General features: G+C 41.2%; 1 protein-coding gene across 1 annotated transcript; it reads right to left on the bottom strand.

Moving 5' to 3' along the window:
- Positions 1-959: 959 nt before the first annotated feature.
- PDC (phosducin) lies at positions 960-27,805 on the bottom strand. Its single transcript, XM_060774516.2, has 4 exons — positions 27,667-27,805; positions 7,837-7,918; positions 5,346-5,509; positions 960-3,139 (listed from the first exon to the last, which is right to left on the bottom strand). The coding sequence occupies exons 1-4, from the start codon at positions 27,778-27,780 to the stop codon at positions 2,612-2,614; spliced, it is 888 nt and encodes a 295-aa protein (XP_060630499.2). The 5' UTR covers positions 27,781-27,805; the 3' UTR covers positions 960-2,611.
- Positions 27,806-60,948: the final 33,143 nt, after the last annotated feature.

Raw genomic sequence — 60,948 nt, 5'->3', positions numbered from 1 at the left:
CTTGCATTTGTCACTGTTGAACTTCATTTTGTTAGTTTTGGCCCATCTCTCTAATCTGTCAAGATCGTTTTGCATTCTGCTCCTGTCCTCTGGAGTATTGGCTATCCCTCCCAATTTGGTGTCGTCTGCAAACTTGATGATCCTGCCTTCTAACCCTTCATCTAAGTCATTAATAAAGATGTTGAACAGGACCGGGCCCAGGACAGAACCCTGCGGCACTCCGCTCATCACTTCTTTCCAGGATGAAGAGGAAGCATTGGTGAGCACCCTCTGGGTTCGTCCATTTAACCAATGACACATCCACCTCACCGTAGTTTTGCCTAGCCCCCATTGGACTAGTTTCCTTGCCAGAAGGTCATGGGGGACCTTGTCGAAGGCCTTACTGAAATCCAGGTATGCCACATCCACGGCATTCCCTGTATCTATCCAGCTTGTAACTCTATCGAAAAAAGAGATCAGATTAGTCTGGCATGACTTGTTTTTGATAAATCCATGTTGACTATTAGCGATGACCCTAAGACAGGAAGAAGAAGGGATAGGGGCCAAGTCACTTCTGGACACATTTCTTGATTTTTTTTCTCTCCATTCCGAATGTTTTCATAAAAACTTTGAAATTGAGAATCAGTATCTGAGTTTGTGTTTTTCCTTTCTCCTTTGTATTATACCTTTCAGACTGAAACTAAATGGAGCTTCCCTATTTATTCATCTTGTAACCCACCCTGGAATCTTTTTTTTTTTTTTGGATGAAGAGCGGAGTGAAAGTCCTCAGATAATGTTCTTTTAACATTTCAAATACTCTCCAACTTCCACATTGGTTGAAGAAGGGCCACAACAAATAAATGATTGAGCTTAATTTCTGGAAGAATCTTAAAATATCATTTTGATCCCAAACCCTTGTCTTTCTAAAGATTCTTTGCTCTCCAGGATAAAATGCTAAGAGTTCAGAACCCTTTAAAATATGCTTTTTTTGGTGTTCTTTATTAATGATATCAGCACAGATTTTAAACATTTCTTAATGTATTTTTAGCAAATACCAGTATTAATATAACATGCAACACTATATAATAATATCAAATACAGAAATGATTCTTAACTGTATCTGTACATTCTTTATATCTCTTACAAGAATAATCTGTTTTCTCTATATTCACAATTATTAAATGTTGGATGTGAGCTTTAAAACCTGTCCTACACTTTTTATATGGCTTTTCAAATATCTGTTACCCAATTAGATTTCAGTAATGTAATATATCCAAACAAGTGTTCCACCAAGCAATTATTTCCTATTCAAAATATCCTATCCTATTTGATAATTTTTAAAAACCAATGTTATAGTGCTCCGATGGTATGTTGTTTTGAGAACTTTATAGACAAAATGAGGCCAAAATGTCTACTCGTTTCCAGAAAACCCATAACTCAGTTCATATGTAGCTTTTCAGTTCTTTTAAACTCTTCAGGCCAGTTGAATTCTCAACTGGATTGAAGATTACTCAACCGGACTCCTCTTTAATCCTGATTTTTACCATCATCTACTTGTTTCATGTAGTACAGAACAGTCTCATCTATATAATAATTGTCTTGAACCCTGAGTGTCTACTTGGCTATAGAGCTCTCCTCAATATGTAGTTCTCATGAGGCAACCTCCTTTTTGTCCTTAATTCCAGCCAATTATCTTGAAGGTCTCTTTATCCCCAGGTGTACAAATCTTCATTTAATTGCGTCTTTGAAGTTAGAGTTGGAGAACCTTTGAACTTGTAGGCATTCCTGGCCTCCAGTCCCAATCAGCTTTGTGAAGCATGGACAACAGAGAAGAATAATCTTACATCTGGAAAACCACAGGTTCCTCGGTTCTTTTCTAAGTCTTTTTGATTACTATCACCAGTTTTTCTGGTCATTACAGAGGGTCTGCAATGATTCCCCAGGTGCTTCTGTAGGGCTAGATACACTCCAGTTTCTATCCCCAATGGATTTGGCCAGCTTCTTATTGTGCCTCCTGAAGACAACTACATAAGGACCAGCTAAATGCATGTGGCACTCTGAAGTATCCTACCATGCCCCCTTACAATTTAATTCTATGTTTTTTTATTTTGAGCCCACTACCTATGGAGCCTTTACTCTCCTTCTTTTCTTTTTAAAGCATTTTCTAGAAATTAAAATAAATGCGAAGTCAAAAAGATAAATTTGGTGTACCAGACCATGATTTGTGGATCTGCACATTTGACAATGTACATCAATGTGGTCAGAACATCCTTCACTAATTTTATAGTCACAGTATTTGTACATTCCTATTACCTTTGGTGTGATATGAACAGGTATATTTAGAAGCTGCTCGTTGTGGATGCAATCTTATTGACATTTGCCTGGAGGGAAATCCTATTTATCTCTATCAGACTTACATCTGGACCCCTGAAAGAATGCATTGTCATTCATTTTTTCAATTAAATTAATTGTGTATACTGCTTGCATACAGGGGAAATCTCACTCCCTCCAGCAGCCACTACACCTCTGTTTACATACATAGCATAAGTACTTGCAGATTTAACTACTGTAAATGGGTCCAGGTGAAATCCAATTGCAATAGGTACTGAGCAAGGACCTGATACCTTGTCATCTATTCAACTTCTTGTTCTCCTGTGTTACCATTCCCAAGTGCTGGGATCTCCTTCTCAGGCAGTAGCCCATACTCATTCAGAAACGTTTCTACATCTACAGCAAAAAACTCTTCATTAAACTGCTCAGTTACACTAATGAAATTGCTTACGAGCTCCCCAGCTCTGTATACAAGAAGTGTTGGGAGAACATCAGTGGAGAAACGATCTCCAGCTCCTGTGTTGGAAGCTTTAATCTTGCAAAATTTCACAGTGGAGTATTCAGCAGCAAGGCATGTCAAACTATTGTTGAGTGGTTCACAGCCCTTGACATCATCTTCATATATGTGGACAATGACGGTTGTGGTTTTCCGCTCTTTCTCAACAGCTTCCAGAAATTGTTCCCCATTCTGCAGCTCAGAAAGGAAACCATATTTGGGCCCAAAACTCAGCCGCTGGTGCATGTCCTGCATACATCGCTTGCGGTATTTCCGTAGGCAACTTTCATCTTCTTTATCATCATTAATGATCTCATACTCCTGCATACTCATCTGCAAATATTTGGAAGAATAAGAGTGATTACTGAATGCACTGATTTGCTTAACAAACAGCTGGCAGCCACAAGAAACAAAACAAGAAAATATTTTGAGGAATAAAAGGAGGTATCTTTTAAAATGTTCATCTATTATTATTGTATTGCCATTATTTGATACTCCTCTGCCATTTTAAGAGCCGTAGCAAACTAGGATTTTGCGAGAGCAAACTAAGCCAGCACGAGCGATGCTCCGCCTCTTTCTCCGCCTATTTCCCTTTGCTAGGGCAGCGTTGCGAGCATACGCTCCTGCCACAGCAAACTACAGGAAGCTTGCGCTCGGGCTTGCTCCGAAGCCCCGCCTTTTTTCCCCCCGAGGCTGCTCTCTCTCTTGCTAGCGTGCCTGTTTTCCATTGCAGAGGGCAGGGATGCGAGCGTACGCTCACAGTTGAATTCTGCCAACTGCGAGAGTACACTCGCATCACTTCCCTAGCAAGGGAAAACAGGCACACTAGCAAGAGAGAGAGCAGCCTCGGGGGGGAAAAGGCGGGGCTTCGGAGCGAGCTCAAGCACAAGCTCGCTCTCGCTTCCAGTAGTTTGCTACGGCTCTAAGGAGAAACTTCAGGGGGCAATTGGTAGCATATTTTGTTCTGGTAACCAAGCATACTGATAAATAAATAATAAGCATATCAATAAAGAAATATTCATATCAAGAAGGAAATAAACATCTGAGTGCACATATTAATTGCTATGAAGTGTTTTATATGAAGAAGGAAAAGCAGGCTGATTCCTTTCAGCATGGTTGGGCATCCGAGATAGGTCAAAACAAGGACTTTCCATGTTCTAAAATCTTTATATCTTAATTTAACATGGTCTTGGGAGAGAGTTACCATTTCTCTGTGTTCCACCTGCCCCTTTGAGATTTTGACCCCTGGGCTCTGCATTAAATTTCAGCAGGGAAAACTGTTTTTCCCAGGGACCATTGCCATCCTGCTTCTAAGCATAGCACATGTGTTATAGAATAACTGGTAGCTTGTGGCTTCCATGTTAGTGTGGAGTAGTTAATCCACCCTGGTGGTTTAAAACTTTAAAGGAACTATCCAAGGTGCTGAAACAAACAACAAACAGATTCAGCAAGCCGAACGCCACTTTGAATTTTAAAAATAGCCCCTGGAATAGATTCACTCTTCACTCTTCCAGTAACATGGAATTCAGCAGTCACTGCTAGGTAGGGGCCAAGGATTACATAAGCTATCCCCTTCCCTACATCTCCAGTAATTACAGGTGACTACTCAGGGAACTACGGTTACAGGTAAGCAACCTATAATTCCTGCTACCCATGTCTGGGAATTTAAATCAGCTTCTTAGTTAGCTATATCATCACCTAGACCAGTGTTTCTCAAACTCTGCTCCTCCAGATGTTTTGGACTTCAGTTCCCACAATTTCTGACAGCTGGTAAGCTGGCTGGAATTTCTGTGAGCTGAAGTCCAAAACACCTGGAGGAGCAGAGTTTGAGAAACATTGACCTAGACTGATCCACCCGATCTTGCCTGTGAGCAGTAGAGGTTCTATTCTATTGTCATTCAGGATGAATTAGACTGATGTTTCCATATCTGCCAGTGATCTACAGTGTGATGATCAGAAGCGGGATCATTGGCAGGAGGGTGTGCGTGTTTTAAAGCATCTATCTACTGTGTCCTTATCAATAAGAGAATAGAGCTGAATCACTCGCAGCACTGATGTCTGGTAAAGCAGGACTAAGGAATTTTTATGATTCCCATGTATTCCCTATGTTTATTTATTTACTTTGTTTTAAATCCTGCCCATTGAGGAACTCAGAGTGACTAACTCTGTTATTGCCATGATAGTGTATACATCTAGATCATGAATACAAACCATCTCTGGATGTGAAATTCTAGATTACACATTCATAAATGCAATCATGAATTCTAGCCCATGTTTTCAAGATCAATAAGAAATAAAGGAGGGGAACTACATGCATGCAAATGCAATATAGGGACAGTCTTGGTTGACTATAAAGGACCTCTATGTTTGCACATTCATACATGTGTAGATACTTTCACATGCATACAGGATGTGGGGATGACAGGAGTGTGTTGCTGGACATATTGGCAATGGTCTGGGTCTATGTTTTTATATGTGTAGGATTGTTCTCTGGGCTACTGAATCTATGCACTCTGTTGATTCACTTCTTTCTTATTACCTTGCGACTGAATCGCTCTCTGGTGTCTTTATCATCTTTACTGTGAGCCCGATGAGGCGAAGACATTTGTCTGATGAGGATCTCTTTCTTGCTTAGTGGAAGGGCATCTCTATCTTTACCTTCCAATTTAAACTTCCGCCAGTCATTTATCACCCCTTTAGGTCCTAGAACAAGAAAATGTTTTTACTTCATATTGTTTGAGATGTTTTAATTCAATTTAATTTTTGAAAATGGATTACCCAATTTCTTGGTTCTTAGAACACTGCTGTACAGATTGGTGGTTACCAGGGTTCATTTACTGTGTAGAATTAATGCAGTTTGGCATCACTTTTACTGCCATGGATAAATTCTATGTGACCATTGGAGTCACAGTTTTGCAAGCCTTCCTTGGCAAATAGTGCTTGCTGGTGCCTCACCAAACTACAACTCTCATGATCTCATAGCATTTAGCCATGGGAGTTAAAGTGGTCTCCAGCTGCATTCATTCTACCCCAGTCACTGAAAAACACTTCATAATCAAGGGAAATCTTTGTTAAGGCACTTACAAAATATATGGAAATAAAACATGATCAGCTAATGTACAAAATGATGTAAAGATAAAAACAGCTTGCAAAATATTGTTGTCACCATGAGAAGACAGAAGATCTTCCATACTACCTTTAAAATTATTATAATTGATTCAATATGGTAAAACACAAAGTATATTTTTGTTTCTTATTAAATGACTGCTTGAAAACATACAAGTGACAGATTACCAAAACAATCAGTGGTGAAATGAAATGCACAACTTCTAAAATGGCAGAAAGGAAATTGAAACATTGAAAGTATGTCGATCAAGATTGCTGAAAACAACTTGTATTGGAAAGCAACGTGTATTAGTGCATATTGCCTTCCTCTTATCTCCCATGCAGTTCTTTATATCTTGACAAAACTCTCCAGCAATAGCAATACAACAGGAAAATACCTGAAATGAGACGTAAAAACCTTACACAGACAGAAAGCACATCAGTGCTGACTATTGCAGTTTCAACCTGGTAGTAAAGAAAGTGTTTTTGCTGTGCAGATGATTATGTAGGAAATCATGGAACCAGTTTGATGCCCAGAATGTTATGATTAACCACACCACAGATACTAAAGAAAAAGTCTTGAAATGTTAAGAATAACTGGGTCATAAACACACAAAAATCAGATGAACAGGTCAATATATTAATATCCTAAAATACTTATTTAGTCATGACCATGTGTTAGCAAGAAAGTTGTAGGTTTTATCTGTCATTTTAAAAGTCTTATTATGGCTAAAATGTGTCTGAAAAGAAGAGGTTATGTGGTGTGAGAACTTTATTCATTCAAGTTTTGATGCATCCAACTCTATAGAAAGGAACAGCTAGATTTTTTTTTACATTTTCCATTGGAAAATTGCCTCACTCTACAGATGGTAAATTGTAACTAGTCAAAATCCAAAAAAACAAAGCTTTATTTTTCCATTTTATATAAAGGACACCCAGACTAAGGTGCAATTTGTCACAGGGCTTTGACTGAATTCAGCTCCTTGACACAGTAGACCATAAATTAATGTCTGCATTTCACTTTCTTTATTCTCCAAGATCCTCACATGCAGAATATGGAGAGAAGGGATAATGGGGATTTTTTGATCCCCACTCTCTCTTTTTGTAACACAGGGGATTTCTGCCTTTAGTAATGCTCTTTTTCCCTCTGAAGAACTCCTTGCTGTTGAATCTTTGCTGTCCCACTAAAGACAGTGCAGTTTAATAAGAGTTTGAATGGCAGGTATATTCTTTGAATGGATCCCTCTCAATGTGCCTTCCTGTCCTAAATATTCAGTGGGTTTTAATTCATACAATCTGATTTTGTTGTTTTTGTTACTATTTGTTTTATTATTATTTTTTAATTATATCCCAAGTTTCTTCCAATGACACTGAGGCACTAGATCAGGGGTTCTCAAATTTTTTAAACAGAGGGCCAGGTCACAGTCCCTCAAACTGTTGGAGGGCCAGATTATAATTTGACAAAAACATGAATGAATACCTATGGACACTGCACATATCTTATTTATAGTGCAAAAAAAACCCCACTTTAAAACAATACAATAATTAAAACGGAGAACAATTTTAACAAATATAAACTTATCAATGGGAAGTGTGGGCCTGCTTTTGGCTGATGAGATAGGATTGTTGTTGTTGTGTGCTTTCAAGTCGTTTCAGACTTAAATTGACCCTGAGCGAGGGCCAGGTAAATTACCTTCGAGGGCCGTATTCAGCCTTCGGGCCTTAGTTTGAGGACCCCTGCACTAGATTATTCAAAATAAACCCATGGACAGTTTCCAGAACATATTAGCAAGCAATGCAGGTAAAGAAGGTTATCTCTCAAATCACTTTCAGCAGCTACCCAACAGTAATTCACACTGTTCACTTCCTATGTTAAGGACATGCCCCCTGCCCCCTTAGTAATGATGATGTTATGGTCTCCTTACCTGTATGTATAGCCTCTGGGGTTTCAAATTCTTCCTCCAAACTAAGATCTGTTTTCTCTTCCATTGCTGTGTCTGAACAATGCTGGTGGGGACAAGAAAGCCAATAATGAGTACACTAAATAGATGAACTGCAAGCTTGCTGAAGGAAACTAGTACGTGATTTTCTTCTATTCCAATTTATTAGATATGCTTATGAAGTCATAATAAATAACACTTCTGTTAACATCTCATATGTAAATAAAGAAAAGAAAAACACATTCAGTTCTTAAAAGGGTGGACACATGTAGAAATAACCTGAGTGGACCTTAGTGTGATAGTATGATGGATTGATCTACCTCTGGAATCATAATCACAAACACTCTGAGACATGCATAGGAGAATCTTATGTATAAAAATCCATGTGCATGTTACCTAGCCAAAAAAGGACAAAAACTTTTGAAAAAATTTTCTTCATCTGGCATAGATGTCTTAAAAACCTTGTCATGGCTGGCAAAAGATTTGGGGCAAATATACACACCCCTGTACTGTCTTCAGATGAGAGGAGGGTATGTATGGTAAACAGGTTCTCAATATAGGCATCTCAAGCATCATTCCCTAATGGACCTAGGTTTACTGCATATAAGAAAATCCATAAAAACAGATCAATTAAAATGGTTTTTCATTTGAGAACACAGAAGATTTCTTTGAATCTTAAATTGCTTTTGAAACATAGTTCACGGGTTAATTTGCCAGAAGAGGACAACAAGTTTCCTGCACAGTTCATCTGACATCTGGATATAAAACTAGGTGCTAGATCAAGCAAAGGAAGTCCCTTTAGGGGACCCTTCAGGGAGAGGAGGCAAGGTACAAATAAAGCTTATTGTCATTATAAAAAACAGATCAAGGTCATTTCGCTCTTTGCTGAAAGGAATAATCCTTCAAAAAACACTGTCTCAAATCAAGACAGTATAAACCCCCTTTCCTACTTACTTTCCTCTTCTCTCTTCTTTTTGTTCAAGTGAAATGAAGTCAAGGCTGTCCATGTGTAATTGGACATAACTAGTGTTAAATACACCGATTCAAGGTAAATGTCTAGATTTAAGATATCCTAAGAACATTATCAACATTTTGAATAATGGACATTCAGCTCTGTTTTAACTCCAGGTCTATCACCTGGAGTTAAATTGATTTAATTGAACTGGTTGTTTTGGGCAGCAGATACTGGTGTTGAAGAGACTGGCTATAAAGTATTAGAGAATGGAGCGAAGTTTGCCACGTGGCCTTGTAGACACCCTCTAGCTTTAACTCGCAGTCTTTAAGTGTGGTGGGAGATAAAGTCCTGCTGCCAAAACTGAAGGAAAACATGAGCTAATCTTTTTTTTTGGTTTTGTGCATGGAATGTCGATGCACCTTGTACTTTGTCTCAATGAGCAAAATGATGGGGCTTGCTCAATTAAAAAAGCAATTGTTTGATCTGGATTACTGTTCTGTTATAATGATAGTTACACATAAAAATAAACCAAGGAAGCAGGATATTACTATTAAAGGTATTTTTAGCTGGTACAAGTGTAAACAGGAGAAAACTGGCTACAGCCAAAACAGATCTGTATCTTCATCTTCATATGACTAATCATCATACTCAGACGGTTTAAAATTAATTAGATTTCTTTTATTACTTCCTTGTAGATTTCAAGTCCTGAGGGAATAGACTTTGAACAAGGGTTAGAAGAAGACCTCCATATACTTTACAAAGCACAACCTTTCTATACAAAATAATCCCAAGTTCAATTGGCATTTCCATGCAGAATGGGAAAACACTACACTGAAAGCCTGGAGAGCCACCACCAATGTGGACTGCAGACTGAACTAGAGAAACCAATGACCGAACTCAATTTCCTGTGCAATTCTTATCTTTTAAGCCTTCCAAGGTATCTGAAACTATAACAACTGAGGTTGTTAGCTCCTAAGCTGAAGGGAACGATTGGAATTATCTTCTGGTCTTTTTATAACACTTGAAAAGGAAGAATGCTTTAGTGTTGCATTATGGTTAATATTTTGTTAGATTTATATCACTGATGTGGTGCTATTATAGGGAGAGCAGCTGCTTTATTATGTTCTCCCAATCTCACTTCAGAGTACATGTGGCATAACTGTATATCACTAGAGTGACTAAAAAAAACTAGACATTATGCATACAGGCAGTCTATAGGTTTGTTCTGAAGTTGAATTTATATGTAAGTCAGAACAGGTACGTTTTTAAGTGTAACTCTAGACAAATGTAGACTGTCTATGTCCTTATACAAAAGATTTCACCTCACTTTCTGTAATAATTAGATTTTCAAAATATGACTTATTTTGGAAACAAGGACTGGCGATAAAGTTTCTGTGGAGATACTTTTTTACCATGATAACTCTTACAGGAAATCAGAAGGGGGGGGGCGTTTTCAGTCCGGCAAGATTCAGTCAATTGGCACCAATGGGAAAACGTGAGAGGCTCATTTCTCTGTCATGTCTATGTCTATCAGGATGAAACTGGCCCTCACTTGTAGGCCACATTTATGACTGCAAGCCTGCTAAGTTTCAGAGCTTTTCACCAATCCACCGATTTTTAGGAAATTTATAAAAAAAATTTACCATATCTTTTTTAAAACACACACAAGACGGGTTTTTGGAAATTGAAGTCCCAAACGCACACCACAAGAGGGGAGGAGAATGGGCACAGTCAACCAGGCTTCTGATTGACTGAGAAAGAAATGTGAGCAACAGAGAGAGAAAAACCTCAACTCCCATCATGCCCGGGGGGAGGGGGGAGCGCAGAGGCTCCTTCAATGCCCATGCCGCACAAAGTGCTGCTGGGAAAGCAAATTCCTGGTTGGGCTCCTCTGAAGGAGAGGGCTAGGGAAGTTTTCCCCTCCTTTCCCTCTCTCTCAGGTCAGAATATAGAATAAAAATTAAGAATTTGCATGTTTCTTAGTATAATCCACATATCCACTGATGCTGCAGAACTTAGCATTTTAAAAATATTTCTGTGTAAATTTAAAACACTTTTTATAACACTGTTATAGCAGTATTATTCCACTTCATTTGCTGTGGTAAAAATGTATGGAATCCTGAGATCTGCCATTCAGAGGAGACCATTTCGAAATTTTAGCAGTAGAGCTCTTGCGCCTCACTAAAGACTTAATCCCACTGAACATGTCAAGTGTTTGAAAGAGTAGGTTTACCGTACAGCTCAGGCATACCCTGATTTGAAATTAAATGGTTTTCCTACCTTCATCACACACTAGCAAACTATTCATTTTATTCAGTTGATTTGCCACCATATGGTAGAGAGTTGTTCCTGCCTACTGTCCCTCCACCGTTTTCTTAGTGAAAGGTAATACTTCCTTTCTTGGACTATGATTTTTGTTCCTGGGTTATAAATTTCCTAATTGGTTATATCATAAACACATGGGATATTAAACTGCAAAAACTTTTTCTTTGAAGGAGGGACATCCTGCTATAGCACATTTTGCTCTAGTTTCTCAATTATTGAATATTGTGTAGAGTTTCCACCAATTTAACGTAGTTTGTGGGCACAAAAATGAAGTTTTTGGAGCACAACAACTACTTTCAAAGTAAGGACTACACAATTAAACACGAAATAACACTTGCAAACTAGGAACATATTTTCTTCATTATTATTATTTTGCTGACACAAAAACCCGGTATGACACAGCAAATGAGATCTATATGCTGGATTTCATATCACAAAATCATAAGTCAAACACTTTCCTGTAAGTTCACAGCAGCCGCTCCCAGAAAAGACACAGGACGCCAATCCGTAATCAATCAGGAAACTTTTACTACTGGACACGAATACACAATGAAAGCCAGGATTGGCATACAGACAGAAGTCAACCCTTATATACCCTCCCCCACATTCGAATCCCCTCTTCCCGCCGACTGAAGATCCCGCTCAATATTCCCCGCCAAACCACCAACTGCCCTTCCCAAGGCCACCAGCTGCAAATCCTTATCGGTTCTCCATGTCAGGAATCTGGTTTATTGCGCCACCATCCAAGGCCAGGAAACCAAGTCCTGACACTTTCCAAGCATCTAGGACTGTGTGATGTATTTTCAAAAGATGCGCGCAGATCCAAGTAAGGTGGCCTTTTGCAGTTGACAGATTGTGATTTTGTCAATGTTTATTGTTTCCAAATGCCCAGGATTCTACAGGATGGGCCCATGGCATTTAGACTGGTGCCAAACTGCCATAATTCAGCACTGCATATAGCTTCTAATTGGATATCTGACCAGACAGCTTACTTCATTATTTGTCCTACCCAGGGGCAAAATTTTCTGAAGTTGTGACACTGGTCAGAGGGGCAATGGTGGGCATGTGGTTGGTTGGCAGCCCTCTGGTCATCTGGGACAGCTGGAGCTGGGATGGCTACAAGACCCAATAGGACTCTCCTCTTGCTTGCCCTCTCCTATTGCTTGAGCCAGAGAAGAAGGAAGAGGAAGCAAGGGAGGCCAAAGCAGCTATGTGGCCCATTTTGCAAATGAAGGTAGAGTATCAATTTGATGGTTAATATGGGGAAAATGGAAAGTCAGTACAAGAGCCAGTAGGATCCCAAATCCAATAGCTCTAATATGAGATTTCCTGGGAAATATGGTTGAGTTGATCACCCTAAGAACAAGACCTCCCACCGTCATCACCACCACCACAGGCTGCACTGCCAAGGAATAATCTCTCTTGGAATCATATGATGGCACTGGTTGGGCAACAAGTCAATCTCATTCATTCTCTTTCTTTCTCTAAACAAACATACTGTCTCCTTTACCTCCAATCTCCAATTACACTTGTTGTTGTTCATCCGTTCAGTCGTCTCCGACTCTTCGTGACCTCATGGACCAGCCCATGCCAGAGCTCCCTGTCGGCCGTCACCACCCCCAGCTCCTTCAAGGTCAGTCCAGTCACTTCAAGGATGCCATCCATCCATCTTGCCCTTGGTCGGCCCCTCTTCCTTTTTCCTTCCACTTTCCCCAGCATAATTGTCTTCTCTAGGTTTTCCTGTCTCCTCATGATGTGGCCAAAGTACTTCAACTTTGTCTCTAGTATCCTTCCCTCCAGTGAGCAGTCGGGCTTTATTTCCTGGAGGATGGACTGGTTGGATCTTCTCACAGTCCAAGGCACTCTGAGCACTTTCCTCCAACACCACAGCTCAAAAGCATCGATCTTCCCTTGCTCAGCCTTCCCTAAGGTCCAGCTCTCACATCCGTAGGTTACTACAGGGAATACCATGGCTTTGACTATGCGGATCTTTGTTGCCAGTCTGATGTCTCTTCTCTTTACTATTTTATCGAGATTGGACATTGCTCTCCTCCCAAGAAGTAAGCGTCTTCTGATTTCCTGGCCACATTCCAATTACACTACTAGGGATAAAAAAAGGATAAAAATGACAGCTCTTGCTGGAAGGCTAAACTGATGCCTGGCAGGTGTCACAGTAAAGTGATTTGAGGGGGAAAGCCCTTTGTTGGTATAGTTTGTTGCCTCCGCTGTTTAGGGAGTTCAAAGGACCTAGTATCATAGAATCATAGAGTTGGAAGAGACCTTGAGGGCCATCTAGTCTAACCCTCTGCCAAGAAGCAGGAAGAAGCACCTCCACCCTACCCCACACCTCCCCTATGTTCTGATTACTGGTATGGGAATGACTTGAGTTTGTTGAAACATTTATGGGTTCTACATGGTGTCAGGGTTATCTAGAGAGATGGCTAGATGTAACCTTGATGTGCTTTGCCATGTGGCCTGGCAAACTTTGGCAGAATATGTTTAATTGATGTTTACACTGATAAAGCCTATAGGAGAGTAAATGGGGAAATCCATAATGTTCTAAACAGGAGTTTGAGTCACTTCCTCCCACATTCCAATATAGTATTTCAGTGCTCCAAGCTCTACAGATTGAATGGCATGTATTTATCTGAAGAGAGTAACATATTTTTCTCTAGTGAGTTGCAACAAGGAGTGAAGCCCTTTTGGTCAGTGTGACGGGGGAAAGGCACTCAGCAGATGTTTGTCCCTAGTCTGTGGCATGTAGTGGCAAAAATATAAGTTTCAGTGAAAACCTTGGCACCCTTTTGGTAAAGAGGAGGGCTCTGGAATGGCCACCTTGGTGCCTGTGACTCAGGGGCTGGAAAAGGAGGCTGCCCTTGGACTGGCCTGAGGTATTTGGTCTGCTTGTCCTCCATCTCTGGGGTTGAGGTTAGGTTCCTAGGATCTATTTTCTAATAGATCAGGCATGAGCAAACGAAGGCCCTGGGGCCGGATGCAGTCCCCTGGGTGATTACCTCGGGTCCTCCTCATTTTTCCTGTCCTATTGGCCTGCCGTGTCCTTATGCAAAAAAAAGACAGGGGAGGAATGCACGCAGCAGCTGATAGTCCTCTGGAGTGTGTCTTGTCTTACTCCCAGCATAAGGACTGTGTGAGCAGCCCCATCCTTATGCTAAGAGGACGGCTCGAGGAAGGCACACAGCAGCTGAAAACCCTCCAAAGCAATCTCAGCCACCATCTGTCTTGCCCTCCTCCTGGCATAATGTCAAGAGGAAGGTGTGAGGATTGGGGAAGGAGGATCAGGAAGAAGATCGGGGCAGTCACCATGTGTATCACCTTTCTCCCGGAATAAGAATGGGGCAAGCAGCATGTGCCCAGCCGTCCTTTCTCCCGACCCGTCCTTTCTGGCTGGGCCTGTAATGCAGGCCCAAAGCAAAAGAGTTTGCAGATGGGAGCAACCAAGTTACTGACTTACTCTCAGGGCTCAGGTAGTTTACCCAGGAGAAGGCTGAGAAGGAAGTCATGGAGTGATAACTGTACTAGGTTGCTCCCCAGCACCTCACTCCTTTCTAGTTCAAGTCAGTTTAAATAGATTCTAGGTTAAATAAAATGTGCCTTTGCAAATCAGTTCTCTGTATCAGATCTTATTGCATGGTTGGTCAGTGTAAAAGACGATGAACAAATGACATTAGATAGATAGATAGATAGATAGATAGATAGATAGATAGATAGATAGATAGTAGGCCTGGGTAACAACGGAAAAATTTGTTTCTAAAATCGATTCGTTTTTTGGGGGGTTTTGCGTTTCGTTATTTAAAATAATTACAAAATTTTCCTTTTAAAAAGTTCGATATTTACGAAATTTCGTAAATGTGAAAAAAATTACAAAACATTAACGAATCGATTTCCGAAACAATAACGAATCGATTCGTTAATGGCGGACGCGACCGCGAAATATGCTAAAAAACCTCCAAAAACTTCTGAAGCTTCCCTCTCCCTCTGTTGTTGACTGTCAGTGTGATATTATAATTTTTTTTCACTAATTAAACAAAAAACAACCATAAAACTTGCCCCAGACATGCGGAAATAATAACGAAACGACCTCAAAACAATAACGAAACAAATACAATAACGAAATACGAAGCATTTACAAAACTATTTAAAAATTCGTTTTTTAAAAAAATTGCTCCAGAATGGTTCGTTATCATTTTGTAATTTAAAAAATTAACGAATTATTAACGAATTACGAATTAACGAAATGAAACCGCCCAGCCCTAATAGATAGATAGATAGATAGATAGATAACCAGGGCGATGAGGAGACTAAGATAGTGGTGGTGCGTGTTAATGAGTCTTGACTTTTTATAATATTTTTACTAGAGACACTTCTTTTTAAAAGGAGTAACTCAAACAAGAATCCTTTCTTTCAATATCTTCAGCCGCCTCTTCTGAGGTAAATCTTCTCAGTAAATGGACATGAGTCTTAATTATAAAGAACTGATCAAGGAAATATTTATTCAAGAATTCACACCTGTACAAGATTTGATGGTTATTCTGTATTCCTTTAAATGTTATTACAGTTGACTTTATTTAACACAAATACTAGTAACATAACTCTCAGTATGGCTTTTATTTCCACCAGACTGGTTTTAAACTTATTTCACTGCAAGTATCTTTCTTTTCTTAACTGACAATTCAAGGCATTGGTTTGCCTTATTCTCCCTTCAGCTAACCCCACTGAAGTTATAGATACTACTGGGTTTTCTTTTTCCCTTAGCTCATGAGCTAATTACTAATTTAAACAGGTTCAATTGACTCTCTAAATACACAGGCTGAAGACTTAAATCGCTTGGTTCAGTTTCCCAACACACCAGAACCACTTTCCTCTTTGGCTTCCTCACCAAAGACTGAGTCCCTCTCTCCACCAGTGGCAGTTAGCTCCACCCACTTCACCTTCTGGCTCTTCTAACTTAGTTACATTCCTACAACAGGCTCCGTCGCTATGGCAACCACAGCAAATGTTGGCCTGCACCTATCATATCACAACATCAATAAACACATTTAAAACGTACATTATAATTTCAATCAGCAACATATTTAGTTATTTACAGGTTTTAGAGGAATGTAGATTTCCTAAATATAAAGGACCAGTTTACCTATGTAGTGTTATTAACAGGTTTATGCCCAATCATTTAAAAATGCATGTGGAGCCACCTCCTCACATATTTCATCGTTGCATGTTCAGGACACCTATCACCAAAAGACTAATCCTACCTTAGGCAAAACAAAAAAAAGTGTTATGGAAGTCTAGCAAATTCCTAGCTACCCAGTTTGCTTCAGTTTCTTGACTGGCTGAAAGGCATTTGTGAGGTTTTCTGCCTTAATATGCCATAACCATTTGACTGACTTGATTGGAGGTGAGGGTATTTGTTGCATTGACTCGGACAAAAAAACCTCCTAGACCAGATAGTTTTTGTTCCTGGGTTATAAATGTCATTTCCTAATAAAAACATGGAAAAGTTTATGACTTTTCTACATCCTACAGCACATTTCGTTATAGTTTTTCAACAAATATATCATTAATCCTCAACCAATTGAATATAGTTTGTGACAGTCACAAAAACGAAGTTTCTAGAGTATAACAACTACTTTTAAATTAAATACTGCAAATACTGTGCATGGTATTTGTTTCTTCCATTTCATTCGTTGTTTCGTTCCTTTTGTTTCATTTGAGGGGCACAAAACTGTGAAAAAAAACCCTGTACAAAAATAAACCTGAAAACTAAAGAAAGTGTAAATGGTTACCGTCTATTTGCCTTATTTTCAGGCCACATGGCATGCTTCACGTGGCTCACTGAACATTGCCACATGCTAGTATTTACTTCTGGGCCCTGCTTATTGGGCCATTAGGAGGATAAGAATACCATCTACGTCACCTGCTATCTGCCTTGCCTCACCCGCTGCCACTCTGCAGATGGAGGGGAAAGCATCACGGAAATACTGGTATCTTAAGCCCAGTGTTTAAACTCCGTTGTCTTCTGCAGATGGAGGGGAAAATATCTCAAAAATAGTGGTATCTTTTGTTGTTTATTCATTTAGTCATTTTCGACCTCATGGACCAGCCCACGTCAGAGCTGCCTGTCAGCCATGGCCACCCCCAGCTCCTTCAAGGTCAAGCCAGTCACTTCAAGGATAACATCCATTCATCTTGTCCTTGGCAAGCCCCTCTTTCTTTTTCCTTCCACTTTCCCCAGTGGTATCATAAGCCCTGTCTTTAAACTCACTTCTCTTCTGCAGATGGAGGAGAAAACATCTCAGAAATAGTGGCATCTTAAGTAACTCTGATGCTTTTAATCCAAGTCATAATGAAGGATACAAGGATAAACCATGCCATTGCCAAAAATGATGGGAAGGGGAAGGGAATCCCCCATTTATTTATTTATTTATTTAGAGGTTTTATATACCGACCCTCTCACCTTCAAAGAGGGATTCGGACCGGTTCACAACATGTGTTAACATACAAAAAATATACAATAACAACACAATGCCACTTCATTACACGGTTAAAATATCTGCACTATACACGTTAAAACATTATCATCACAGTTAAAAGAGCCAAATCGTCCGACACCATCACAATCCCATTCATCATCCTCCTTTCATGTGGGCAAAGAATTAAATCAGTTGTCAAATGCCGCGTTCCACAACCAGGTCTTTGTTAGTTTCCTGAACATCATGAGGGAGGGGGCAGTTCTGATCTCTAATGGCAGGGAGTTCCAAAGTCGAGGGGCCACCATCGAGAAGGCCCTGTCCCTCGTCCCCACCAGCCGTGCTTGTGCAGGTGGAGGGACCGAGAGCAGGGCCCCTCCAGACGATCTTAGTGGTCTTGATGGTTCGTAGGGGAGAATACGTTCGGAGAGGTAAACAGGGCCGGAGTCGTTTAGGGCTTTATAGGTTAACACCAGCACTTTGAATTGTGCTCGGAAGCTAATCGGCAGCCAGTGGAGTTCGAGTAACAGCGGAGTGGTGTGCTCCCTGTACCCCGCACCCGTTAGTAATCTGGCTGCCGCGCGTTGTACTTGCTGCAGCTTCCGGGCAGTCTTCAGAGGCAACCCCACATAGAGAGCGTTGCAGTAATCTAAGCGGGATGTAACCAAAGCGTGTACTACCGTGGCCAAGTCAGCCCTCCCAAGGTACGGACGCAGCTGGCGCACAAGTTTTAATTGTGCGAATGCTCCCCTGACCACCGCTGAAATCTGGGGTTCCAGGCTCAGCGATGAATCCAGGAGAACTCCCAGACTGCGTACCTGTGCTTTTAGGGGGAGTGTGACCCCGTCCAGCACAGGCTGTAACCCCATTGCGGCCAGTTAAAGAGTGGGGGATAGGGCTGGGCATTGGGCTGGACATTGGGCTGTGTGGTGCATCTTTGACATAAGGAAGGAAGGAAGGAAGGAAGGAAGGAAGGAAGGAAGGAAGGAAGGAAGGGTGTCCTCCCTGCCATCCCTCCCTCCTGCTTCTGCTCCTGGAGAAGTTAGAGGGTAGGGCCAGTGGGGAGAAAGAGGGAATGTTTTTAAAGAGATTTTATTTATAGAAAGAAATAAAAACCCTAAGAATTGGGGATGATCCAAACATTATAAAACTTGATGGGCTAAGAGTGGTAGATTTGTCCTCCATGCGTGGCAATTTTCATCCCTTTAGCCCTACAACTGAGGGAGAAGGGAGCCTGGGAAGCCCACCCATGTTGGCCAATGGTCCAAGATGTTTCATTCTTTTGGACACAGAATGAAAAGGCTTATTAGGAAAGGTTCCTGTTTTCAGGAGAGGCACTCAGAAACTAAAACAGGGCCTTACAAATGAAACAAACAGAAACAGATAGCAACTCTATATAAATACACAAGTTTACTGCAGAAATAAACCGGAAATAATACTTTCAAACCAGGAACTGAAAAAACTTTCACATTTTGTTACATAGTATAATTAATGTGTGTGTGGATTCAATCCTCAGAATGAGCAATGGATTACCCCTGTCACCACCAACACTGGTTAGAATCAGCCTCTACTTTATGGCTGCTATTTATCTTTTTTATATTAAAAAAAATCACACCATTGCTAATGGTGTGAAAATCTCCTGTTGTGTTTGGTGCTATGATTCTATGATGATAACAACAACAACAACAACAATTTGTATTTGTATTCTGCCCTATCTCCCTGAGGCAACTCATGGTGGATTCCAGGATATATATACAGACACAGGCAAACATTCAGTGTCTTGAAACAATGAAACACAAATACACAGACAAAAGCTTCTCCTTTCATCTCCGGCTCTATACCATTGTAGGGACAATTAAATAAAATGGAAAATGCGAATGTGCTGCTTGTGTATCTTGGAGCTGACTCTTGCCACTGGTATGGACTCCTTATTAAAAACTCCTTCTTGCCATTTCCTGTAGCTGATGCAAGCTGTATTTTGCAACCCTGTGATCATGTTGCAAAATATACACCACAAGGATTCATAGTAGATTAAAGAAGAGGTCATATGGTTGGAAACAACAAAATAAACCTGTGTTGACTGACGTAGAAAACTGTCAGCTTCTCTTTAGTTCACTGTGGTTGATGAGAGGGTTAGTGGATTTACAAAATTTATCCTCTTTAGAAGAGTTAATTCAGTTCCTTATTTATAATGAGGGAAACTGTTTTAAATAGCTGCAGGGCAGTGCTTCACTGTTCAATTAAAATTATGTCTGATTGGCCAGCAATAGCCCTATTAGAAACACTAAATGTCAATTCTCAGCAAACGTGTAACACAGCTTCCTTGCTATTTATTTATCGTGTCATCAGCAACCATACCATTGTATTACAGTTCTAACAGAACAAAACAAACACACAGATTAAAACAAAAAACAAAAAAAGAAAAAAACACACACACAGATTTTGCAAGCTTGCTAGTTGGTTAAATGTCCTTTGACCAGTATCTGGCCACTTGGAGTGCCTCTGGTGTTGCTGCAAGAAGGTCCTCCATTGTGCATGTGGCAGGGCTCAGGGTGCATTGCAGCAGGTGGTCAGTGGTTTGTTCTTCTCCGCACTCGCATGCCGAGGATTTCACCTTGTAGCCCCATTTCTTAAGATTGGCTCTGCATCTCGTGGTGCCAGAGCACAGTCTGTTCAGTGCCTTCCAAGTCGCCCAGTCTTCTGTGTGCCCAGGGGGGAGTCTCTCATCTGGTATCACCCATGGATTGAGGTGCTGGGTTTGGGCCTGCCACTTTTGGACTCTCGCTTGCTGGGGTGTTCCAGCGAGTGTCTCTGTAGATCTAAGAAAACTATGTCTTGATTTAAGTCGTTGATGTGCTGGCTGATACCCAAACAGGGGATGAGCTGGGGATGTCTCTGCCTTGGTCCTTTCACTGTTGGCTGCTACTTCCCGGCGGATGTCAGGTGGTGCAATACTGGCTAAGCAGTGTAATTTCTCCAGTGGTGTGGGCGCAAACACCCTGTGATAATGCGGCATGTCTCGTTAAGAGCCACATCTACTGTTTTAGTGTGGTGAGATGTGTTCCACATTGGGCATGCATACTCAGCAGCAGAGTAGCATAGCGCAAGGGCAGATGTCTTCACTATATCTGGTTGTGATCCCCAGGTTGTGCCAGTCAGCTTTCGTATGATGTTGTTTCTAGCGCCCACTTTTTGCTTGATGTTCAGGCAGTGCTTCTTGTAGGTCAGAGCACGGTCCAAAGTGACTCCCAGGTATTTGGGTGTGTTGCAATGCTCCAGTGGGATTCCTTCCCAGGTAATCCTCAGAGCTCGGGATGCTTGTCTGTTCTTAAGGTGAAAGGCGCATGTCTGTGTTTTAGATGGGTTAGAGATCAGTTGGTTTTCCCTATAATAGGCAGTAAGAGCACCTAGAGCTTCGGAGAGCTTCTTTTCAACCATCTCAAAACTCCCTGCTTGAGTGGTGATGGCACGATCATCAGCATAGATGAAACTCTCTGTCCCTTCTGGCAGTGGCTGGTCATTTGTGTAGATGTTGAACATGGATGGAGCAAGCACGCTCCCCTGAGGCAGGCCGTTCTTCTGTTTCCGCCATCTGCTTCTCTGGCCCTGGAACTCAACAAAGAAGCTCCTGTTTTGTAGCAGGTTTCCTATAAGGCGGGTGAGGTGGTAGTCCTTTGTGATATTATACATTTTTCTCAGGAGGAGGCGGTGGTTCACAGTATCATAGGCTGCTGACAAGTCTATGAAGACAGCTCCTGTGATCTGCTGCCTTTCAAAGCCATCTTCTATGTGCTGAGTCAGGTTCAGCACTTGCGATGTGCAGCTTTTGCCTTTTCTGAAGCCAGCTTGCTGTGGGATCAGACAGGGGTCTATATTTTCCATAATTCTATGCAAAATAAGTCTCTCCAGAACTTTGTAGAGGTGGCACAACAGGGAGATTGGTCTGTAGCTTTTTGGGTCATTACGGTCTTTGCCTGGCTTCAAGATGGCGATGACTCTTGCTTTCCTCCAGATTTTGGGGATCTGACAGGATGCAGTGCAGTTGTTCATCAGCTCCAGCAGCCAGTGCCTACCTTCCTTGCTGAGTACAGGAAACTTGAAAATCAATGAAAATATTTCTGTGCTTGTCAAAATGTTTATGTGATCTATTTCCCCCAGAAAAAAAGCTTTAGATAAAGCATGCTGACTCTGATTATGGAAATGTAATTCTATCATATAGTTTTCTTTAGATTGTCAAAGAAGGGAAAGTGAACGCATGTTGGCAAAGGATTGGATCATAGTAGCAGAGGCCCTGCGCCTGCACATTCAATAAAATGTCAGCACACATATTGAAATGGAATTCAAAAGTTATATGAGAAGAATTTCCATTTGATGAAATTGAGGTCCCTCGCAGTCCTCCTACAAGATCTACTCTGAATAGTCTATGGGTGACATTTTGAGGGAGGGCTTCAAGGGAGGAAATTGGGCAAAAATACCTTCCTATTTTCCCTTTGAGGAAGTTTCTAATAAATACAAAAGTCACACTGCACCACTGATTCCATCCCATTGGCTTCATTAGGACTGAATGGTAAACCATTGTTTATCATTCCAAGGGTAATTGGGTTATCTCATACCTTCTTCACTTCTCTTTTTCTAGTTTAGTTAGGAAGAAGAATTCAGAAGTTTTGTTTCAGGTTAACCACAGCTTCTCATGACATTTGAGGTCAGATAAATTGTGGCTACTCTTAATTATGGCTAACAGAAACTAGCTCACTCTAAACCATGGGTGATGAACCCAACTTGTTTCAAATAAGTGTAGTTAAGATTAGCAATAATTGTGGGGGTTGAATATAATATTAATTGTGGTTAACTGAAATGTAAAGCAAAATGTAATCTCCTTATGGCCATACCAAAAGAAGGGGAGGAGGAGAAAGTACCCAAACATTAGATATATGCACCTAAGAATACACTAACTGTCGTTTTATAGAAAGGTTCAATTTTCACATGGAAGGAAGGCTTTAGCTTTATGAAATTACATTTCTGTGAGCTATGAAATTGCATGTCTGTGAGCTATGAAATCAGATATATTTTTCTAACTGTAGTGCCTCATATATGATTAAAAAAATTCGTTTCAAATGTTGACATATTAAATTATAGCACCTTGTTTTACATAAATCAGACTTAAACATATTTTCCCAATAACTTTATCCCTTTAGATTGTAATAACTGCTTCTTGCCATTATTATTGCTGTTAGTTGTATTGTAATGGCATTTAAAAAATATTTGTGTGGAAAAGAGTTATATAAAGCAACAGAGAAATGTCAAGATAAATAGTAGTATATACAGTAGGAAGAGAAAGCTGTGACTGAAAATATTGTAAGACTCAATTGCCATCAGCCCCAGCCATTGTGGCCAACAATGGGTGAATGGGTTGAGCAATCTCTGGTAGCTCTCCTTTCCTGATATAAAATATCTCCCCCTAAACTGAAACCTTTCAAAATGTTAAACAAATGTTGTTTTTCCTCAATTTTCTTAAGACCAAAGAAGAGGGCACTTATGGTCCTGCAGAGTTTGTTGGGCTGCAGCTCCCACCATTGTGAGGAATGATGGGAATTAAAACCCAATCATATCTGGAGGATCACTTATCATCCCTCCCAGTGTCCAACTGTGACAAAAATAAATAGAACTCTAATTTCTCTTCAGTTTTCCAAAATGATTCATTACATATAGCCTTAGATCCAGCTCTTATAAAATAGTCATTTGTTTTCCCAAGAAATTTTATCCAGATAAAAATCACAAGGGACAGGCAAGTGTCTGTTCCATGACTCATGCAGCAATTCTGTGAAACTGATGTATTCTCTGTTTACAGTGCTAAGAGTCTAGTATTGAATTATGAGGTTATGTTTCCTTCCAAACTTATTATGAAGCTAAAGACTGTCATATATATTATTGTCCTGGCCCTTATGGTTGCTTATCTCAAAATCAGGGATACTTTTATAATTTGTCTCTACCTATCATGTACCTAACTATGTCATCTAAACAAGCCATTTCTGGTTCAAAATTACTATAATTCAGTGCACTTGTTCTCAACTACACAGCCCTACACAACAAATTGATGGATTCGAGCTAACTGTATCTTCATGTATAGCCCTGCCTAGGTTTTAAACTTTTGGAAAGATATTTTCCTCAGTCTAACTGACAGGAGGGTTTAGGCAGCATGAAGTGACATCAATAATGTTATGCCTTTATTTGGTCACTTATGAATGAAAGTGGCAATAAAATGCATTTTCAGCTAAAGCAATTGATTCAAACTGGAATTTGAGCATAAATATTTCTTTAGAATTAAGTTATGAAATAGATTGAGACACAGCTTTAAAGAGACAAATTTACATTACATTTTTATATTTACCTACCATTTCTATTAGTTGAGTGTTGTTTTAGTGTTGTTTTTACTAAAATCTAGTTCCTTTGGAGTATGCTAAAATCTCCTTTGCTTGTTGTTACCGTTTCTAGTCTAGATCACAAGACATAAGTCACTTTCTCAAGGATAATTCCAATGGGATGAGTTCAGTTAAGAGGCTTTTGAATTTAGCAGTCTCATTAACTGATCTCCCATTTCTAAAAACAATACAGGATCATTTTTGGGACACTTTGTGTCATACAATTTTTGTTTATAATGTGGAACCCCAAATTTCTTATTCAAAATGAAAAGATGAAGGCATTGTGGACACTGAAAACAATTTGATCCCTTCTGATCTGGAGTTATTGTCAGAAGAGGAAATTTCATCACAAGGTATGTGGTAAAATATGGAGTGTGTCAAAACATAGCACCAGGACAATTATGATAGTTTAAAGTTACTATTGGAAGCACACACTGTCGATAGTAGGATGTTGATATCAGGAGTAGATGATATAGATGGTAGGATGCCAATATCAGAGAAGACAATGCTGATGTTTGGTGATCCTCAAATGCTAAGACTTTTGGAAGAACATCATAACAGGAAGTTGTTGTTTCTTTTTTTCAATTCATCAGAACTTTGCTGCAGAAGTTATAACCCTAAAGCAATCATATAAGTGAATTTAATGCTGTGTCCAATCCAAGGATCACATTCCAAAAATGGAAGCAGAACAAGTCATGTGGACATTTACCAAGGTGTTTAAAATTCTCTTCTATCAAGTTTTTTGATGCATCAATTATTATCCTAAATTTTCCATTGACCACTACAGTATGTGTGTGTGTGTGGGGGGGGGGGGGGGATATGTAAATTGTCCATAGCATCACTCCATAAATTCTTCCAGCAAGCAATAATAGTTTCTGGTATTTATTCATCCTTTGCAGCTTTGGTGAAAGTTAGTGTTTCATCAAATTTTAAGGATCTCCTGGACAGCATCAAGACTTCCATCAATTTCTTCTGCAATGTGCTCTAATATCAAACATAATATGCAGGATTGTTTCCTCCTCTCAAGTAGGAGCAGAGCCCCATAAGATCCTCTATACTTGTTGCCTCCACCAACTATTTTGAATCCACCTAAACACAATTTGGTAGCACAAATAAATATCACAAATAAATATCACAATAAATTCACAAATAAATATCTATAACATGTTTCTGTTTTATTTGGATTTTAGTTACAAATATCAAAAATTTACCAATATCAAAACTTGAGATGGAAGCCAAGATGATCAAAAAGAAGTAATCTCTCTTTGACTCAACTAGAGGTCATTTTAATTACCACGGAGGATGATATGCTTCTGTTCAGAGCTGCTGCTTATGATTTTGTAACATTCAAACTAATGTAGCTGTCCTTGCACAACAGATATAAACTAGGCCACAGCAAATCAGACTTTTACAAATAAAATCAAATAAAGACATACTGATTCTCCCAATTTACAAAATCAAACTGGCACGGCTGGAGGGTATGGAAATCTGTACAAACCCCAATAGCTTTTTACATTAATCATTGCAACATTAACTAGTTGAGACTACTTAGAACAGCATGAAGATGGGAAATGACAAGAAAAAAGGAAAAGCTGAGACAGAATTTTGTGATTTAGAAGCAGGGAAGGAAAAATATTCATTATTACTTATTTCCTAAGTAAGAACGAGGTTTCCAATGGTTGTGAAATCCTGTTGAGAGGAACAGTATACGGCAAGTCAGCCATGAGAATTTTTGCCCTTTAGCAAATATTTATCTGCACATAATTTTCTCTGATTTTTTTTCCTGTATGGAAAACATGTTTCTTGAAGAGGAAACAAAAAAATTGTTTCTGCACAAGTAACACATTTTCTGCACAGGAAATATATTTCCTGCACAAATACTGAAATGAAGATAGTAACTGAGAACTGTACCAAATTTTTCAGGTTTGTGTGAAAAATGTTCTCTATTGGAATTCACCCTTCTTGTCTGCAAAAATGAAGCCTATGAAAATTCACATCCTTGCTCGGGAGTAAATTTGGGCAGGGTTTATGACTTTGATTAATGGGCAAAGGTACAATCCATTGGTGGTTCATGGTCCAAACTGGCGGGTTAGGCTTTTTATCCCATTGTGTAAGATAAGATCCCTCACTACCTAAATCACAGACTAGTTATGATACAATCTTAAATTTAAGTTGTAACATCTTGGAGTTAGGCTTGGGTAACCACGGAAAAATTTGGTTCTAAACTCGTTTTGTTTTTAGGGGGCCCTTGCGTTTCGTTTTTTTTAATAATTCCGAAATTTTCCTTTTAAAATTTTTGAAATATACGAAATTTCATAAAATTACGAATCGATTCGTTAATGGCGGACGTGATTGCGCAATATGCTAAAAAAAACCTCCAAATGGGACAGGGGGAACTTCTGAAGCTTCCCTCTTCCTCTGTTGTTGACTGTTGGTGTGATAAAACAAACAACAACTATAAAACTTGCACCAGACATGCGAAAATAATTATGAAATAATTATGAAATAATTATGAAATAATTACAAAATAATTACAAAATAATTATGAAATAATTACAAAATAATTATGAAATAATTACAAAATAATTATGAAATAATTACAAAATAATTACGAAATAAATTGAAAAAATTGTTTCGAATCTAATTTACTCCTCACACTATTCCTGCATGGCTCAATATTGGATCGTAAGCTAATTTAAATACGAATTAATAACGAATTACGAAATTAACGAATGAAACCGCCCAAGCCTACTTGGAGTAAGTCCTGTGGAACCCAAGAAAGTATATGCCTGAGCAAACACATGAAATTGCCATTAATGATTCTTCAAGTTGGAAACAGAATATAGTTTACTGTCAAACTATCAGCGAGACTATTAAATTAAATATTATTTAATTGGCAAAGACACCAACCATTAATATAATTTTAGAACAGTGTGATTTTCTGTCAAGTAGGTGAGTTTTAAGTCCTTAATAAATGAGCACCCAAATAATACTCTGTAGTAAAAGAGAGAGGGAAAACTAATGTAAAGAAGAAAGTCTAGGTATGTTTCCACTTTCAGGAAGCTTTGCTTGCAAGCTCTGTTTGCTAGCGCAACAGAGGACAAAGTGGTGAACACAAATATATATATATATATATATATATATATATATATATATACCAGCTCCAACTGACACTGCTTTTAGAAAGCATGCAAGAAAGTGGGAGAAATCCAGTGCAACAAGACATAAAAGTAAGGCTCCTGTCACCACAACACTGCTAATTTGATCCCCATTGGATTGCACTGCCAGTTAACTTGTCAATCTTGACATCCTAAATGCATCTATTAAATAATGTAGTTTGTGAGAAGTTACTGTCATGGAATTCAATTTTGAACAAATCATAAGCATCATCTGTTTCTGTGAGGTGGTAGCTAAATTGCTTTATGTGAATGAGTTTTAGAGCCATCATTTTACTGAGATAAACACAATAAAAAACAGCAAAACATACATTGCTCCAAGCTACAGGGGGGAAAGATGATTTTAAGGATAGGACAAAATCATTTTTTTCCTTCTGAAATTATATAGCATTTTGCAAATTGATTGATATCACTAGAAATAAATAAAGAAGCAAGCAAAAAAGAGAGAAAGTTACCTTGTGAAAATTCAGATACTTAGCTTCCTGGGCACTCCACTTTTCCCAGAGTAACCAACAATGTCCTTGATTGGGTAAAGCTCGAGCAAATGTGAGTCCTTGGCTGATGTACATTTGAGGATAGATAAATCTGGATAGAGATTTAGGTCTTGGGATCATGATGACCCTGACAGAAATAGCTCTGGGCATGTAAGAGGATTACCATAAAGGAATTAGCCATTTTGTTAATTAGCCCAGGCCAATGAAATGCTAGGTTTCCCAGAGGTTTAAAGGATTTAATACATATATGTTATTGGGAAAGAAGACAGAAGAAAACTCCAAACCGGCCATGCATTGATACCTGATGGCACCTTGACGTTTTCAATAGAGGTAGATAGATAATTAGCAGAACATGAAACACCATCACTGTTACATCTGAAAGTATGAATGCACTAAAGTAGGAATTAAGCATACAGAGGCAGTCCCTGCATTACAAACAAGATAGGTTCTGTAGACTTGTTTTAAGTTGAATTTGCATGTAAGTTGGCACAGGTGCATTTTAGAGTAACTCCAGCCAGGTATATATCTACAGGCAGTCTCCAAGTTACAAACAAGTTAGGTTTTTTAAGGTTTGTTCTCAAATTGAATTTGCATATTAGATCAGGTACATTTTAAAGAGTAACTTTAAAGTAACCCACTTCTGCACAGGTTCTAGTCCCCACCCCCAACCCAAATCTTTCGGAGTTTTCGGAGCAGAGTCAAATCAGGAGTAAAATCAGGATAACATGAGGCCACCCCTTCATCACCCCATTCAGGTCTCCAAACTTGGCAGAGAGGCCTGCTGGCAGCATAGGCCTCTCCCTACAGTTCTCCTGGCATGAGAAAATAATGCATCCAAATGTTCCATTTTCTCACACCAGGAGGACTGTAGTGGGCACCATCCTGCTCCTCTGGGCTTTTTTAAGCCTGAAGAAGCGGGATGGTTGTGAGAACTTACCCCCAGTGTTGTGGAACGTGACCCCAGATGTCAGTCCCCACAATACTTCATTAGACCGGGGCCTTTCAGTAAGTTGTATAGCCTGTTGTGGGATCAAGTGCTTATGTTTTATAAGGTTGGTTTCAGAAAAAAAATTGTTTTGAAATAATCCTGTGTTATGTCAGTTAAAAGTCCAATTTAAAATATACTTTTGTGCAAAATGTGCCCACCTTGGCAGCAACCTACAATCCATGACAACTTTACTCCTTTTGGTGGAATGTTGCTTTGATTTTGAACATTTTACTGTTGGCAGTTTCTCAGTAACCTGGTCTCTGTGTAGGATAAAAACATATCAGCCATGTTGTTAACTTCATGGCATTCTTCCTCGTGAGTTGTTTTGCTATTCTAAGGTCTTAATTCAACTTTCAGAGACATCGTATTTAATCAAGAAACATTTGAATAACATTGGTAACTAAACAGACCCACTGAGATCAATTAGATTTAATTTAGTCCTGACTCATTTAAACCCCATTTATTTCAAGCGGTCTGCATTAAATATAATTTTATCTGGATCCAACTCATTCTAGGGTAGTATAGTGTCCAAAGGGAATCATGGTATAGAATATATAAACAACACTAGTGAATAGCTAAATTTCTTTTGCTACAGTTGGGAATGTGCCAATATGTAATATGGGATCTTATAGATGATCCCGCTAGCAGCCTGGCTGCTGTATTTTGGACCATCCGAATCTTCTGGGTTGTTGACTTCAGAAGGCCGGCATATAAGGCACAACGCAACCTCGTGGTGATTGTTACATGGATTACTGTCGCCAATGCTTCTACCGAAAGGTAGGATGCCAATTTCCTTGCCTGGCGAAGATGAAAAAGGGCCTGCTTACTTATGGCAGTGATCTGGGCCTGCATCGTCAGCGATGAGTCCAAAACAACCCCAAGGCTTTTAACAGTGGCAGACGGAACCAGAGCTTCCCCATCGAAATCAGGCAGAGACTGGATTAATTCTGGCGGCTGGCCAGGCCAGAGTATCTCAGTTTTAGCAGGATTCACTTTTAGTCTGTTCGCTCGCAGCCAACTCATCACTGCTTCCAAACACAGCCTAAAGTTCTCAGGAATCACGGTTGTCCCAGGTTCGAGACGCAAGAGTAGCTGGGTATCATCTGCATACTGGTAGCACTCTGTGCCAAAGCTCCGCACCAGTCCAGCAAGTGGCCGGACGTAGATGTTAAATAACAGGGGTGAAAGGATAGCACCCTGGGGAACTCCACCGCAAAGGCAGGAGCTCTCCGAGCTTTGGCCTAACCACTCCACCCTCTGTCTCCGGTCCCGGAGGAATGAATTGAACCATTTCAGGGCTAAACTTTGTACACCAGACATAGCCAATCGATGAATCAGCAAGTCATGGTCCACGGTGTCGAATGCAGCTGTGAGGTCCAAAAGTACCAATAGTGTTGATCTGCCTCGATCTAACTGACGACAAATTTCGTCAGGAATAACTACCAATACAGTCTCTGTCCCATGACTTGAACGAAAGCCTGATTGAAAGGGGTCCAAACCTGCAGTCTCATCAAGAATTGCTGTAGTTGCCCCGTCAGTGTCCGTTCAATCAACTTGCCCAAAAATGGAATGTTTGAAACTGGACGATAGTTACTAGGTATGGCGGCGTCTAGGCTTGGTTTTTTTCAAGAGAGGGTGGACCACTGCTTCTTTAAGGCAATCTGTAAAAATTCGTTGCTCCAAGGAACTATTGATGATGCTCCTTAAGGGATCTCGTAGTCCCTTCCAGCACTCCTTAACCAACCGGGAGGGGCAAGGATCCATGTTATTTTTTTGTCAATTTGACTCTCAATTTTTCCCAGGAACTGTCCATGGAGAGCCTTCTTTTGCCATTTTTCTCTTCCGCTCTGGATTGTGTTTTTATGGTATTCACTCTTTGTCTTTTGCACTTTAAGCAGTTTACTACTATTGACTTCCCTCAATGTTGGTTCTTGACTGCCTTTTACATAAGCTGCCAGTGCATGTTTCTCTTCTTCTGCCGTTTGTTTCACTTCTGATTTTCTGGGCAGGTAAAGTCTGTTGACATCACTATGCGGGTGTAATAAATAGTGGATTGTCATCAGTTTTCTTTTTTTTCTGTCTAGATCAGCGTTTCTCAACCTTGAGGCTCTATGAATGTCTCATAAAGCCTCAACCAATTCAACACATTTTGTGGCAGCCACAAAAACAAGGTTTCTGTAATATATCACTACTTTCAAAGTAAGTACTGTACAATTAAACAAGAATAACACTTTCAAACCAGGAACCCCCCACCCACCAAATTTTGTTACCTATAATGTTATGGCAGGGGTCCTCAAACTATGGCCCAGGGGCCGGATACGGCCCTCCAAGGTCATTTACTCGGCCCGCGCTCAGGGTCAACCTAAGTCTGAAACGACTTGAAAGCACACAACAACAACAACAATCCTATCTCATCAGCCAAAACCAGGCCCACAATTCCCACTGCAATACTAATAAGTTTATATTTGTTAAAAATGCTCTTCATTTTAATTATTGTATTGTTTTTGTGTGTTTTTTGCACTACAAATAAGATATGTGCGGTGTGCATTGGAATTCATTCTTTTTTTTCTTCAAATTATAATCCGGCCATCCAACAGTTTGAGGGTCTGTGGCCTGGCCCTCTGTTTAAAAAGTTTGAGGACCCCTGTATTATGGTATCTTCTAGAGTGGCTGCTTCCTTGTTTGTCTGCCTGCAGGTGATGCTCTCAGCCTTTGAGAATCTGCATTCAAGGATTGAGTGATATTGCCATTTCTATTTCTTGTGGATAAAAATTTATCAAAATACATGTTTCTTCATATTTCAGCTGAACAGAATATGAGATTAAAACCAATTGAATATGGGAGATGGACAGATTAGTTAATCCAGAACCAGAGGTTAGTGTACTTAACTCTTAATAGTCTTGATTTGAATTACTATATATTCAGTCATGTAAGTGATGAACTACTTCTTTCTCAACCCCCCTCTCTTTTTTCCCTGTTTGGATCCTTCAACATGGAGACTATCTGCATAATGGAAATACTTGTATCCATTGCTTTAAGCAGGTGCCAGCAGAAGAAGAATTTTGTTTCATTTCCTGTGCTTTGAAATAACCACATTTTCCTCTAAACTGGCCAGAACTCTTTGGGAGTATTCCAGCACTAAATGCCACAGCTAAAATTGTAATTCAGACAAATACTGCAAATTACAGTTCTTGGCAGAATTGGTTATAGTACTTCACTAACATATTCACCTCTCTTAAATTTTACAGCAAGCATCTCTGAAAAGAAAACTAAAATGTAGTCTTATTGTCGGACTAGACTGAATTCACTTGAAGCGCATAAACATGCTCAAACTCAATTCAACTTCCCCCACAGAGCCCTGCCAGCATAATTTGATGGGGGCTGGTGGGCTCCATGGGTGAAATAGGGCGGAGCCGGTGCATGTCGCCAAAGAGTGCCCTTTGTGATGAGGTTGTTAAATGCTTGGGACCAACACCTGTATCTGCATATATAGACATAGTCAGCACATCTAAACATAAATTTCATTTATATTTTATATATGCCTTATAGCAGATCCAGAATCCTGCCCTTGTTTTGCTTTCCCCTATCAAAATTTGACAGTGGTACAAAGAGTTCCTTGAGGCAAACTCAGTGAGTGTGTAGCTAGACTCTATCCCCCAATTAGTATATATCTGCAAATACACGTATTCTAACCTCATATGCCTACAATTTGAATTCCAAAAATCTCTGGTCTCAAACATTTTGGATAAGGGATATTTATCCTGTATTTGCTGTTACACTTTCAGTTGGATGAGCCATTGGGATATTATTATTATTATTATTATTATTATTATTATTATTATTTTGAGAAGGAAAAGGGATTGTAGAATGGAAACCATAATCACAATAATGATTCCCCTGGAGAAAAAACTCAGTGGATGCTGGATATGTAGGTACCACCTCTTACACATGGCATTTTTGCCCAATTTTGCCACTTTGTTGTGCAGCAAGGATGGGGCCAGTCATGCACCATCACACAACGCACAACAGGCCCCACCCACATTCCTTCCAAAGTAGGGTAGAAGCACTGAAAGGCTTACCAATGGAGTTACCCACACTTTCCTCCCCACTTCCCCATATGATTGGGGAAAGGGCAGCGGGGCAATGCACCAGACCTTGTTTTTTTGCTGCTCCAAATGGACATCAAAACAGCTGTTTAGCTTTCTGCTTTTCAAGCTGTCCCATTCCAAAATTTGCTTAATTTTCTTTTCCATATATACTAGCTTGGGGACCCGGCGCTGCCCGGGTTATTTGAGAAAGGAATTGTGTATCGAGGTTGATCTTTATCACTTATTTATTTGGCTTGCAGTGGTCTCAGGAAGTTAGTGAAGGTACTGAGAGTCCCATCATCTGTGGTCCATCCTCCTCCAAACTTCACCAGGATGGAGAGTGGATCATGGGGGCTCTGTGTGCCAAGTTTGGTCTTGATCGGTCATTAGATGAGGGCTACAGCAGTCTTAGGGAGTGAGTGGAGGTACTTGAAGTCCCATCATCCATAGTCTGTACTCCCCCAAACCTCACCAGAATATTGAGTTGGCCATGGGGGCTCTCTGTGACAAGTTTGGTCTTTATTGGTATTTGGATGAGTGTCGCTGTGGTTTCAGGAAGTGTGTGAAGGTACTGCAAGTCTCATCATCCATTGTCTGTCCTCCTTCAAACAGCACTGGGAAGTAGGATGGGTCAAGGGGGCTCCGTGTGCCAAGTTTGGTCTTGATTGGTCATTAGATGAGGGTTGCAGCAATCTTGGGAAGGGAGTGGAGATACTTGAAGTCCCATCATCCATGGTCTGTCCTCCTTGAAAGTGCACGAGGATGTAGAGTGGGTCATGGGGGCTCTGTATGCCAAGTTTGGTCTTGATCAGTCATTGACGAGGGTGTCAGTGGTCTCAGGAAGTGAGTGAAGTTACTGCAAGTCCCATCATCCATCTCCAAATTTTTCCAAACCACACCAGGATGTAGAGTGGGTCATGCGGGCTCTCTGTGTGAATGGTGATCCTGATCCATCATTATTGGCAGTTGTAATGCCCAATTTAAGGTGCTGGTGTTATCCTACAAAGCCCTAAACGGTTCCGGCCCAAAATACCTTACGGACCGCATCTCGGCCTACGAGCCCACGAGGACCTTGAGATCATCTGGGGAGGCCCTTCTCTCGATCCCGCCTGCCTCACAGGCACGTCTGGCGGGGACGAGAGAGAGGGCCTTCTCGGTGGTGGCCCCCCGGCTGTGGAACTCCCTCCCTGCTGACATCAGACAGGCGCCCTCCCTCATGGCCTTTCGTAAGGGCCTGAAGACGTGGCTCTTCGAGCAGGCTTTCAACTGAGTGCTATGTTACTGGAAATGACAACCGGAATGAATTTACGACTACGAGATTGATTATGATTCCATAATATGACGCAGCGGATTTTTAGTGTAATTTAAATGTTGTGTATTAGTGATGTTAGTTTGTTGTCCTGATTGCTTTGTAAAGTGTCTTTTTTGTATTGTACACCGCCACGAGTCGCCCTAGGGCTGAGAGCGGCGGTTAATAAATGCAAGAAATAAATAAATAAATAAATGCAAGAAATAAATTGTAATGGTGTCAGGAAGGGAGTGTATGTATTGCAAGTCCCATTATCCATGGTGCATCCTACTCCAAACCACAGCAGGATGTAGAGTGTGTCATGGAGACTCAGTGTGCCAAGTTTGGTCTTTGTTGGTAATTGGATGAGGGTTGCAGTGGTCTCAGGAATTGAGCCCTTATGATCCAGCTCTCATATCCATAGGTTACTATGGGGAATACCATTGCTTTAACTATGTGGATATTCGTTGCCAGTGTGATGGCTCTACTATTTACTGTTTTATCGAGATTGGTCATTGCTCTCCTCCCAAGAAATAAACATCTTCTGATTTCCTGGCTGCAGTCTGTTTAAAAACATATATATTTGGCTGGAGTTACACTTAAAATGTATCTGTTCTGAGTTATATACAAATTCAACTTAAGAACAAATCGACAGAAGCTATTCTGTTTGTAACTTGGGGACTGCCTGTAGTGACAATATTGGCTTAAATCCAATTCATAGCTCCAGCAGACACATTTACTGAGGGCTTATCAACATTAATGACTAGGATGGTTTTAAATGGCGTATTTTAATATTTTGATAAATGTTTTTAATGTTTATGTATTGTATGTGAATTTGTGTCCCAGCATTGAATGTTTGCCGTGTATATGCTGTGCTCCGCCCTGAGTCCCTTTCGAGGTGAGAAGGGCAGAATATAAATGTTTTTAATTAATTAATTAATTTTAAAAAATCAGACTCACCTTGAATCCACCACCGGTTACCTGCAGGACAAATGGCAAAAACTTGGAATGTGCAGGAAACCCCACAGTTTGCCAGAAATCAGCTTAAGTGGCCAGTGTAGATGTGGCCTCAGGCATCTTGTACATTGCCATATAAAACCCTGATTATCTGTTTCGAACTGTATTAAAGGGCAATATAAATCGTATAATCCAGTTCAAAGCAGATAACGTGGATTATCTGCTTTGATCATCTGGATTATATGGTGGTGTAGAAGGGGCAACCCTTATCTTGAATCCCATTGCTTTCACAATAAGTTAGAATTTACCATTGGCCCACTATGAATTGGAATTGAACCATTATGTTCACCACCTTCAGTCAAAATGAAGAGAGCCATTCAAGTTGTATATTATCAACATTCATAAGCAATCATATTCCATTCTTAGTTTATATTGTATTATATTTAAATTGCCGAATATGATGGTTTTCCAACAGTGGAAGACCACCATACTCATTAATTAAGGCAATTGACTTATTTTGTATATTTATAACCTCTCTCTAACATTTCCTTTTCTTTTAAGAAATCCTGCAGCCAGCATAAGAATTCTGTTTACTGGATCTACATACGGTGTAATCATTTGTAGGCCACCAAGCTAAGCGCAGGGGGTATGCTTCCTGTTTTTTGTGTTTATCTAAAACTACAAACAAATTTGTGAGTGGGAGGAAGGTTATATTATCAAAGACCTCACAAGCCTCAACACATGGTAATTTTTTTTGAGGCTTATGAAATGCTCACTAGTTCTGTATACAACAAAGAAAAAATGTGAAAGAAGTTAAAGGACACACAGGCTGAATCTACAAATACTTAAATAATTTAAGTTAAATTAGATCTTGAGCTGCCTTGATGTAGCCCAGGAGTGTCCTTGGAGCCCTTTTGGTGTGCAGATGGCCATTGTGTACCAGAAGTACCTGAAGTACTTCCCTCACAGAGACTTGCTGATAATGTTGCTTCTGCGAGTCACCTGGCTAGGCAAAAAGTTGCTTTTTGTCAGTGACACAGTGGAGGGTCTGTTGGATGTGTGGACACTGGATTGGGCAAGATCCAACTATCCACACCTCCAAAATACTGGGATCACTATGGAGCTTCTGGGAAGCTCTGGGGCAAATAGTCTTTCCTCTTGTCTCAGATTAACAGCTGGATGGAGCACTTCTGCTCTGAATCTAGCTGTATGTCATGTGTACTCCCCACAGCAGTTGCAAGGTGAATCTGCTTTATTTTGCCCATGTAGACACAACCAAAGTCTTCCACTTACTTCATTGGTCTCACCCTAAACAGTTAGTTTAGCATATTACATGACAATGTTTACAAACCAGAAATATTTATTTATTTATTTATTTATTTATTTATTTGCAATATTTGTATACCACCCTTCTCAACCCCAAAGGGCACTCAGGGCAGTTCACAGTGTTGGCAACAATTCAATGCCATTGATGAAAACAGTATAAAACATTAAAATTGACCCTCCCCTAATAAGACATTAAACATTATGAAACACATCACATAAAATAACATTACCTATCACACAGAGACATAGCCGTTGTCATAAACAGTCCTGGGTCATTTCACTTTCAACTTTCACTTTAACTTTAAATATTCCTATGATGGGCTGAATGCTTCGTTCCACAGCCAGGTCTTTAGCTGTCTCCTAAAGGTCAGGAGGGAGGGGGCTGACCTGATCTCACTTGGGAGGGAGTTCCACAGTCACAACAGGGGGGTTGTATGCTTCCTGTGCAATGCCCCAGTTAACAACATGGCTGCAGTGCATTGGACTATTTGCAGTTCCTGAACAATCTTCTAAGGCAACCCCAGGTAGAGTGTGTTGCAGTAGTCTAGATGGGATGTAACAAGAGCATGGACTACTGTGGCCAAATCAGCAATTGGCGCACAAGTCTTAGTTATGCTAATGCCCCATGGTCACCACTCATATCTGGGGTTCCAGGCTCAGCGATAAGTCCAGGAGTACTCTTTCTTGGCTGGATTCAGCTTCAATTTGTTCACCCTCATCCAGCTCGACACAGCAGACAGGCACCAGTTCAGGACCTGAACAGCCTCCTTAGGGAGTAGTACAGCTGGACATCATCTGCGTACAAATGACACCAAACTCCAAAACTCTGGATGATCTTACACAACAGTTTCATATAGATGTTAAACAACATGGGGGAAAGTACTGATCCCTGCAGGACTCCACAAGACAATGGCTGTGGAGCCGAGCAGCAATACCTTCTGGGTATGATCCTCAAGGAAGAACTGGAGCCACTACACTACAGTACTCCCAAGACCCATTCCTACGATGTATCCCAGAAGGATACTGTGGTCTACAGTATCAAAGGCTGCTGAAAGGTTCAGGAGAACCAACAGGGACACACTCGCCCTGTTGAGCTCTCTGCGGAGATTATCCACTAAGGAGACCAAGCCTGTTTCAGTTCCATGACCCAGTCTGCAGCCAGACTGTGCCGAATCTAGATAGAATGCCATTCCATCGTCACCACAAGACATTGTACATCTTATAGCTGTATTGTTCACCAGGGCTTTATAGCAGGGATGAACCCTTTATCCTTGATAAGTTTCCCTCCTCCTTTAACCCAGGCTCTTTGGTGTCATGACCTCCCTTTCTGGTGTTGTGGGGAACCATGAAAGTAGGCCATGCCTTGGCCTGTAGCTCACTTGAAAAAAGGAAGAGGGTTTCCATGGAAATGGGGCTGTGAAGGGGAGGGCCAAAGTGAGGGATATGACGTGAGAGGGAAACTAACTGTCAGGTGGAACTTTGCTTGTAACCACACTGTATGCTTTGAGAAATAAAGCCCTTCCAGTTGGTCTGTGAGGTAATTTCTTCTCTAGAAAACTGCAGGACATTTGGATAATAATTTAAGATGCGATACCATGGCAATTCCTTTTGTAAATCCTGCAATTTTACAACTATATCAAGGTTCTCACCACCAGGCTGAGTATGGTACTTGACTAATAGGCTTGTGCATAATTTTGGATCAAAATCAGAAGTCATACCAAATTTGTTAAATGTGTGCATATCCATTTTTTCCATAAATGTTCTGTAACGTTTGGATGTCTCCCAAGGTCAGTTTAATTTTCACTATAACCATTAAGCAACTTTGGTAAAGCCAAGAGAACATAAATTCCTTTAAAAACCACTCCTTTGGCCCCATCTTTGCCAGTACTACCATAAGGAAGATTCTATGCCATGTATATGTGCATTGTGATCTGCCCTGAGTCCCCTGTGAGGTGAGAAGGGCGTAATATAAATGTTGTAAATAAATAAATAAATAGATATGGATGTGACTAATCACATCCATCTTAACTGTAGTTTTGGAAGGCCAGGCCCTCAACGATAGAGATTGCAAAAGGTCCTGCCATAAACTACATTTCCCAGAATGCAAAGCTGCTCAGGACCCAAATGAGGCTGAAGGTCCTAAGTTAGGGCTGGCCTCAGCAGTGGCCATTTAGAGTCGGTCTACCTTCTGGACCATGAAATTGTCTGCAAGGCAAGCGAGGAATTTGTTGGATCTTGTACTCTTGGCTGAGTTTATTTTCCAGCAAATATCGGGATAGTTGAAATCACCCATGACTCCTACATCTCTTCTCTGTGCCTGTTTTGTCAGCTGTTGGCAGAAGACTTCATCAAGTTCTTCCTCCTGGCTTGGAGGTCTGTAGTAGACGCCTACAATGACATCTTTTTGAGTCCTAGTTCCCTTGATTCTTATCCAGATGCTTTCAAGCTGGTTTCCCGGATTGCTCTCTTGCATTTCTTCTGCAGCATAACAGTTTTTGACATATAAGGCTACTCTGCATCTCTCCCCTTTGTTCAGTTTCTGTGAAAGAGGTTATAGCCCTCGATGTCTACATTCCAGCAATAGAAGTCATCCCACCAGGTTTCAGTGATGCCTATGATATCATATTTGTGGTGTTGTGCTAAAAGTTGGAGTTCGTCTTGTTTATTTCCTATGCTCTGTGCATTAGTGTAAAGACATGTGAGCCCCTGAGATCTTCCCCTGAGCTGTTTAATTGGGATTGTTGTGCTTTTGGTACTTGGTCCTCATTGTGTTTGTGCAGCCCTCCGTTTAGCCTTCTGGCGGTTCCCTGACATTGTGGGTAAAGTAGTGTTCGCAAGGCTGTTGTCCCCCTCCCCTGGTGGACCTAGTTTAAAGTGCACATAATGAGATTTGCGAGTCTGTGAGCAAAAAGGTGTTTTCCTACTTGTGTGAGATGCACCCCAACCCTTGAATTACTCATGCCTCCCTGATGCCTCACAGATTTGCCATAGAGGCTAGTGAATCACAATGTTGGGCTTCATTCATGTGATGAAGTCCACTCTGCAATGCTAGTAATTTGGGAACTGAAAGGAAAATTTCAAGGGGGGCATAGTTTCTATTGGAGGGGCAAACCCTCTCACCCCTGACTGGGTGGGTTAACTATTGTTGTCCCAACGTAGTATACCTGCAGTTTCTGAGGAGTTGTATGCCACTGCAATGTATTTCAGCTTCTACCACAGTAGTGTGTGCAAAAAAAATCCTTAAAAATCTGCATACTTCACTAGAAATTAGCTGCAACTATTTATTGTGAATTTAATTTAATTATGTAAGCAAGAAATTGACATGCTTTTCCAAAAGCACTTTGGAAAACTCTTTTCAGTTGCAATATTTAAGAGTTTAAGTAGGAGAGAGGAGAGGAGAGCGAGGAAAGAACTGGAGAAGGCAAAGGAAGTGGGAGAAAAAGAAGGTAGCAAAAGGAGAGAAGGAGAGAGATAGAGGGAGTGATCTGGGAGTGATTTAGATTAGGAAGGGAAGAAGAGTAAAAGAGAAGTAAGGAAGAGTGAGAATGATAGAGGGTAAGAGGAAGTGAGAGGAAGAGGAGGAGTGAGAAGAGAAGGGGAGAAGGTTAGCGAAGGGAAGGGAGAGTTGAGTAAAGAAAAGGCTTAGGAAGAAGAGAGTGAGAGGAAGATCAGGAAGAGAGAGTGGGGGAATAAGATGAGTTAGGCAAGGAAGGAAAGGGAGAATAAAGAAAGTGATAGGAGGTAAGAGGAAGTGAGAAAAATGGTAGAAGGTTTGCAAAGAGAAGAGAGAACAGGCAAAAAGGAAGGGTAGGAAGAAAAGTATTGGAAAGAAGATTAGAAAAGAGAGAGGAGGATAAAATGATTTAGGTAAGGAAGGGCAAAGAAGGATAGAGTGAAGCAGAAAGGGTTAGAGAAAGTGAGTAAGGGTAGATTGTAAAAGACAGAAAAGGGATCTTATAGTTGCAATTGAATCAGCTACAGGATTGTTGTCCACTCTGCCACCTCACCTCCCTGTTCCCAAGTGAAGGTCACCTCCATTTTATCAACATGCTGCTATCAGAGATCTCACTTTACTGAGGACAATGGCTGACTTTGGGACACTGCTGAATGCTGAATTCCTACACATTGGTGACTTGATGGGTTGAACAGTGTGCCTCTTTCTCAGTCATACTGAGGCACTTAACAAAAAACTAGACCACCTGCTTACTTATGTCTCTTCATTAGCAATAGACCCATTTTGTGTGTGAAAGTGAGAGCAGGGTGACCTGCCATGTTAAAGATGGATCTACGGAGAGCGGGGAAGGGAGAATCTGGATCTGGTAAGGGTAAGGGGAGAGAAGGATTTGAGGGGGGAGAATCATCTCACTACCACTAGGAAGGAAAATAAATCACCCTGCCAGCCAGAAAGTGACTTACAACAAATAATCTTTCAACCAAATGAAGTGGTTTTTGATATCCTAGATACTCGTCTGAATAGGGGGAGATGGTGTTATCTAAAGCTTCAGAACGTGATCACATGGTGTGCTTACTTAGACATCCACCCCACTGTTCTCAGTGAAGTAAATTTTCTCATTGAGGATTGCAACCTTTTAATATCTAGGTGTAACCTCACTTTCTCTGTAAGCAATCCCTTATAGTACTCCAGTGGCATATCAGAATGACCTAGAAGTAATGCCATGTCACTTCTGGTGGCCATTTTCAGGGCTTTGGGTGATGTTTTGGTTGATTAGGGTGCTGCCATTCTTGCATGTTTTTTGGGCAGTTTGGCAGTTTTCAGGCAAAATATTAGCTAAAGTTTCACAATTTCTTAAATGGGAAGACTTTGGGGGAGTTTCAGGAGATTGCCTGAAGTTTTGGGGGGATACAAAAGTAGGGTTGGGGGCTTCATGCAGCCTTTGGGCCACACTTTTCTCACTTCTTTGTTTTACACAAGGAAGGGACAGTCCCAATTATTCCTATGTTGCTCCACTTTTTAAAGCTGTTTTTAAAACATCTTTCATCCTCAACTTACTTCAATTGCCGCAAACAGCATTCAAAATGCAAGTTTGCATTCAATTCAGCAAGTTTGCATTCAATTCAGCCCTTGCCTTCACGTAAAAGCAAACTTCTGCAGCATCTCCTAGTGTGTGTTTTTTTCGTCATTAATACATTATGTTATCTTGGCGATACTCGGATGTTACTTGGTCACATAGGTCCTGTTTTTCATGTGTGAAATGTTGGATCCTCAGGCTCTGTTACAAAGCAATGTGGTATGGCTGTACTCTTCCTCATGATCTGGTAGTCTCTTCCTTCTGCTCTCTATAATACCAATTCCATAGAATATTTGTCTAATATATGCCTGTCAGAAGCTCTTATCAGAGTCTCCTCAATTTGCCTCCACAAATCTCCACAATTTGAACCATCTATTGAGATCCTAAAGGTCAAAAAAGGCAAATATTGTAGACATTCCTCTGAAGGCTACTTTGCACAAAGTAACATATATATCAGACATAGGACTTGATAAACCTGTTTTTGCTGTGTGTCCAGCTATGGTGGGGGTCACACGTCATGCAGCTCAGAGGATGAAGCAGTTCACATGATCAGAGTATAAATCTTGGTTAAGTCCTCTTGCATATTTAAGACTAGACTCAGTATTTCCACAGAATGTCAAGTGTTGCATCATTTAGCTCTATAAAATGTTAGTTATAATTTTGTGGCCTAGTTGTGTTGCCCCTTTAAAAAAGTTAACCCTATAATTTTCAAGACCGGTTTCCCAATGAGGTGCTGAGAGGCAAGGGGCTGGAAGATACAACAGCCTTTATTTGCAAATAAGGGATCTGTGGGTAGTAAATCAGAAAGTGCCACACAAATGAAACCTCTCATGAGGTTCTTATAGGTTTTGCAAGCATTTCACACCTACAAACATTTCTCCTTTCATGCCTCTCTTTCTCTTTCATCCTGTCACTTTCCCCTTTCATCCTGTACATGTGGTTCTTTGGTCAGTTGTTTATCAATATAAATCAAGTAAGCAATTTCCCCACAATTTCCCAATTACAAATCATTCAGAATCATTCAATCTAACAACCACCATCTGGACTTCCTGAGTCCTGTTTGAATCTTTTTTCCTTCCTTTGAGGTACCCATTTGGTTCAATTCATCAAAATACTCTTCATGTTTGAACTTTTCTTCCTTCATGTTCATTGCCCTGCCCGCCTGTGTGAGTTCCCTGGCTTGACATTCCCATGCAGACCTTCAATTGATTCCTTTTGCATAGCTAAGGAAGGCTGTGGATTGTTTATTGTTGGGTCCTGCTTCCTTAGGGCTGTCATTTGGTTGTGTTTTGTTGCCCTGTAAGCCTTTTTCATGTGTTTCTCATGCCAGAATCTTCAGTTGATTCTTCTAAACTTTTCTAAACTTGGCACACTGTATCCCCAGGACCAACAGAACATACTGGAGGGGTTTGGGTGGATGACCCACCCAGAAGAGACTTACAGTTCACTCTTCACCCTGAAAGCACTCTGAACCCCACCAATGATGGATCTGGAGCAAAATTGCTACACAGACCTAACAATTGCTACACAGACCTAACAATGTCAATCCAGGAGTTATTGTTCACTCATATTCAGAGAACACTGATCCCAGCAGATGTTGGATCTGGACCAACTTGGTACACAAATTCAACATGTCGAACTGTGAACACTGGTGGACTTTGAGGATGATTGACCTTGTACTCTGGGAGCTATAATTCACCTGTATTCTGTGAGCCATCTGAACCCCACCAATGATGGATCTGAACTTTGCACAAAGACCCAACACAGTCAACTTTGCATACTGGCAAGGTTTGGGGGCAATTGATCTTGGCACCCAGGAATTACAGTTCACCCATATTCAGTAAACACAGAACCCAGCAGATGATGGATTAGGACCAAACTTGGTACACAAATTCAACATGTCCAACTGTGAACATTGGAGTTATAGTTCACCTCTATTCTATTGAGCCATCTGAGCCCTACCAATGATGGATCCTGGACCAAACTTGGCAGATAGACCCAACGCAGTCAACTTTGTGTACTGGCGGGGTTTGCTTCTTTCTAATAAATAGCTTTCAAATCACCTAAGTGATATTACCTAACATCCAAAAATGAACAATGCCTTTTTCAAATAACCCAGACATCACCGGGTACCCAAGCTAGTAAGCAATAAAACAGGAGTTCTATTAGGAAAAAAAAACCTGTTTGTCCTAGGTCAGTATCCCACTTCTTCATTCATTTCATTTTTGTCCCTCATATCTGAGTATGTGACCACACATGAGGGAGCATCCAGGATCTCTACCATGAGACTAAGGGAAGTGATTGAATTATTGTTTGTTATTGCTACTTTTAGATTATATTATTGTTAGTTTTTTTTAAAATGTCATTTTTACTGGCTGAAAGTGTGAGGGACACTTTTTAGTTATGTTGATCCATGTGACAAAATAATTTGACTGACAAAATGCCTTGGGAAAGTAATCTGTACTAACCAATGCCGATGCTCTAATTGTAATGAAGCATAATCCTGTACCCTGGAAATTAATACATTTCTTATCATTTTCCATCTTTCACCATAGTATTAGTCTCTTCTAAATTTACACAGCTATATCTAATGGGCCATGATATGTCCAAGTGGAAACTATAACTTACTAGTAGGGAATGACAATATTAATATGAAAAATGTCTCTTAATTCAAATGTTAACATATTTTCTGTTAAACATGTTTTTTATTCAATAAAATTTGAAAACTAAAAAAAGGTGTAATAAACACAGAGAACTGGGAAGCCCTGACACTTCAGTGTTCGAACTGGAGGTTAGAACACCAATGGTGCTATGAATTTTGAAGAGGCATGAACAGAGGGAGAAATATGCCAAGATGTGGGACCTCGTTCCATCTGGCAATGTATGTCCTCGCTGTGAAAGAGCATGTGGATCCAGAATAGCCCTCTACAGTCACTTACAGACCCATCACCAAGACTCTTTCTGAAAAACCATACTTAGCCACAAGGGATCGCCTATGATTATTCACAGTGTATCTTACTTTTTAATAAGGATGACAAGTAGCAAGTGAGAGAAAGCCACTGTTCCCTCCAATCTAAAACTTGAGACAACAACAAGATTTCCTCTTTCCTTTCCAGTGGGATCTGAAATAATACTCGGTCAACATCTGAAATCAAAGATAATAGCTAGTTGAATTCCCTGCTTGCATTTCCCATTAACAATGCAAGCAAGATTTGGGGGGGGGGGGGGAGTCCTTTCCAAACATATTTGCACATTAATGAGGGAACAATGGAGAGGTGGAGAGACTGGAGACAGCAGCAAGATCGCATATTCCACTGTCTATGTTCCTGCATTGCTGTCACATACTGCATTTTCAATGCACTATTACAGAGCTTAAAGGAAAATATTGAATCCATAGTGATATGTGAGTGGTATAACATGTATGCTTGCTATGCGCTACTATAACACAAGAAAATAAAATCTGGTGTATTTTCCTTCTGTGTGTGTACTCATTTTATTGCTCTATGACATTTAGAAGTCAACAAAGGACCTCTTCAGATGTGCCACCGAAATTGCCATGGATTGTAGCAATTCTGGCAGTGCCCATCAGGGGACGTGGGGAACCTGTTGCCCCATGCCCACATTGGCCTACTTACTAGTAAGTCCATTCCACAAAGGAAGCGTTAGCTGCCCAGCTTCCCACTGTTGATCCAAGGTAACATGGGAAGCTTCCTGTGTGGCCACAGTTCCCTTTTCCCGCACAAGCCCACCAGAAGTTGCAGTGCATCATGGGATGAGAGCTGGTGGGCTCCGTGCTGAAAGGGATGGCATGCTGCCAATTATACCCCTGTCTGATGAGGTCAATAGAGTATCAGAAAATTATATATTCAGTATTGTTACATTCAAACTCTGTGTAAGAAGCACCATTAATGTCAACACAAAACCATTTTAGAGTTAGGGAGATTTAAAAACATTTAAGAACTATGGGGGAGGGGAGCAGATAAACATATTTTTGCAGCTACTACTACCATATCAGACTGGATTGTTTTTCATGGTCTCCATGAGTTGGCGGGAAGGAGGCTCCTCCATGTTGCAGAATCTTTTCCAATGCAGGGGGAAAATGGTGTGGGCACTATCAAAAGTTGAAGAATAGTACAGCTAATAAATTCTTTGCCACAAGCAACTAAATTAAAATCACTAAGCTTCATGAGTCATGCTAAATGGGGAAAAAAGCTCTATCAAGTTTTATGTAGCCTCCAGGCCAAATATGACATTTAATTCAGTAAAAATCAACACAGCTGCCTGATTATTGCCATGTTTTCCTTCCAAGCATTCTGACAGCCCACTTCCTGTTTTTGTAATGATTCTTCCAGGTCAGTCCCAGCTGAAGCTGAAAGTTAGACGACAGAAAATAGCTTGTTGTAAATTTAAAATCCATAACTTCAACAAAACCTGCCTTATGACATATTTTCCCACAAATATTATTTTCATCATAGGAATGCTTGGCCCTCAAGTGACTTGTGTCATCAGCTTATGACAAACTCACTGACCATTACAGCCATTCCTGTTTGATGATGATGATGATGATGATGATGATGATGATTTACTTTATATTTATCAACTAGCTGTTCCCGGCCATGTGTTGCTGTGGACCAGTCTGGTTAAATGGAAAAGAAAGAAAAGAGAAAGAGCAGGTTTCTAATATATTTAATTTCACAATGCTTGTAGGTATACAATTTTTGTATTTCCAGTGTCTGTGCAGATATAGAGATTGTCCGGTTTGCCAACTCTAGAACATGCAACATATAATTGTCCATGTGAGAAGCAATCCACGTCTAGATCTGAACTGCACAATTCTAAAGATTGGCCCTGAGCTTTGTTGATTGTGATTGCAAATGCCAATCGAATTGGGAATTGCAATCTTTTAAATTGAAATGGCATATCTATTGGAATCATAGGAATACGAAGAATGAGGACATCTTCAACCCAGAATATCAAGGCAAATAAACTATAATGCCTGCTTTGTACTGGATTATATGTCAGTGTAGACTTGGGGTCCTTCCTTACAGACATTTAACCCAAAAATCAAAGCAGATCATCCACAATGTCTGCTTTGACCTGGGTTATCTGAGTCCAGACTGCCATGTAACCCAGTTCAATGCAGATAAAATACAGCTGTGTGGAAGGGTCCTAAAGAAAGACACAGGGCACTCAAATAGTCCCCATGAAGTAAATAATAAACATACAGTGGCATTCCTGGGGACGGTGGTGGCATTGGAGGAGGGGAGGAGGGAGGATGTCCTGACCCCGTCAGATGACACAATGATTGACAGTGAGGGATTTTTCAAAGGGGGTTCTTTGAAGTTAAGAAAACCCAATGGAAGGGGTGTGATGCACATGCCAGAGCAGCCAAATAAATACATATAGTCCAAGAGGCGAGGCCTAACTTACCTGCCCAAAGAGGCCTGGCTGAGTGGGTGAGTGGCTGAGGCACACTCCCTGTCCCTTTCCCTCAGACACAACTTCAGACAGAGGCAAAAAAGCAGCATTAAGGGGAGAAGGCAAAGACGTGCCCCCCAGCCCCCCCCCCCCCCCGCCATGCACCCACATGTAATCCTGTCCCTTTCAGGGCAGAACAAGCAGCATCAAAGCGAAAAAGAACAACAATCTTCACAAAATGTACACTATGGTACACATCTCAATTTCAATGCAATGTCACACGAAATAATTAAATCAAAATGAAACTAAATCGAAATATATGAAAATTCAATTTAACAATGTACATTGAAATAGAATTGTAAAATATGCAGTATAGTGTGTGTTGCTTTGACGTCCAACAGATGGCACTGTTTTTTAAAAAAACATATTTTTACCAGTCACAGGTGTGACATCTATATAATAGTGGGTATGTGAAAACATAAAAACATATGCCCATTTGACTGTGTCAAAATTTCAAAGCAATCGGTAAAGAACTTTGGAAGATTTGAGATTTTGAACAAATCAAATTCTATATACATTTTATGTATATAGAATGCTGGTTTGCCACCTCCCCATGATAAACCTGTCTCATTATTGATGGGAAAACCTGTCAATAGCCACAGACTGTGCCATATACCAGGCACTTGCCTAGTGTGATGTGCCCATTCCACTTCTATGCCGACATTAAAATGACATTAGGGGTAACAAGGGGCTCCTTTGGGTTCTGTGTCAGCAGTGTGCCAACAGCGTGCAAAGCCGGAGCCCTGGGGAGGCAGGTAACTACTTGACTCCTCATAGAAGAAGCCGGGTACAGCTCAGAATGAATCAGGGGACAGTGGGGAAACTTCATGGGATGGCAACCCACAATGATAAGGGCATGAAGCTGTACATTGCCTCACAGTTTCCCTTACTGGACCTCTGCGTGATGTCTTCAATCTGAGCTATTTTTTCTGAGATGGAAAATCAGTATGTGAAATCTGCCATTGAAAGTATTATGTTAGAGAAAAAGGTTAGTATCCCAATGTTTCTCTGACATGCTAGGACATGTGCTTTGCTACTCTACTACACATGCCCAGTGTTGAACATCTTACCATGCTAAAACAGTGGATGTGGCTCTTAATGAGACATGCTGCATTATCACAAGCTGTCTACGCCCTACACCACTGGAGAAATTATACTGTTTAGCCAATATTGCACCACCTGACATGCATCAGGAAGCAGCAGCCTCTAATGAAAGGACCAAGGCATTGAAAACTTTGGCCCAGTCTCTGTTCGGATATCAGCCAGCAAGCCAATGCCTTAAATCAAGAAATAGCTTCCCAAGATCTACAGACATACTCACAGGAACACCTCAGCAAGTGAGAGTCCAAAAGTGGCAGGCTAAAACCCGGAACCTCAATCCATGGCTGATACCAGATGAGAAACAACCCCCTGAGCACACAGAAGACTGGACAACTTGGAAGGCAGTGAACAGACTGTGCTCTGGCACCACGAGATATAGAGTCAACTTTTAGAAATGGGGTCACAAGACGGAGTCCATGACATGCGAGTGTGGGGAATAGCAAACCACAAATCATCTATTACAATGCAACCTGAGCCCTGCCACCAGAGGCACTCCAAGTGGCCAGCTAGTGGTCAAAGGACATTTTGTATAATACCAAATTTTGTGGTGCTGGAGGAAAATTCTGAGAGTGCTTTGGACCGTGAGAAGATCCAACCAGTCCATACTTCAGGAAATAAAGCCCGACTACTCACTGGAGGGAAGGATATGAGAGGCAAAGGTGAAGTACTTTGGCCACATAATGGGAAAACAGGAAAACTTAGAGAAGATAATGATGCTGGGGAAAATGGAAGGAAAAAGGAAGAGGGGATGACCAAGGGCAAGGTGGATGAATGGCATCCTTGAAGGAGCTGGGGATGGCCACGGCCGACAGGGAGCTCTGGTGTGGGCTGGTCCATGAGCTCACAAAGAGTAGGAAGCAACTGAATGAATAAACAACAAACAAGTTTTTAAACTCTGTGTTTCTTAAAATACATTAGAACTGGACCTTCAGTTAGCTTCTGATACAGTAAATAAAGAAATACTGGGATTCAATTTAAATAGAATTTTGATCTTGGAGAGCACACAACTGTGCTTCACAATAAGCAATTGTAACAATTCAAAAATAGTAATAGCAGAATTAATTTGGCTAGGGAAAATAGTGGTTGTAGTAATTTGATAACAGACAATAATGGAATAAAAAAGTTGTGTCTTGAGTTTCTCCAAAACTTCGGTAGCTCTATCAGTGACTTTCAACTGTGTGCAAACCTATTGCCCATTTCCTGTTAGCTCTTACCATAAAAATAAGGAAAATCAGTCTAAGAGGGCGAGAACGGTAAGGAGAGTTGTGGTATATGCTACACAGAACATGTAGTTTGTGGGGAAGGAAATGGTTAAATTAACTCACTAGATATTTTGAGTCCTGGAAAAGGCTTATTTGGGCATCCGGTTGGCTGGATTTCTGTAACTGGTCAGTTGCAGAGCGTCACTATGACGCATTAATTGCTGGAACCTGATCAGGCAATGCTATTCATTTGTATGTTTTTTATGTGAGAAAACAGAACTAAAATTAAGGAAGTTGAATAAGAAATGCTCTTTTAGTCATGTAAACTTTCTCTTGGGAGTTTCCTTCGTTTTGTAAGAGTATTTATTGTGCTTTATGTTGATTTAATCTTCCAAAAGCCTACAAACATGCCTGTCAGGAGTTCAAAGTGAAGCCTTTTGCCCCAGTGTGCCATTTGGCTTTGTATTCGGGGCTATACAATTTATGTGTAAGTTATACAAATATGACACTGTCCCCCTATACTATGCAAAGAAACAGCTGGAATGTGCCCGAGCCAATGTAGAAATCTGAATAGACTTTTAATGTCATCTAGGTGCAGGTTTCACTATCAGTGATTATTTTACAGGTTCAACTACAAGGGTTTGTTGGAGGAACAGCAAAATCAGTTCACAATAAACTAATGTCTGGAATGAATGATGCAAGATTTAGAGTAACCCTCTAAATCAATTCCAAGCTAATTAATCCCCTCTAGCTGTTACTTTTCAAATGCCACAGTGAAATTAATTTTATAAAATTAATTTGGGGGAAAAGAGACACTAAAAATTGATTTTTATATTCAGGTTCTTTTACTTACCCATCCCTGCCCCATTACATTTTAGACTTTAAAGGTATAAATAAATACAAGACATTTATGATGGCATTAGGATTGACATAGAAAATAATTTATGGAAACCAGAAGGATTGCATAAAATCCTCAGTGATAAACATCCAGGTGTGCCAGACACATATTTTATAAGGCAGATGGACTACATGTGTTCCTTCTGGTTCCGTATGAAGAGACCTCTAAAACAGTGTATATCATTTTGGATCAGTAATAGTCTCCAAGGGTTTCTAAAGGGGGGGGGGGGGGGCAGTTATCCCTATAAGGAAAATAGCAGGATGGGAAAAAGTGAGTACAAAGTGTGACTGGTAGAACTACCTTCTAATAATAGCAAAAGCCTGGCTGAGGCAGACAATAAAAGAAAAAGGGAGAGAGAGAGTTGTGAAATTCAGATCTGGACTCAAGGCAAACTAGTTTCTGAAGGTATCCAAGTCAAATCGAACTGTTTTCAGAACTGCCCAGTTCATGTCCAAACTGAATTTTACTATTCAAAGATCTGATAAAGGTGCATTAGTACTCTAAGAACCCTTCCACACAGCCATATAACTCAGAACATCAAGGCAAAGAATCCTATAATATCTGTTTTGAATTGTGTTATCTGAGTCCACACTGCCATATATTCCAGTGCAAAGCAGAAAATGTGGGATTTTATTTAGCTGTACAGGTGAAGTACCATAGCCAGAAAAAAATGGGAGGGGGAGGGGTTTTTAGTAAATCATGAAGAGAGGGTCCAGAACACAAAAAAATTAAATAAATATTTTACTCGTATATAGACCTAGTTAAATTAAATTAAATTAAATTAATTAGCTACAAATTCCAAGTCTTAAAAACTGAAAATTGTTAATTTAGTGGTTACAAAAATATACCGCAATTTCATAGAATCATAGAATCATAGAGTTGGAAGAGATCTCGTCCAGTCCAACCCTCTGCCAAGAAGCAGGAAAATCACATTCAGAGCACCCTGACAGATGGCCATCCAGTCTCTGTTTAAAAGCCTTCAAAGAAGGAGCTTCCAACACACTCCGGGACAGAGAGTTCCACTGGTGAACAGCTCTCACAGTCAGGAAGTTCTTCCTAATACTCAGATGGAATCTCCTTTATTGTAGTTTGAAGACATTGTTCCGCATCCTAGTCTCCAGGGCAGCAGAAAACAAGCTTGCCTCCTCCCTATGACTTCCTCTCACATACTTATACATGACTATCACGTCTCCTCTCAGCCTTTTCTTCTTCAGGCTAAACATGCCCAGCTCTTTAAGTCGCTCCTCATAGGGCTTGTTTCTGTTGAAAGCACTTGAAAACTGGGTCAATACACTGTAGAAGGCATTCGTGGTCAGAATTGCTGGGTTGCTGTGACTTTTTTGGAGTGCATGACCATGTTCCAGTAGCATTCTCTCCTGATGTTTTGCCAATATCTTTGGCTGACATCTTCAGATGAACCTCTGAAGGGATGCAACAGGAATGGAAGGGATAGAAAGGGAAATGGAAAGAAGGCTAGGGAAGAGCCTCAAATTGCAATGCACTCACCAGAATAATTGTCCCCAAAACAGGGCAAGCTAGGGGCTTGCTACTCCTCTTTGACTGAATGGGTGAGAGGAGTGAATGGGTGAGAGGAAAAGCAAGAAAGGCAGTTTAGAGACAAAGAGGTGACATAAAATGAAATTAAACAAAACAAATGGTTGTCCAGCTAATGGGATTGAGGATTTTTTACATCTTAGAGGCGAAAGTTACTAACAGCTCGCTGCAGCCCTCTCTGGCCTGGTGCTTTTCTACCCGCCAAGCTGCTCCGCTGAACCAGGGAACAGCCAAGCTGTCTTGCTGAACCAGGAGGCGGCTGGAGGGGAAAGCTGCCATTGTTCCCTAGGAGCAACCTGAGGAATCTGAGCTGCATCGCCAAACCGGGAGGCAGCTGAAGAAATGCCGGAGGGGGATGAGCCCACTATCCTCAGTATTTGCCAGAAGAATCCCACTGTTACCACTCCTTAGAGGATGCAATTGTCACCATCTTAGAGGTCTCCTCAAGGTCTACAGTCCATAGCCTGCAGCCGCTGTGATATCAGATTGGGGTCTCCTGGTAGCTTACTAAGGGAGCCAACTTTATTGTGGTGGGATATGGTTAACTGCGACTCCAGCTGATGCCAGCTAGCTTTCACGGGTCTCCTGGTATAGCAATTACTCCGATTCCTGTGCCAGTGAAATGGTCCCCTTTATCATTCCATCGCTGCTACAAATTCACAGTTAACTGTAACATCATACCGAGATCCTGTCCAACACTAGTGGACATTGTCATCATTACTATCATCATCAACTATAGACCTTATTGTCTTGCTTTTGCTGCTATTAATATCCTGCTGCTATAACTGTTCTGTTGCTAAGTCCTAGACCCTGGTCTCTTATGGTTTAATAGTTCTCGATCTATCACTACATGCACTTTATTATTATTACTTATGAATTTTATCTATTAAGTGTGATATCCTTCAGGCCTGCCTTTGCACTTTATAATAAAACACTGAACGCACCATGATATCCATGCTGCTCCTGATCTTACCACACTTTATATTTGCATTAGCACTTTGTGCATTTTTGAAGGATTGGGGCAAACTGGAGGGGTGTGGAGATTGCAGGGTGGGGGGAGGTGCTGAGTTAAGATCAATACCTAACAAATATACATTCAACCAGGAAACTCTACCCAGGCCACTGATTGAGGACAGGGAGGGAAGACAAGCTGGGGGGGGGGGTGCCCTGGGCAGGGGGCTTCCATTGGGGTGGTGGCAGGAAGGGGGAGATACGGGAAAGGGAGACCCAAATTACCAATTTGGTTAGAAATTTGTGAACAATCTTAATTACCAATTTGGCCTAAAATAGATGAAAGACTAATTTGGCCTAAAATATGTGGAAGAACTCTTACAATGTTAAATCGGGCTCCTGACAATGTTAAGCTGAGTACCCAGGATGGCAGCCCCTCCAGGTTGAAAGTGGTGCTGTTTAATGCCAGGTCAGTTAATGGTAAAACATATGTTATTCAGAATTTAATCCTTGAAGAACATGTAGACCTGGCATATTCTGTGCAGCACCAGTTGAGATCTGGAGGGGCGGGGAGGTAGAGTCGCAATAATCTATAAAGATTCCATACCCCTGACCAGGTGCCCCATCCTTCAGTCAATCGCTTTTTAATGTTTCTGCCTAAAGGTAGGTAACCAGAACAGGATAGGGATTCTGCTAGTGTACCGACCACCCCGCTGCACTACAGTCTCCCTACCTGAGCTAGCCAGAGTGGTCTCAGGCCTGGCATTGGAGTCTCAATGGCTTATTGTGGTGGGAGACCACCCTGTCAGGTGCGGCTCAGGACTTCATGACCGCCATGGTAACCATGGGCCTGTCCCAATTGGTATCTGGTTGAACCCATAGTGCTGGGCACACATTGGATTTGGTTTTCTGTCAGGGATGGGAAGAAGGTGGTGTGGTGGAGGAGCTGACCATCGCTCCATTGCCATGGACCGACCACCACCTGATCAGGTTTAAACTTACTGCAACTCCTAACCTCTGCAGGTGTGGTGGACCCATTAAAATGATCGCCCCAGGAGACTTATGGATCCTAGTGGATTCCTGACAGTGGCGGAAGAGTAGTGGATCAGCCCGAGCATGGCTGGGTGCCTTCTTAAGGACCTACAACATGGCAATAAAGGCCACACAGAAATCTTTTCTTGCGGCCAATATTGCGTCCACAAATAACTGTCTGGCTGAGGTATTCTGAGTTGTCAGAGGGCTGTTAAATCTGCCTCAGAGCGAGATCCCTGACAACTCAGCAGCTTGCTGTGAAGCTTTTGCTCGATTCTTTGCGGTCAAAGTAACTTTAATCCATTCTGACTTCAACACCATGTTAACGGCAGTCTATGAGGATGTAACATGAGCACCTTTCTGTCTGGTTTTGATTGATTCATTTCAATTGGTTGAGCTCGAGGATGTGGACAGGAGAGTGGGTTAAGGTGGTGGTTAATGCCTCCTTACAGGAGGGCAAAATTCCAGCCAGCTTAAAACAAGCTGTTATAAAACTGCTTGTTGGACCCCACTCAATTAGTCAACTATCGGCCAGTTCCCAATCTCCCCTAGTTGGGCAAAGTCATCGAACGTGTGGTGGCCTTGCAACTCCAGGGGTTTTTGGTAGACACTGATTATCTTGATTCGGCACAGTCTGGCTTTAGGCTTAGTTCCATAACTGAGACAGCATTGGTTGCCTTGGTAGATGATCTATACCAGGAACTAGATAGGGGGAGTGTGTCCCTGTTGGTTATGCTGGACCTCTCAGCGGCCTTCGATACCATTGACCATGGAACACCGCGCATATATGGGACTTGGAGGTATTGTTTTGCAGTGGCTCTGGTCCTTCCTTGAGGGATGGTCTCAAAAGGTGTTACTGGGTGATACCTGATTGATCCCACAACCTTTTCTTGTGGAGTCCCAAAGGGTTCAGTACAGTCCCCAATGTTGTTTAACATCTACATGAAGTCGCTGGAGGCCATCATCCAGAGTTTCGGAATATGGTGTTATCTCTATACAGATGACATCCAAATCTGTCACTCCTTTCCACCTGTCACCAACCTTGAACTGGTGTTTGACTGCTGTGTCAGACTAGATGAGAACTAACAAATTGAAACTGAATCCAGACAAGACAGAGGTCCTATGGTCAGTCGAAAGGCCGAATAGGGCATATGGTTACAGCCTGTGTTGGATGGGGTTACATTCCCCCTGAAGATGCAGGTTTGCAGCTTGACCAGTTGAAATTTCCAAATGCCCCAAGTAGAGCACAATACAATAATCCAAACCCATATGTGTATGATGAGTCCTCTTACACCTAGTTGACAGATAAAGTATACCAGAGTGACAACGAAAAAATCAGAAAGAAATCTCACTTGCTGCCTTGTGTCTTTCTTAAGGTAATCTGATGGTTTTAAGAAGCATCAGTAAAGAATTCTGGAGATCAAATTTTCCTTAATATCCAAATGAACAGGGGCTTGAACATTCTCCCTGGGAACCTGTGTAGAAGGCAATGGATTCAGTTCTGTCTACAAGCAGGCCCTCTGGTGGATAACTTGAACATTGTAACACCATAATTGAAAACCAACATATTGGAGTGTTTGACTCTGGAGACTATAGTTTGATTATTTACTCAGCCATGGAAATCCGCTGGGTGACCTTTGGCAAGTGATACAGTCTTAGCCCCAAAAGATCAGGTGATATATTCACCTTAGGGTTACCATAAGTCAGAATCAACTTGAAAGCATACAGTAATAATTACAAATGGGTGTTTGGTGTGTGAGCATGGAAGGATATGAGCTAAAGTAGGGCTCAGAAAGGTGAAGCCTGTGGCCTGCATGCAGTCCCAATTCTTTCTTGCAGCCAAACCCCCAGGATCATAGAATCATAGAATCTTAGAGTTGGAAGAGCCATCCGGTCCAACCCCCTGCAAGAAGCAGGAAATCGCATTCAAATCACCCCCAACAGATGGCCATCCAGCCTCTGTTTAAAAGCCTCCAAAGAAGGAGCCTCCAACATAATCCAGGGCAGAGAGTTCCACTGCTGAACAGCTCTCACACATTCTTCCTAATGTTCAGATAGAATCTCCGTTCTTGTAGTTTGAAGCCATTGTTCCACGTCCTAGTCTCCAAGGCAGCAGAAAACAAGCTTGCTCCCTCCTCCCTATGACTTCTCCTTACATGGCTATCATGTCTCCTCTCAGCCTTCTCTTCTTCAGCTGCTCATCATAGGGCTTGTTCTCCAGACCCTTGATCATTTTAGTTATTTTCCTCTGGACACATTCCAGCTTGTCAAATCTCCCTTCAATTGTGGTGCCCACAATTCGACACAGTATTCCAGGTGTGGACTAACCAAGGCAGAATAGAGGGATAGCATGACTTCCCTGAATCTAGACACTACACTCCTATCGATGCAGGCCTAAATCCCATTGGCTTTTTTTGCCACCACATCACATTTCTGGCTCATGTTTAACTTGCTGTCTATGAGGACTCCAAGTTCTTTCTTACACGTACTGCTCTCGAGCCACATGTCCCTCATTCTGTATCTTTGCATTTCATTTTTTCTGCCTAAGGGGAGTATCTTACAATTGTCCCCAATGAACTTCATTTTGTTCGTTTTGGCCAATCATCTCTCTAATCTGTTAAGATTGTTTTGAATTCCGCTTCTGTCTTCTGGAGTATTAGCTATCCCTCCCAATTTGGTGTTGTCTACAAACTTGATGATCATGCCTTCTAGCCCTTCATCTAAGTCATTATAAAGATGTTGAACAGGACCGGGCCCAGGACGGAACCCTGCGGCACTCCGCTCGTCACTTTTTTCCAGGATGAAGAGGAAGCATTGGTGAGCACCCTCTGGGTTTGTTTGCTTAACCAATTACAGATCCACCTAACCATAGTTTTGCCTAGCCCACATTGGACTATTTTGTTTGCCAGAAGGTCATGAGGGGCCTTGTCGAAGGCTTTACTGAAGTCCAGATACGCCACATCCACGGCATTTCCTGCATCTACCCAGCTTGTAACTCTATCGAAAAAAGAGATCAGATTAGTCTGGCATTACTTGTTTTTGATAAATCCATGTGGACTATAAGCAATGACCGCATTTGTTTCTATTTGTTTGCAGACTACTTCCTTAACTATTTTTTCCAGAATCTTGCTTGGTATCGATGTGAGGCTGACTGGACAGTAATTTTTTGGGTGGTCCTTTTTTCTCTTCTTGAAGATAGGGACCACATTTGCCCTCATCCAATCTGTTGGGACTTCTCCCGTTCTCCAAGAACTGTCAAAGATTATTGTCAATGAAATTACTTCCGCTAGTTCCTTCAATACTCGGGTGTAGTTGATTTGGCCCTGGAGACTTGAACTCATTTAGAGCTGCCAGGTATTCCTGAATGGCTTGTTTCCAAATTTGGGGTTGGATGTCCTCTAATCCTTCATCCACTCCATCTTGCTGAGGTTGAGGATGACTTTCTTTTTGTGAGAAGACTGAGGCAAAGAAGGCATTAAGTAGTTCTGCCTTTTCAAGTTTGTTGAAAATAAACTACCCGTATCTCTCCCAGGCCGTGCAGAATATGTCAGTGCAGCCCAGTAGGATACAAGAGCAAATCTCACCCCTACCACTGATGCAATTGTCGGCTGATCATGAATTATTATTATTATTATTATTATTATTATTATTATTATCATTATTTGTACCCCGCTAGCATCTCCCGAAGGACTCGATGTGGCTTACAAAGGCCAAGGCCTCAACAAAACAATAGCATAACAATACAATTCAAAGCAAATCAAAAACATTAAAGCAATAACAGTAAACAACAAAACAATACACCATAACACAATAAAAACAGGGCTAGGCCAAGGTAATGGGTACAGGTTAAAAAAGTGCTGGGTGTGACAGGTGGTCTATCGGATTTCAAGGCAGTGCAGTGTGCAGAGAATCTTAAAATTCTGATAAAGTACTTCTGGGACTCAAATAAAGTGCTTACTGGAGTTTTCCTATTCTGGAAAGGCACATCGGAACAGGAAACACTGATTAAGCTATTTGGCAGCTTGAATCTCAGGAAACACTGATTAAGCTGTTTGGCAGCTTGAATCACAGCTTTGTTGAATATGCGAACTAAGGACTGTTCCCCACTGCCCCTATATTCCAGGATCTGATTCCCGATTATCTGTTTATCCCAGGTTATCTAGCAGTGGAGATTCATATATTCCAGTTTAAAGCTGATAATCTGAGATCAGGCCCTGGAATAAAAGGCAGTGCAGAAGGGCCCTAACTACAACCAATCAGTTAGTAAGAAGAAGAGAGAAGTACTCAGAGAAATACATGAATATGCCCATAAGGTTTCTTCTTGGGGCCCTTCCACGTAACCATATAACCCAGAAAATCAAGTCAGAAAATCCCACAATGCTTGCTTTGAACTGGGTTATCTGAGTCCACACTGCCATACATTTCAGTTCAAAGCAGAAAATGTGGGATTTTATCCAGTGTCTGGAGGGGGGCTCATTTGACAAATTGCTAAGAACTATAATAAAATCACACTTTAGTGTCCCTTTCCAAAGTAACCTATGCCTTTTTTCTTCAAAATGATCTTGACAGAATTCAAAATGATCTTGACAAATTAGAGAGATGGGACAAAGCTAACAAAATGAAGTTCAACAGTGACAAATGCAAGATACTCCACTTAGGCAGAAAAAAATGAAATGCAAATATACAAAATGGGGGATGCGTGACTCGAGAGCAGTAAGTATGAAAAAGATCTTGGGGTCCTTGTGGACAACAAGTTAAACAATGTGATATGGTGGCAAAAAAAGCCAATGGGATTTTGGCCTGCATCAATAGGAGTATAGTGTCTAGATCCAGGGAAATCATGCTACCCCTCTATTCTGCCTTTGTTAGACCACACCTGGAATATTGTGTCCAATTCTGGGCACCACAATTGAAGGGAGATATTAACAAGCTGGAAAGTGTCCAGAGGAGGGCGATTAAAATGATAAAGGGTCTGGAGGACCTATGAGGAGAAGCTTAAAGAGCTGGGCATGTTTAGCTTGAGGAAGAGAAGGCCGAGGGGAGACATGATAGCCATGTATAAATATGTGAGAGGAAGTCACAGGGAGGAGGGAGCAAGCTTGTTTTCTGCTTCTCGGGATACTAAGATGCGGAATAACGACTTCAAACTACAAGAAAGGAGATTCCATCTGAACATTATTAAGAACTTCCTGACTGTGAGAGCCATTCAGCAGTGGAACTCTCTGCCCCAGAGTGTGGTGGAGGCTCCTTCTTTGGAAGCTTTTAAACAGAGGCTGGATGACCATCTGTCAGGGGTGCTTTGAATACAATATTCCTGGTCTTTGGCAGGGGGTTGGACTGGATGGCCCATGAGGTCTCTTCCAACTCTATGATTCTATTATTCTCTCTTTTCTTTCCCTTACTGTCTCCATCACACTTCCCTTTCTCACTTTTTATTCATTTGTTTCTTTCCATCTATCCAAATCCCAATATTCCATCATCACAATCAATCATTCCTCAAAACCTGTAACCATTACTTTCCCTTTCTATACAATCTATTTTTCCTTTTTAAATCCATGCTGCACCCCATTCTGGAAAGTTCATATGCGCTAAATTCAGAACGGCCAGCAGGTGCCTTTTCAGTGAGAAAATTGGCTAGACAACAGATTTTTGGAAAAGGAAGAGAGGATGAGGTTTCACTTAAGTTGTTTCGAAAGCACTACATGCATACAATGGAATCAAATTAATAAAAACAGAAGGAGCAGAAACAGCTATAAATCTGTTGACAAAAACAGGGCAACAGCAACCACAGAGGATGAGGTCGATTAATCAAGGAAATGGTGGTAGAATGTTCTCACTATGTCAAGATCAATCTAGAAAAAATTGGTGGTAGAATGATCTCACAAATATCAATATCAATCTATAAAACATTGGTGGTAGAATGATCTCACAGATGTCAAGATCAATCTAGAAAACATTGGTGGTAGAATGATCTCACTGGTGTCAAGATCAATCTAGGAGACATTCGTGTCAAAATCAATATTGGTGAACCCCTGAACAGGGAGGTTGGCCTTCAGGAAAACCAGCTTTTCTGCCACAAGGTGGTCCAGCAAGCTCCAGTGATGGGTGACAACATCTCCACCAAGCTGAAGAACCTTTGGCTCTGCACGCTGGTAGGAGGGCAGCTGAGAAATTTACAAGCAACATTTGCAAGATCCAGCCACACATGGATCTGGGAACACCAGTAGACCAACAGATCGCAGGAAATAGGCTTTGGTGGCTCCTCAAAGTAACGGTTCAAGGAACACTCAGCCAAATCTATCTTGCGTGCCTGGGTGGACAAAGACATTCCCACCTGTGCCAGTATGGCAATGATCTCCTCAAAGTAAGCATCGCCTTGTCACTGCTGTTGCTGCTTTTGCACCCTCCAATACCACGGGGCTGTCGGACTCACCACTGGCACTTGTGCTGGGGGTGGGCGGCATAGCTGTTCTCCCCACCCTCAGAATGTATGCCTCCCTCACCAGGGTTACAAGCTGTGCCTTCCATGTAGCTAAGTCTTTGGAATAAACAGTGTCCTTTTGGCGTGGATCGCAGACTGCTGACAGCATATGGATCTTACTGGTTAGCAGTGGCTCCAGGTGTTTCCAGAGGGCAAAGATCAACTTCCTCACCACCTCCTGGTCCTGGGGTGTCAGGGACCCAGCCATGGAGTCAAGCATCCACCCACCCCCAAGCATATCCAAGTGTCTCTTCAGCCCTAAGATGAGAGGAACCCCCTGGCTGAGGAGGGCTCTCGTGCCAGAAAGGGTCTTGGTGGCGTCTTTAAAGGGCTTGAGAATGGTTTTTTGTTTTTTGTTTTTTGCTTTTTTGCTTGAGAATGTTGACCAGCTGGGAGATGGTGTGCCACTCCTGCTTGTTTGGGACCAGCTTGGTCACCAGCGCAGTCACCATCAGAGAGACACCGTGGACCACCCCCGCTGCACTGCCATGCCTTGCAGCATCTTGTATGTGGAGTTCCAGTGGTGAAAACATCCTCAGCAGCTTGTGTTACAGTAGCCCCTCAAGGGTCTGCCATTCACATAGCTGTTGGGCTGCCTTGCTTCTCCGGTGGAAATAGCCTGTGATCTTGCAACAGTGCTCAATCAGCTGACTGATGTGGTTGGGGTTCTGTTCTTCGGGGCCCTTAAAGCAATAGTGCTCCCCCTGTGAGTATCCAAGTGTTTTGGCCTACAACTCCCAGAAATCCCAGCCAGGTAACCAGCTGTTAGGATTTCTGGGAGTTGAAGCCCAAAACATCTAGTGACCCACAGGTTGAGAACCACTGCTTTAAAGCCATCTTTGACTGTGTTGTGGCGTAAGTGCGCCATG

Source organism: Anolis sagrei, chromosome 4 (assembly GCF_037176765.1).
Source record: "Anolis sagrei isolate rAnoSag1 chromosome 4, rAnoSag1.mat, whole genome shotgun sequence".
Taxonomy (NCBI): Eukaryota; Metazoa; Chordata; class Lepidosauria; order Squamata; family Dactyloidae; genus Anolis; species Anolis sagrei.
This window is presented reverse-complemented; position numbering and strand designations above follow the sequence as displayed.

Excerpts from the sequence above, each read along its gene's own strand:
- PDC (XM_060774516.2), bottom strand. The coding sequence starts at position 27,780 with ATGTACATCAGCCAAGGACTCACATTTGCTCGAGCTTTACCCAATCAA. Across the intron at positions 7,919-27,666 it reads AGTATCTGAATTTTCACAAG|CATTGTTCAGACACAGCAAT; the intron begins GTAACTTTCTCT and ends TGTCCCCACCAG. Across the intron at positions 3,140-5,345 it reads GAGAGCGATTCAGTCGCAAG|ATGAGTATGCAGGAGTATGA; the intron begins GTAATAAGAAAG and ends AAATATTTGCAG.